A 72,089-nucleotide genomic window follows, 5' to 3' on the forward strand; every position below is an offset into this window, starting at 1 on the left:
ATGTACAAATTTCACAGAACCAATGACTGAATTAAAATATAAAATCAGTCCCCCGGGGCTATGGAACAGTGATACTAATCACTCTGCCATTCACATACGTTACATGTCTTGATTTAAACAAAAACTATGTATCAATCCCTCCACTCTTTATAAAACAAAGAAAAATATCCATATAATTATATATGTAGGTACTGCAAAAATGTACAGTGCCCTCCATAATGTTTGGGACACTGTCACACACGTGTGATTAGGAGACAACTAAAGGGCCTGAATAACAGTAATTCCATGCCTGACTAGGGGGCGGCGAGATGCACTAATTGTCTCTCTCAATCCTTACAGATCATTCTTGGGAAAACCTGCTCAGTTTCCGGCGCCACTGATGACATCACTTACAGTTCCGGTGCTACCGATGACGTCACTTCTGGTCCCAGTGCCGATGACATCACTTCCTCATTTGTCTTTAAAAGCCTCCATCTTAAGGCAGCAATTCAGTTCTGTTTTGGACTTGCATGAGTAAAGATCTCTTGACAATTTACCTCTTTGAAGCCAGGGTATAATATATGGGTAGCTGCCCCAAACCGTTTTCATGTCTCATCGTGCTTTTTGTGACAACATATTTTTCCATGATGCACCCCTTTGCTCCACAACTTAAAACTTCAGGGCACCATAGTGTTTGGGACCATTGGCATTACAGATTTTTTTTATTATTCAGGTGTGTTTCATTGCTTCATTGGTGCAGCTAAAAAATACTTTTTCATGGCACTGTACCATGACAGCACACAATTGAGTTACTTCAAGAACATTAATACTGTACAGTCATGTAATCAATTTTGTATTTCAAGCAAAATACAAGCAGATGAAAATTCACAGTACCAACTGCTTGATAGGTGGTGGGGATTTCTAGCAGGGTTAGTCTTCTTTATTCAGAAACACTTGTGAGATGTTGTTTTAATGTACTTGCACTATTTTTACCAGCAGATGGCACTTGGAGCACAAGTTACTTGACTGCACTTAAACACAACTACATCACAGTGTTCAGTAAAGATGTAATGTGCATTGTAAAGTGAGAATCTGTAGAATAGGATACATATTGCACTGTTTTAAAGTATGAGTTACCCCAGAAGTGTCAGTGGCTCAAAGGTTGATAAGGGGCAATTTCCAGGGAAGAGCTTATTGCATTAGGTTAGTGTATCACAGACACAAATCTGTACCTGGCTGTATATTATTTCTGTATTTTATTATTTAACAGATAGCTGGGATGTAACTTCAGAGGTATTATAACATTCAGGGTCAAGAATTGGAAGGCCAAACCCAAAACCTTGTAACATAATCTGAGCCCAAATGATACTGGCAAATTTAGTACCCAAACCCAATATCTGTTTTCCTCTCAGTGAAGTATAAACACATACAGTATATACACAAAGATGGATTTTAGACATAGCTTTACTGTGTACTGCTCCTGTGTGCTTCAGTTCATTCATGTTTCTCACTGGTACAAAAGCCCCTTTTTGGCTTTTCAAAGAAAAAAATATATTAATCATCCTGAATGTGTGTGTCTGTAAGAGTGAATCCTGTGATGGACTGAAGCCATGTCCATGGTTTTTACCAGAATTGTCCACAGTACTCTTGGGAGAAGCTCCAGGCACTTTACTTAAATGCAATCAAATGGGTTGAAAATTAATAAATGAACAATTGAGAGCATTCAAATATGTTATTCAGTAAGTTTATCATACTTTCTTATGAAATACACACCTGTACTGTATATATATGATGACTGATATTATGTGGGTGTCTGTGCACTTTGATGGGCTGATGAAGCTGATTCCTTGCACTGCAATATGCTCCTGCTCTCTGAAGCCATAAAATGGATTTATGTTTAGGAAATTAATAGTTGATAATAGTTTTGTCACTGTCCTGCTCCACTGACAGACTGAGGAGATTGTTCCTCCCCCACACTATGCGACTCTTCAATTCCACCCGGGGGAGTAAATGCTAACATTAATTTTATTTTTATTTTTTACATTTTTTTTTATTTTTTCATTTTTATTACTATTCAATTTAATATTGTTTCTTTGTATCAGTATTCTGCTGCTGGATTATGTGACTTTCCCCTTGGGATTAATAAAGTATCTATCTATCTGAAGGGAAGATTAAAGCCCTCAGGACCATGCAATTTATCAAAAGTGGAACCATTACAATGAATGAATGAATGAAATATTATTCAGTATGCAGTACACAGTTGTTTTGTGGCTGCTTATGTTATTAATTTAAACAGCTAGGGTACACTATACACAAGACCACCTGAGGCAATAATGCACATGTTACAAACATCATGATCCAGTATATTTATGAATTTACTGTAACTAATTATAGCCAATATCTTGTGTGTGCATAGAAGATTGCCAAGCACAAACACATTCTCATCTTTGGAATCCACTTAGCTTTTTGGCCTGGGTTGTAATCTCGATTTGCACATGCACTCTCTGTGTAAGTCGCTGTGTGGGTTTTTTTCTATTTCCTCCTGCATTCAAAGACTTACGAACTTGACTGGCAACTTTAAAATGACTCTTTGTGGAATTAGTCCAGTGATGGCTTGGCTTTTCTATCTGGGCTGGTTTTGAACTACCAGCTCTTGTTGCTCAAAATGGAATTGGATTACATGGACTAATAAAATGAATGTGTAAGTGATGACACTATAAGATGTTTCACTGAAACAATAACAGGCGAGGTGACTTAACTTGAAGCCTGGCTGTGTAACACCCATGAACACTTGTACAAATCTGAACACTTCCCAGTACAGTGATTAGGACTGAAGTGATGATGAAGTGAAATGCTATAACTTCACAAAGTTGCACAGTGTAATTAGTCAGTCCAAGCTGCACATTGCACATTTTTTAGTCTAATATTTTTTACACCTTGCAGTGCACAAGTTGTGTTTTTCATTTTTTTTATGTCAGTTTATATTGGGTGTCTGCATTTTTTTGGCTCTATAATTTTCCAGTAATAAATGCGTGTGTGCACACCTCTCAGAAAGCTTTTTTATTGGTATCGAAATAACTGTATGCAGTTTCAAATTGTCTGATTCAAAGATCACTATTTTGACATGAAACATTTTATATGCATAATGTAATTGCTTTTTAGATTATTCAAAATATAACAACCCAGTAACAAATTCTAACATTAATGAAGAAAAAGTAGCTTGAGCACATATTAATCAATGTTATGTTACTTGATATATAAATAGTTGTTTAGCTTTATCTTAGTCTGATGCCTATAGTTATAACTCTGATGCCAATCAGCCGTAAATTATAACTGAAAGACACAGGCAGGCCGCTTCTCCATAAACAATACATTTTTTTATTCTTAAGTATATATTATGTATACTATCATTATGGAAAGACTTCTCCACCAACATGATTGTTGTGGCTACAGAAGAGGCAAGTAAAAGCATTCATGCACTTGATTTGTCTTTTTGTTCTCTATTTCATTTTCTGAATAGAAAACAAATTGCAGGAGAAGCTACATAACTGAAAATAATTTATACCTGTGGAAATGTTTTTGTCCCAACACTTATCAGTTAGTTGGTGCTGTACTGTATATATACAATTCACTCAACATTAGCCTCATCAGCATGGGTGTCTCACATGTCCCAGGCCCAGCAACTACCCATGTAGAATCTGCATGTTACCACCACGTCTGCATTGATTTTCCTCTACTTACTCCGGTTTTTGTATAACGTTCGAAAGATGTGAATCGGCAAATCTACATTGGCCCAGTATGAGAAATAGTGAATGCGTGTGTGAGTATGATGCTCCATTCAGTGCTGTTCTCACCTTGAGTCCACATAGTGCATTTTTTGTACAAACCTACAATTTCTCTTATTCGGTTAGTTTAGATTCTCCAATTCACATAACGCTCACATTCATAGAATGGGTGAGAAAGTTAACAAAGAGAGGGCCATTTTTCAAACATTATTTACACCGGAAACTGAATTCTCTGGATCAATGAGGTAACCATACCAATGACAAGCAAAATTATAATTAAAGATTATAATACAAAGCTTCTAGATATTATTTAATCATTTAATTAGGGGGCACAAACATTTTGACAGTATATGTCTTACTTGTTTACAAATCTTCAATATTCACATTTAACTTCAGCTGGATGCACTGTGAAGCTAGGCCTCCAGAGAAAAGCTAAAAAGCTTTAAAAGCCTTTGGGAACTTTTTTTATTTCTGAATATTTCAATGAGGTCCTTTTAAATGACAGCAGTTAGACTGCACATCTCAGTGGGTGGTTTTTTTAGTCATGTTGCTTCTGAAATTAGTGCTGCTACCTCTTTTAACAAAGACAGAAGACACAGTCTGTACGCTGCGAGATTATCCGGAAGTGCCTGTTTTTTCAAAGGATGGTGACATTATAATTGGTGGTCTCTTTTCATTCTATTCAACATTTACTACTAAAAAGCCCAATTTCACAATAATGCCAGAGCCACCAAAGTGCAAAAGGTTAGTGAAAACATTTGTTATTTTTTATTTGCAGTGTAGAGATACACTTTGTCAACAGCAAATCAATTTGTGACCTCTGTGGGTGTACATTATGTAAAACAAAATATATAAAATTCATGTTTTGTATGAATTGTATAACTATGGTATTTTCTAATTATTTTCATTTGTTGAAATTGTACTGGTTTAAATACAGTGAAATTCCATAATATTAGTTAAAGCAAAACAATTAGATTGAATAAAAAGAATGTTATTGTCAAGTAGTCAAGGCATGAAAGAAAAGATGTAGACAGACGTTAGGAAAAAATCATAGTGGTTGGTTCAGCAACTATGAATTGGATACGTAGTTGCAAAAAATGAATGGATCAATGAATAGAAAAGGGTAGTTTATGTAATATTTGCCTTTTGATTTTTTTTTTTTAATATTTTATCTTTTTTTTCTTAGATGTGATTAATTAAATACATATATTTTAAGATTTTTAAATCTACTACTTAAGATACCCAAGCTCCAAGCAGATGACTACCAAATCAAAGTATTGTTTATTGAATCATGTGTCAGCATATTACATACAATAGAATTTTTCAATATAATGATATGTGCAAACAGCTCTATATTTCATTAAATATCATTTTTATTCTCAGTATACACTTCAGAGAATTTCTGTTGTCTCAAACAATGATATTTGCAATTGAAGAAATAAACAACAGTACTGAATTACTTTCTAACATTTCCCTGGGATATAAAATCTTTGATTTTTGTGCAAATATACCTCATACTATAAGATCAACAATGGCTTTGATAAATGGAGAGGGAGATGGATTATTTTCAAACCTTCATTGCACAAAACCATCCACTGTGCTTTCTGTAGTAGGACAAGCTTCGTCTTCTTCTATGATAGGGATGGCAACAACTCTGGGACCCTTTCGAATTCCAGTGGTAAGAAACATTTTAAATATATAGCATAAATAATAAGAAATATATGCATATATATATAAATCTCTTAAAAATAGAGAAATATTTTTGCGCACTTAAGTCATCAGAACAAAAAACCCTCCAAGTGGTATGTTCATCCCATAAAAAAGATGCTAGTAGATAAAGTGAAAAAATATATTTAACATTCAAATGTAGGATGTAACATAGTAGAATAAATCTGAATACTGCCAAAACTGTCTCTCTGCATGTTTTCAGTGTATTTGGATAGGTTTTCCATGTGGTGTTCTTGTAATCCACACACATCCCAGAAACATACAGATTTGTTTGTTTAGCAAACTCAGGTTGGCTCAGTATGAATACGTATAAGTGAGTCAATGAGAGGGTTCTGTAATGTACTGGTTTCCTGGTCAGGATTTGCTCCCAAATTGTGCCTAATGCCTACAGGATACCCAACAACAGCATTGAACTGGTTAGACGGGGATGAATGGAAAGATGGATTTTTTTATCTTTTCATTTGCAGTATTAAAATTTCTTAATATGTATGAGAGTCTATGAAATAAAACATGTATAACATAACATTTTCCCCAGATAAGTCATCTTGCTACTTGTGCCTGTCTTAGCAAAAGAAATGAATTTCCTTCATTTTTCCGAACAATACCAAGTGATTATTATCAAAGCAGAGCTCTGGCAAAGCTAGTAAAACATTTTGGATGGACTTGGGTTGGAACAATTAGAAGTGATGACGACTATGGAAATTCAGGAATGGCTACATTCATCCAAACAGCAGAGCAGGAGGGAATTTGTGTGGAATATTCAGAGAGCTTTTTCAGGACATATCCAAAAGAGAAAATCCTTCAAGTTGTTGAAATTATAAGAAAGTCAACAGCAAAGGTTATTATAGCTTTCCTAGCTCAACTTGAGATGATGGCATTACTGCAAGAAGTAGCACTTCACAATATAACTGGTTTGACGTGGATTGGAAGTGAGTCATGGATAACTTCTAGGAACCTTGCCACGGAAAGAAACTTTAAAATACTGGGTGGTGTCCTTGGATTTGCAGTTGTCAATGTTGTGATGCCAGAGTTAAGGGATTTTTTGTTTCGTATAAATCCTAGTGTTGCTTCAGATAACAATGTTTTGAAAGAGTTTTGGGAGAGTGCTTTTAACTGCACCCTGGTAGCACAAGGTATGTCTACAAACATGACGCAATGCACAGGATATGAAGATTTGAGGGCCACCAAGAACCAGTACACAGACACCTCAGAAATGAGATTTGCCAACAATATTTATAAAGCCATATATGCTGTGGCTCACTCACTTCATCACCTTTTTACTTGTAGAAATGAGTACCCTTCAGATTTTAATGTGTGTGCAAATAAGATGACAGCCCAGCCATGGCAGGTAAATAATCTACTTTTTATTATGGGACAAATAAAAAAGTAAGAGTATTATAATGAGAAGTCCATCCATCCATTTTCCAACCCACTGAATCCGAATACAGGGTCACGGGGGTCTGCTGGAGCCAATCCCAGGGCATGAACCAATCCTGGGCAGGATGCCAACCCACCACAGGACACACACAAACCACACACTAGGGCCAATGTAGAATCGCCAATCCACCTAACCTGCATATCTTTGGATCGTGGAAGGAAACCCATGCAGACACAGGGAGAACATGCAAACTCCACACAAGGAGGACCCGGGAAGCGAACCCGGGTCTCCTAACTGCGAGGCAGCAGCACTACCACTGCGCCACCGTGCCGCCCATAATGAGATGTAAGAAATAAATAGTACTACAGTATTTTAAAGACAGTTTTACAATTACAATAAAAGGATATGCATGATAGATAGATAGATAGATAGATAGATAGATAGATAGATAGATAGATAGATAGATAGAACAATTAGTGGTCAATGTGTGTTTTTCAGACATATCTTGAGATTCTTTAAGAGATCATTTTATGTTATCATACTTTACAGAAATCTTAATTATAGCATTTTGTACAATGAAAGGAAAGTCACATATAAATATTTATTTACTTTATAGGTACTTCATTATTTGAAAAGAGTAAATTTTACAAGCAGAACAGGGGAGACAGTTTCTTTCGATGAAAATGGTGATCCAGTGGCGAGATATGAACTGGTGAATTGGCAGCTGAGAGATGGGATTGCAGAATTTGTTACAGTTGGGTATTATGATGCATCATTGCCAGAAAAACACCAGTTTACAATGAATAATGTAAAAATCGTATGGACTCACAACCAAGATCAGGTGATTTAAGATACTTTACAACTCTTTCATTTTCCTATAAAGGTTTTTTTGTAAATGTAAATGTCAAAAGCTGCATTGAAAATTCAGTGTTATGGTCTGCAGACTGCCTTTTAAAATATTTGCATGTTATCTACCCATCTATTTCTTTAACTAACCAAACAATATCTCAATGTGTTAGCCTAATTTATGAGTTGCAGTGAGGGAAAAATCATTATTGCACAACTTTACTTACGTTTTTATATTAATCTTTGATTTATTTTAATATATTTTTCAAAAAAGTTATGATAAAAGCTCTAAACTGGATAGAGTGTTTTGAAATGACATAGTTTATTTACTCTACTTTGACTGTTCCTTTTTTTTTCAACACACACACACATATATATTATATATATACTGTATATACATAGAAGTAAGAGATAAAACAGGGGAAAACGTCCCGGTATACTTGAGAATATGAAGAGTTAATGACGGTCTTTACAGACAGGAGTCCAAAACAGAACTGAATATGTTATTAAAAATGGCATATGTATAGTTGAGGAACAGGAAGGAGGGATCTTGGGGCCGGATATGATGTCACTAGGGTGTGACTTCTTGGGAGGTGGAAACTACATCATTAGGAGGTGGGTTCTTCTGATGGTCTGCAGAGGGAGAAAAGGCCGAAGCATCAGAGGATACCGCCAACCCCTGGTGTGACAGACAAACAGTTACATTTGAGCCTGCAAACTGTCTCCCATGCTCACGTGTGCCAGATTTTTCATTCATTGGTCATACATAAAATAATGAGTGCAGTTTAATGTCACTGTATCATTTTGCTCTTTAAAGTTCAAGAAGAGCATTGTGAAATGAAAAGGTTAAATTATATTTTAAAAACAATTTTTTTGGCAGTGCCTTTTAGCTTTATAACAATAAATACAGTAAATTATGACTATAATTAACAGGTGCACATAAACAGGGCTGGACTAGGGTTAAAATTCTGCCATGCTCTAGAAAAGATGCCTTTTGCTTGAACCCTGGCAGGGGGCACAAGAGTTCAACGCTGTCTGCAGCCTCTGAATTCTACTGTCATTGTGAAGTCCAACAAAAATCTTGTTGTCTACTGACATGAGCATAAAGGCTTCAAGGTGCTCCTGTGTACCAGAGGTATTCAACCTGTTCTTTCCAAAATCCAGTGTGAAGAAGCTTCATTTTTAGCCTACTTGTGTCACAGACAAGGTCAGCAGGAACTTGTAGCCAAAGCCAATGATATGGAAGACATCAGTCAAGAAGACTAGACTAGAGGACATGGCAGCATATGGCACAATGTATTCAAGCTGAACAATTTCTGCAAATCATCTCCTGGGTTTAATCAGAATCCAGAGGATTAATTATGTAATCCTGAGAGCTCCTTCACTGTCCTCACACAGTAAAAGTTTTTTTTTTTTATATCACAAATAGGTAGGCATGCCGAAATTGTCAGATGGATAGTAAGGTTTAAGCTACTGTAACAGAAGTAATAATCTTATTTATATAGTACATTAAAAACACAAGCTCAAAGTGCTTTCCAAATTACAAATGATTACAATAAAATCAGACATCCATTACAGTCCATTACAAACCAACCCCTTCCTTGTATGGCATGAGTAACAACGTTACAGAATGAATTTTAAAGGAATGAAATATAAATAAATCAGATAAAGCTCTTGTATATACCAGCACTGTGCCCATACATAGAATAGATAGAAGTGAAGTGTTATTATAAAATCTGTAAAACTCTGTTAGATCTACTCCTTCTATTTAAAAGTGAGTTTTGAGGAGAGATTAAAAAGCCGCAGTGAGTCTACTGCCCAATATGGTGACAGCATTTAATGTGGCCTACCACTGCTTATGAAAATGATTTATCTTCATATAAACAGAGGTTTGTATGTGACTATCTTGTAAATATTCACTGACATTCAGATTGCAGTGTGCCAAAGCAGGATTAGTTGCATAAAAATATTTATTGTGAAACCAGTTTTGCTTGCCTTGAAGAATTGATTTCTAGGAGGGTTTTGGGAGCTTGAGTTGATTAGGAGGTGCATCAACACTTTAATTAACATTCTTTAGTTTAAACTTTCTTTACAACTACACACAACATGTTTAGCTGAGTAACAGATCCTAAGTTAATTGAAGACCACAGCAATGTATGTTGATGAATTTGTTTGACTTTGCAACACAGCTAATTCAAAAGAGTTTCTTATGCAAAGTGACCTCTGAATTCTGTCTTTAACTGAAAAGGCAGTTTGTTTTCTACAATGACAGATGTACAGTACACTTCTGCATTAGTTTGTTTTTCTTTCAGACTTCTCTGTCACTGTGTTGTTAAGAAACATGTTGAAATGTCATTACAGCCCTCCCTGCGCCTGACTCCTTACATGATGTGCTCCCTGAAGAAATACAAAATAATCATGCATTTCATAAACTTTAACTGCAGTTTTTAATCATGATGCAGCAATGGATTAAGCTGACAAACAAACTATCACAATTAGTGTTTTTTCCATTTCTGTTAGTAATTACTTAGCAAGAATGCGGAATTAATTCGGTTTCATTCATCTGAGAAATTCACCTGCAATTTGCCTAGTAATGCAAATTTATTTTAAGTAAGTACTTCATATAATTATACATTATATTTTTTAAAAACCCAGCAGATATATATCTAAAACCTCACTTACCTCAACATGTATTTTGCATACTTTTAAACCACCAGCAGTTATGGAAAAATCATTGATACAAACAGAGCCACAGGCTTATTTTTTATCAGGTATAACGCAATGTTAATCCTTTGAGCACTCTAATGAAAATTTGGCTTTGCATTTTTTCTGAACATTTTATCATGTCGCATACACAAACACTGTGACGCACTTTGGATACATATGTGACAAGCAGGCAGTAACAGATTTGTCCATGGAAGGGGTTAACTCCATTAGAAAAAACAATAGTCGAAATGTTACAAATTTCCCTCTCGCTTTTTTTTTCTGTACTGGGATATTGCCAAAATAATTGAGAAGAAAATGGATTCCTGGGAGAAGGGCAATCACTCCTGGGAGTCCAGGAGAAGACACTTGTTTTTGGGAGAGTTGGGATGTCTGATTGCCTGCTCTTGATACTGTCACAGAATTTCAGCAACAACATGTAGGGCTTCCTTAATTTTTCTCTCTTTCAGTTCTTCTTGGCTGTTTTCTGTCTATTGCCTGTCCTTACTGTTTATTAGCCTAGTCTCCTCTTTGCATTCAGAAATGTTCTGCGTTGTGTTCAGGTTGGAGAAGAAAAATGCACAGGGCACGGGAAAAAATCAGTTAAAAGACAGGCCAGGCCATCAGGATTTCACCTGAGTCTCCTGATTTCCAGTCCAGTACTACATATAAACAAATGCTCAGACAATACTGTACTTAGGGATGCACACTGTACATGCGCAGATTGACAGATAAATACAACATTTAAAATACCTTTTCCAAGAGCAATTCTAGTTTTAAGGATTTCAAGATGTTTTCCACTTTCCCCAGCATCTGTTTCTAGCCTGTTAACCATTTGCGTTTTGCCTAATAATACTTGCCTTATAATGTCTTTTATTTGCCCATGCTAATCAAAATGGAAAATTGTTTAAAAGAAATTACCAATTTAGGAACATAGTTTTTCTGAGTTTTATTATTTGTGGTAACAACTGGAGATTATTTTTCCTATATTTCTCCCTGCTCATAGTGAGTGACCACACTGCCTCTGCTCTCTGGCTATGCAGGTATTTCTGTGGCAGCGGTCAGCACATTTGCATTTGGTCAATTCTTTCTTGTCTTGTGAAGCTCAATGATAATTCATATTAAACTTTTATGATTAGCTAAATTTATATCCTGATGCTCTATTTTTTCTTTAATGTTATACTGGGCATAGTTATGCTGATTTGTCTCCAATGGCTGATTTTCTAACTAAGTTCAATGTGAGTAGTTTCGTTTGGGATCACTGTGGATCTGTGCAGAGCTTTGCAGTAGAAGCATTCATGGTCCATCAGCTGTAGGTGGACCTAATAATAATAATAATAATAACTAGAGGGCTCCGCCCCATGCTCGCTTCACTCGCCCACCCTTGGGTTTGGTTTACCGGATATACAATTTAAAGAGATTGTTATTTTCATTGGAACTGTTACATATGTATTATTTTCAGTTTTACTGTAAAAACAATACTTGCCCTTTATTTCCGGCCTCGGGCGTGGTTAAATCTCTTTCTTACAGAACATATAATGCAGCTCGCGTTGTGAATGGGGGGGGTGGCTCAACTCACGCTAAGGAGATGGCATTCGTTCAGCTGTTGCCTTTCTGCTGCTGGCAAGCTGCATTTTCTCTTTGTCGCATTGCGCGTCAATCATTTAAAAGCCTGTACAGCAGCTGTCCTTTTGCCATTTCGTGTCTCTGCCGCTCTCGGTGTAGGTTGTGTGTGTGGGGTGAACGCACACTAAGGAGAAGCGGTCAGATTATCTTCTGGCTTATTTCTGCTGCTGCTGGCGAGGTGTGTGTTCTGCTTGTCGCGCAGCCAGTCGATCATTTAAAAGCCTGTACAGGAGCTGTGCTTTTGCCACTTCGCGTCTCTAATGCTCGCGTTGTTGGTGGAGGGGGTGGGTGAACGCACGCTAAGGAGAAGTGGTCGGATCATCTGCTGGAGAGCTGCGTGTTCCGCTTGTCGTTGTTTTAAGAGCTGGGAGCACATGATGTCTGCCAAATGCATTCCATCAACTGCTAGGTTAGATGTCCATGAACTTGTTTTAAATGTTGTCTCACTGCCTTGTCTCGCGTGACTTTAAAGTGTCTCTCGCGGGATGTCAAATTGTTTTCCAAGAAGATCACGTCTTGTCTCCCTAGTCTCCATCCCAAGATTTATTTTTTATAATAGAGAGATATATTTAATTTATATAGCAGTTTTCCTTATCTCTAAAATTTAGTGGTGTCTTCTGTATGCAGCAGATGAATGGTGATCTTGGGTTTTACTCCAGTTTTTAACAAGCTAAATTAAAGAACACCATACTGCCCCCTTACTCATATATTAGAATTACGGTATTAGAGTTATAGTGTGTTAATTTACCAAATGAAAAGATTTAGTTAATTAAGTGCTAGAGAAGAATGACTACATGCACTTATTTTTGACACACTAACTGTGGTTAACTGGGATTTTTGTTGGTTTTTAAAACTGAAACACATAAAAACTTGTTTACATTTACACTCAGGATGCTTTTATAGTGGTTATGCAGGTACTCATCATTTGAAAAACGAGTTTGGGTCTGAATATTTATATTGCACTGGTTTTAGGTGTATAATGTTTTATTGATGTTAAACAACTTTACCTTGTAACACTTTTAAAACCTAAGAAATAACATTTGATAACAAACTGAATCAGAGTCTTAATGGCAGCATACAATATAAAATTGTGCTTGAAGTATAGTGATTGTTGCACTGTTAAAAACTGCACTGTGTCTATTCATTAAACCTAGTATGCAGCATTTAGGAATGCTACGGAAACACCTCTCCAGATAGCACTTCACATAGATGACTCCAGTCTTTAATTAACTATTCTAGGTGTATTTATAGAAAGTGTATTTCCATAAACAGAGTTGAAGTGTTAGTTTTATACTTGCAACTTTACTGTTTGGCACATGTTCTTGTATGTGTTTCTGTTTTTATAGATGGGGACAATAAGTTTGCTTCAAATTTCAGATGAATGCCACAAGCCCAGGGCAAAGTTGGGAGGGGTTTATGTAGTGTATAGTATAAAATTTCAAATCAATAATATCCAAAGGCAGGAAATCACCCAGAGTCCAAAAGCCTTCTTATTTCAGATTAGACATTTATGAAAAATAATAAACAGCTGTGTTCTGTCCATGGAGAAAGCCGCTATCCCATAGCTTAACATAGATAAGATACCTTGACAAGCCTGCTATGCTAATTGGCAACACCTAATGGAATTTTGCCACCTTATGTGATTGCCCACTTTTATTAGATTATACTTATTCATGTTCATTATACATTATGTTAATAGCTGACACCTGTTTGGCATTTTGCTGTCTTTGTCCGGTATCCTTTTCAACCACGCCTCCTTATTATTGATCCTCCACCCAATCTTCGGCATCAGTGTTCAGGGTGTCATTTTACTTTGTTGGAATGGATATATGTAACACTGAGTGCATATCAGTGCACTCCAGTGTTTTAACTACAAGGATCTAAGACTCAGTGCAATTTAGTGCTTAACAGTGCCTGAACCATACTGGTAAGATAATAATATACTTTAAAACTAACATGTCTTATAAAGTACAGGATCACATAATAAAACAAGTGCTTGTTTTAAATGAAGGTGCTTAATCATATTATACATTCTAATTCTTTGCATACTGTATTCCAATTATTCAGTGTGATTGTATATAAAAATATCCAGTAAATATTCATGTAGCTACATCTCCATAACAGCTGCAGTGTTAGTTACATAACATTCTTATACCTACTTAACCCATTTCATGGCTGGAACCTAGCATCAGAACAGGATGTTAATCCATCGCAGGACTTGTACACCCCCTAACACACACACAAAATCACATGGCCAGTTTGAAATCAACAATTAACCCTTTACATTTTCGAAGACATAGGAACAGATGCAGGGAGAACATGCAACCCAGGAGGTTGGATCCATGAGGCAGAGATTTTTAAATATTTCTACATTAGCAACAGATTCTGTTTGTTTAATGGGCTCACGTCTGCAAGTGTGTGTTAGTTTTTTTCATAAAACATCAAAGTTGCTTTCTTTCACTGGGAAGGTCAACATCATATTTGTACTATACTGTATCTTTCTTTAATTCAACATATTTGTGTTGATTTTTATAATTACCTTTTCTTTCTTGCATACAGCCATTCATTTTCTGTGGTGACTATCCCTATTACGTGTTCGTATTAAGGATAAGCCCTAAACAGGATGCCAGGTGCACACTTATACACACCATACTCATTTGTGTTAGATTAATGTATAGATTTATATAGTTTTAAGAAACATAATCATAGTTTGAATTCTATTTGTCGTGGTAGGGATTGCATAAGTAAAAGGGGTGTCCTGGCCGGGCATGGGACCCGGCCACCCGCCACAATATATGTAATACGGACAATCAAATTCAAATGTCTAGCTAGTGATGCTTTCATTTTCCAAATCTCACCTTACTTATTTTACATTTGTATCAAAATCTTTGTGAAAATCAAATGAAGATCCATTGAGTAGTTAAAAATGCCATGTTCTAGTAGTTCTAGTGGTTAACAAATGCCTTTGTTTTGATGTTTTTCACTTTGCTTAATATAAATGATCAGACTCCTATTCCTTATGCATGTACATTAAGCTGGACTGACCCTGGCTGTAGTAAATACTCATAACCAGAGATCTTATTTGTTCCCATATCAATTAAATACAGTATGTGTTGTTTTATTTTTTGTTATACTTTAGTTATTACACTAATGAACAATAGATTGTCTGTAAACACTCAACTAACTGAATCATTCTCAGCAATGAAGTAAGCTGTAGGTTTTCGATTGTAAAGGTGGATTGTTTAAATTTTCAACTGTGAAATTTTGATTTTCTGTCAGTTATACAATATCATGGATATAATGTTGAGATTCTACAATTAGTCTTACTTGTTTAGTCAGACTGGAGCATTAATTGTGAAAAGAAGTGTATCTTGGAACCCTTTGAGGAGCTTTTTATTAATACTTTTTTAACAGGGTGGCACAGGGGTGCAGTGGATAGCACTGTTAGTTAAAAATTAAGTACATGGTCTAGTCACTTTCATTTGGTGCAATCTCTCACAATTTTTTGCAGCTAATTTTTATTTTAATTGTATTTCTCCATCCATTCATTCATTTTATAAACACACATATCAAACTTTTATTACCCAGAGCCTATTTTGGCAGCACTGGTGCCAAATTCAATAAGGCCGCCTTCCACTATCTAGCATCTCTGTATCCAAATTCTTATTGTTTCTTATGTATGTTGTTATTTTAAATTCAAGTTCAGTACTACATAGTCCTTGAATATTTCCATTATTAATGGCATTTAATCTGATTTTAGCTGGTTTCAGGAACACTAGAATCTGTCCTGACAGAATTTATTATGAGGAATAAAGGAAACAATATAGTTTTATTATTTTTCACTATTTTTCATTTAAGGTACCTACATCTTTTTGCAGTGAAAGTTGTCTTCCAGGTACCCGTAAGGCAATAAAAAAAGGGAGGCCTGTGTGTTGCTTTGACTGCATTCCATGTGGAGAAGGAGAAATTAGCAGCAGAAATGGTAAGGACTGAGACAATAGCATTCAAAGTCCCCAAGCCCATGCAGGTATGACATATTTGACAAACTACTCAGATTAATATGACATATTTCCAGCCTAAATATTTAACCTAAAGTATAAGTGAAATATGCACTTATCAAATAATAAATTATTGGCATGGCTGTAAACAATTTGGTATTGACAAAGCACACTCTAATTTTAACATTACTTTAACTGCTGTCACTTGGTTTGTACAATAAAAACAACAAATATTTAGAATATAACTAATAAGACATTATACTGTATTAAGGGTTGCCTGCTGCCTTGCACCGAGTGTAAAAGGAATGAATTAATTTTATACTTAGAAAAAATGTAAATAAGTTTCTCCATCTACTGATTTTCTGTTTGTAACATGTTGTCACATCTTTGGCACCTGCTGGTCTGTGTATGTCTCCATTAAATCCACTTTCATCCAAGTCAGGACATATTGAAACTTACCAAGGCACAGTATTTCTTTTCTATATAAATGGTATAATGTTTCCTTTATTTAGCATAAAATGAGTAATTTGGTTTCTAGATTTTCCTTAACATGGCAAAATATGAGTTGATTACCTTTTTTAAAAGTGCCTTCTCCTATAATAAGCATGTCTAAAAAATATTATCAACTATACTGATAGATACTCTATGTCCTAATAATATACTCTGTGGATGGACTTTGGCATTTATGCTATAACCTCATACTAAAACTTCAATAACTGTAATATTTAAAGCTGGACTACATATTGTATTATTTTTGTCTTTGTTTAACAAATAATTTTGTTGCTTACATTCTAAATAATATTAAATATTTTCTCTTAGTTTTAAATAGTTTATAGAGGGTTGACAAAGTTTCAAAATACTTAGCACTCCAGCCTCACAGCTCCAAGATGTTTCTCTGGATGGCCACAGTCTGTGTGGTGTATCTCACTTTATCTCATGTCTCAGAGTTGTAACATTACCACGTTCCAAGGTGATGTTGGTTACTTGAATTAGTGACCCTAAACTGGTGTGGTGTGACAGAGTATGCCATGTAATAGATTGGTGTTCCATCTTTGATTGGTTTCTGCCTTGGAGGTTCAGGTTCCAATTCTCCACAATTCATAAATATAATAAGAAGGTCCCAAAATAGATGAATGGATAAGTGTATTATTATTATAATGCTGAATGCCATTTCCTAATGCTGTGTTAGTCCTAGTTTAATGTAGCTTTCAAAGATTTGTGTTTATGCACTCAAAACACAAACATGAAAAAACTGATTAACATCAAAAAGTAGTTCTAGAACATGCAAAATAAAAGTATCCAGAGCAAACTGAAAGCCTAAGCTGTTCTGTTGTTATTTTGTGCAAATGTTGTTACCCTGTTGGAGTAAGATTCTTACTCCAAGTCTTGGGGCCTGTGTAGGGCCACAGGGGACATCTCCTGACTAGCAGAAAACCCCACATGGGAAACCCTTCTACTGGCTCAAAACAACAAAGGAGTAAGAAGGTTTTTGGCTTTTGTCATCTCTGGTTCTAAATGATAATGTGAGATGAAAGTGACTAAAATTAGAAAACGGCAGCTGAAATTTCATTTGCAAAGCCAGCAGAATTCTAAATGGATATCTACAGTATATTTTCATATCGTGCTGAAAGTTGCATGACAAATATTTTCATTATGCCAGCTTTATAAAACACATTATTTATTTTTTACAGAAGTTTAAATTTCAGGCTAAACTCCTTATAACAGAAATCATTGTAAAACTGGATAAGGTTTAAAACTAAGAAGTTTTATTGTCGATTTGATAAAAGCTTGAAAACTATGTTGTGAAATCTCCACTGTAACCCAACTAAAATATTTTTTTTCTGTTTCTCTGCATGTGCAGATTCAATTGACTGTGTAAAATGCCCTGCAGAATATTGGCCAAACCAGCAAAGAGATCAATGCATTTTAAAGGACAAAGAATTTCTTTCATATGAAGAAATTATGGGTACATTTTTGATGGTCTTGTCTTTGATGGGAGCAAGTGTGACTATAGGCATAACTTTTGTTTTCTATTGCAACAGAAGCACACCTATTGTTAAAGCAAATAATTCTGAATTAAGTTTCCTTCTTCTATTTTCTTTAATATTAAGCTTTCTTTGTTCCCTAACATTTATTGGTCGTCCATCTGACTGGTCCTGTATGTTGCGCCACACAGCTTTCGGGATTGTATTTGTCTTGTGCATTTCTTGTGTTCTTGGAAAAACAATAGTTGTGATAATGGCCTTTAAAGCTACACTGCCAGGAAATAATGTCATGAAATGGTTTGGACCAAATCAACAACGACTATGCATTTGTATTTTCACATTAATACAGGTACTCATATGCACTCTGTGGCTATTGTTGTCACCTCCATTTCCCAACAGCAACATGGCATATTATAAAGAAAAGATAATTTTAGAATGTGACATAGGATCTGCCCTTGCGTTTTATGCTGTTTTAGGGTACATTGGATTTCTTTCTGCATTGTGCTTCATTTTGGCTTTTCTAGCTCGTAAACTACCAGATAATTTCAATGAAGCAAAATACATTACATTCAGCATGTTGATTTTCTGCGTCGTCTGGATCACATTTATTCCTGCTTATATCAGTTCACCAGGAAAATACACAGTGGCTGTGGAAATATTTGCAATTTTAGCTTCCAGCTATGGTTTGCTTTTCTGTATTTTTGCTCCCAAATGTTTCATCATACTTGTGATGCCAGAAAAAAACACAAAAAAGTATCTAATGGGTAAAATACCCTGAATATCAGCTTTGCTTTAAAAATTCTACATTTATATTCTATACCTTTCTTTTTTAGTAGCATACACATTAAGCTTGAAAGTATGTGATAGTGTTTTTCATCCTATCAGAATGCACAAACTATCAAAAGTATGGAAAGCCTTTATAAAAATAAACAAAATGTTAATTTTGAAGTAAAAAGTTGCATTGTTAATTTATACGTTTAGTGTGTGCCATAATGTTTTTTTTCCTGTAATCAATCCTGGAGTAGCATCATGTTTCTTGGTTTCATTCTAACCATTTTACTTAGTGGGGACCAGTTAAGTTGGGTAATTTTAAACTACAGTAAAAATGCAAAAGCAGCAAAGCATATTACTACATGCACAATCAGATCAAGTTATTATCCAAAAAACAAATGTAATGGATTTTATGTTTCTAACAAACATAAATAAACATTAAAACCATTTTGACTGTGTGTTTATTATGTCATTGGGTAATGTGCAACAGATATGCTTGTTATCTATTGCTGGGTAAAGAAAGCAGTGCAGCTAGTACTTTATGAAAGATAATATTATATATTGTATTTGTGAGTTTATTTCCACAATGCATATACACATATTTTATGTATGTATATATTTGTGTATGTTTGAGAATAATGGCTTATGCTAAGATAACAGTATATTGGTTATCACCATAACTCAATAAGTAACATATGTATTTATCAACTTCAGAATCTTGGGGCTGTGATGTTACTTTCAGTGACAAAATTCATTAAATGAATTATTTTTGCTATATCTTAAAAATCAAAAAGATCAATTTACTTTGTCAAAATATCCATTTCTATTTGTGGACTTTGGTAAGTATTGAATGGTGAATGGTGATGATATGCGCTTGGGAGTAGTCGCTGAATTTTCCTTGAGACAAAATGCAACAAATTTAGGTATTTTTCATAGATTTGTTTTAAGCTTAAGTCAAAGAAGGTCTGTTTCAAGCGCCACAACCTTGCTAAATGTAAGAATTATTTATTTAAACAGCAACATGAGTCACACTTGTAAATTATCCATCTTAATAAAACGGCAGCTGTCTTTGTGTGTGTGTCTGTGTAATTGTGAATTTGTCCAGTTGCTAGGACATTTTTGTGTTGTCCGACATTATATGTATGCTGTGATGCCCAGGTATACTGAAGCTTGTATACTCATCCTTGAATTTGGATATCGATAGTCAAGAAACTGAAATTATGTAATGAGAACACATAACGACAGAGGTAGGAGCAAAATGTGCTTTGTGTTTTTATTTTCACAATGTACTAACGGTATATAAAGTGCAGTGCAAGATCTTGATAAATCAATAAATAATCCAATAAAAACCCAAGCATTCATGAAGAAGGTAAAATCCCATAAACAATGATTACAATTAATCCACTAAAATAAAAGCAGAATTGGTCTTAAAAATATTCTTTCCAGGGCTGCTCTGTCTTTTCTTGCTTATCACTGACTCCCAAGTATGATGAGTGGAAACGAGAATCCAGCAACAAACAATTCCCGTCCTGACCACCTTTCTATCAGCAACCACTGGGATGTACTGGGCCCGACTCTGTCATCCCTTTGACTTCCTTGACATCTGTGGGATCACTAGGAGCCCTGCTCTTGCTATATGCTGTTCAACAGGAGCAATTCCATTCTCCCCAAGTGCTCCTCTTACATGCTCCTCCAAGGGGCTTCCCCAATCGCTTCTCAGCTTTTAAACCAATTATTTTCTCTCTTTTCTTCTCTGTCTTACTTGTCTAACCAACTCAGGCTTTTTATATCATCTGTTGGTGCAGGTGACTTCATTACGACCCACAGAGCATTAATGAAGAAACTGGCTGATCATTCATTCACGTGCAAGCACAATCAGCCCAATCTCCCCACTAAACACCCTGAGCCATGTGACTACACACATCCATGAAGCATGAGCTACACTGTTGTTATTCAAAAACTAGCACATGCCACAGACCTCTTACTCACTTTACTACATATCCTGGCAACTGTAGCGTGGTGGCAACTTTCTTGCATCTGCTCTGGCTATGTGAACAAGGTTTATAGCTGTAATGCTAATGACGTATAATTTACATGGTGGGCAAAAAATGAATGATTGAAAATAATGCTAAATCAACATACACAGTGGGGAGCCCCAACATGACTGGGCTAGAGTGATTAAACCAGGCTTGTGTGGTAGCATTTTACCAGCAAAACACTTGAAGAATGGTTAGTTCGATGAAGATGCGCGGCGCTATCCCAAGAAGAATAGGCCACTGCGAGTGAAAGGGATTGAGTGCATATTATTATACCACACCAAATTGACAACCCATGTATCTGTTAAAAACCATGAGGTCTACACTGATTTACTTAGGTTCGAACCCATCTTAGACGTGGAGCATAGCTAGTGATTATAAAAAGTATTAAATAACAGGGATATTCACTTTAGCAGGTTGCCCCCTGAGTTATCTGTCTGTTGTCTGTGCTGCTGTATAGTCAGTATTTTTCTAACTACACAAATACACAGTCAGTTTGCACTGATTTTGGAACAGATAATGCTCATCTGAGTGATACTGATAAACCTGTCCACAGCTGAACAAGACTGACAAGGCTGTTCCTTGGGATGAGAACAGAGAGCGGGCTCATTTGCACTATGTATTGCCACTTAACTGAGAATAAAACAACTTTGTCCCACCTTGATAGATGGAGCAGTAAGAAATTTAACCGAAGTCCATGGGAAATGTTTCTTTGAAGCTCACCCTGATCTGAAGAAAGTGTGTAACCTGGGACACAGACCTTTCCTGCTTCTGAGATGGCAGAACAGTTTGAAGGCTACAAACTATCCCAGAATGTGCCATGGGCATGCCTCAGTCTCAGTCCCTGGTGATGATGATGATTATTTTTTAGAAATTGAAGCTTTTTATAGTAAAATAATCAAAAATTTCTACTGAATATGCATTTTCAAAAAGAATGGAGTGCTTAGTTACCCAAGATTAAAAGTTAGAAAGTAATGCTCCCTTAGTGCAAAAATCTAAATCATGGGTGCCCAAGACATCGATCGTGATCGACCGGTAGATCGCAAAGGTAGTGCAGGTAGATCATGTTGCATTTAAAAAAAATTTTTTTAACCATTAGTCTATCATATATACTCCCTATGGCATTTGCCACTTGATTGACATACTGGGCAGCCAGTCTGAGATCTCTTTTCTTCTAACACACTGGTCATCCCGCACGCACGATCAAACGCGTGAGCTACTGCAAAACTCTGGCTGTGATCTAGTTAGCCTTCCAATTTATATCAACTAAAGAAGGGATTTAATTTTGATTTGGATGTGGAATTGGAAGAGGATTTTTTTTCTCACAATGTCACAATTGAAGTGCATTTGTCTGATCTGTCAACCTACCATTGATATTCCGAAGAAGGAAAATGTGGAAAGGCACTTTCGAATTGTTCATAAAAACTATGAAACTGACTTCCTTCCGAAAAGCGATCTGAGAAAGAAAAAGGAGAGGGAACTAAAATCGCAGTTAATCAGACAGCTGTCATTTTTCACTCAGCTGAATTCAAAAGCAAAGGCAGACACACCGAAGCATTGTTCCGGGTGAGTCACTATCATTAAGTATTAGCATTATGTTTTATATTATCCACCAATTATAATCTTAAAAATAAAATGAGAAGCCATATTTGCTAAACAGTCTAAATTGAGCTATCTTTCTGTCCCTTTTAATGTTATACTAATAAAGCTGCTAGTAATATATCCCACCAGACCATAGTTTAGGAGCTGATCTGCCATAAGGAATATGCCAACTATGTTAGCTCTGTACAGGGACAGGCTGAAGCGACTCAAAACCCAGTCTGCACTGATCTATCCTGCTCATGTTATGACCTCACACTGGTAAAGAATGGAAAGTTGATGTTCTTTATAAATGAGTATAAATAAACTTCTGTGCATTTAACTCTTTCATAGTTATAATAACACGTGGATCACCATTTAGAAAATGAACTGCAACAGTACATTGCACAAAAAAGTTAAGTGACAGTGCTTAGATGAAGTAAAAGTAGTTTCTTTTATACTGTACAAAGGAAAATAAACAAATACAAATTTACTTAAACCCTTCATGGTCGAGTTTTTACAGACCCTGATCTACCCTAAAAGTGGTCTGATTGAGCCACATAATTTGCACCATATGCTTGCTGTGAATGTTTTTTTATTTTATTTTAATTTTTTTTTTACATTTTTGATATTATTTCAGCATTTCATATTTAGAAATTATTTGCACTTTTGTGATTTCACATCAACGCCGTTTTCTTTTAATGGGTGACACAGACACTACTTTGTTGTGTTCTGGCATGGGTGCCGGCAAGTTGTTTATAGTTATGATGCTTGTTGGTGGTCACATGGAGCAGACATGTGGCGTAACCTAGGTTGGACTATTGTGTCTGATTTTTCTTACCTAACCTTTCTCTCTCCCTGTCACTGATAGTTTTGGATATTTAGAAGTATATACTGTATCTCTTCTTCTTTGATGTAAGAACCTCCATTAACAACTGGCAAAAGTTTTTTGTGCCTTGTTATAGTCCTGTTATATTTTTATGAATGTTATGGTCCAGCTCCTGTGAACAAATGGAGACCTTTCTTATACATTTATATCACATTAAATAGTCGGGGTTTTGGATCAACGGGGCATCCCACAAATCATTTGAAAACTGGAGTACATTAGCTCAGTTTGTCAAATGTTGGCTATTTGTTGCCCTATGATACAGGTTTAATTCACATTGCTGTTTATTTATTAGACTGTTTTGTTTCCCTTCAAATCTTCTGGGGAGAGATTTATTTCTGAATTAAAAAAAATGATTATACAATAAATACATTCCTTTTTAAAAGAAATGTACTTTTTGCATAAAAACTTCTACCAATGTCTTGTAAAAAGAGATGATTGTGAAAAAAGTCAGCTTCAGAGTACATCAGCTTTATACTACTTAAATGAAAACTTGTGCATCATACACTTTGCAAAATACAAAGTTTTTACATTTTTTTCAGATTACGCATATTAAAAAAACATACTAGTTAAAATGTTTAGTGCTGATTAGACCCAAAGAAAAGAACACCTTATGAGCTCACCAGAAAATGAGTTGAGCCTAGTGACTGTATAAGATAAAGTGATGTTATTCATCTTTTAATTTTATTATTTATCTAAACAGGTAAAAAGTAAAACCCCCTTCCTAATTTCTAGTGTAATAGCCCGGTAGAAAATCCCCCTTCATGTGAAGAGCATCATCTGTACTACGAAATGCTTCTTTTCTGTAAGCTATCAAACAGCAAATATTAAAATGTAACATGTTTGTTTTATATAATATATTTAATGGAATCATTTAAAATAGTAAGCTCTGTATGTAATACACAATAAAAATGATAACGATGATCTAATAACAGGAGAGCATTTTCTAATCTCATGTTTTCCTTTAAAAAGTTGCCAAGCAGTACAACGATAATGTACACAATTGTAATTATTAATCAATTATTACATTTATATAGCACTTTTCTTGTTACTCAGTTTGAAACATTTTAATGTTACCTTTTATGTTAACAAATTGTTAAGTTATAATCATACAGTACATTTTGTCAATATAATTTTCATTATAATTGCAAAGTACACTATGTCTCTCTTGAAAAGTGATTAAAGATAATTACTATTATTCAGTTTATTTTCCCAAGACAGAGTGACAAATAGTACTCTTGAGGTTTAGAGAGTTAAACATCAATCAATATATCCTCCTACTCAACCATTTTAACTCATGTGAGATTCAGTTTTGTATATAAGCTGAAAACATGTTTTCTTCCCATGAAATAGAAAATGATTTTCTTGAGGTTGCTATTGGCTGGCCTTTTCATACAGTCAGTGGAATCGGTGTGTAAACATCTAGGAAAACCAGAACTCCCACTCTTTTTGAAAGAAGGAGATATAATTATTGGCGGACTGTTTTCTTTTCATGGTAGCTTTGTTGGCAGTAATCCTACTTTTGAAAGCAGGCCAGAGCCTTTAAAATGTAAAAGGTTAGTAAAATATGATATCCTCATTATTATAGCACTTTATTGTACTTTAATTTTTAATCATCAGTATATATATTACATTTCAAACATCATTGGTTGCTGTAAAGGCTGTCTCTCTCATTTTAGTTTTTACACTGTAGATAAGCCTACATAAGTCAAACAAGTTTACAAAAGGTTTACTATGCTTTTCTCAGAATAAATTACATGTGTCTATAGCAAGAATTACTTATAAAGGTAATGTTTTCCTATTTTTTGACAAATATCTTGTTTGTACGTGTACTGTGTTAAATTATATCAAAGTAAATAATGCAAATTTTACGTATTGTGTGTTGTTTTGCTTCTTTTTCCTTAGCCTAAATTATAGAGAATTTCAGTTTGCACAAACCATGATGTTTACCATAGAAGAAATTAACAACAGTACAGAAATTCTTCCGGGCATTTCACTGGGCTATAAGATTTATGATGCGTGTGCAAATATACCTCGGTCAATAAAAGCTGTGCTTGATTTGGTGAATGGGCAAGACAATGAATTTAATTCAGATATGTCTTGCACCAAACAATCTTCTGTGCTTTCAGTAATAGGACAGACCTCATCTTCTCCAATGATTGGAATGGCAACAACTATAGGACCATTGCAGGTTCCAGTGGTAAGAAAGACTTTTTACATTTTGTCTTGTTTCTTTTCATCAATACTTTTTTAATACATAGAATTACTTTTTGTACTGTGAACAGGCATATCTTTTTAATTGTCTCATGAATTCATACATAACACACTCCTGACAGTGATGAATATTTTCAGTTTATCCATCCATTGTTAAAGACATTTAATCCACCAGGATCATGCAGGGTGTTCAGTGCCTATTGGGTGCTAGTCCTAAACTGGGCACTGGCCCACTGCATGGCACAAATGGGAGCAATTTATTATCATCAATTAACTTATCTGAGAAAAAACAGAATACCTGGAGAAAACACGACACAGATACAGGGAACGTGATATGTAAATATTTACATACGAAAACATTTTAAATATATTTAAATTATCCTTTATTTCCTCCACTTCAACAGATAAGTCACCTTGCCAGCTGTGCATGTCTCAGCAATAGAAAAGAATTCCCATCATTCTTTCGGACAGTCCCAAGTGATTATTATCAAAGCAGAGCCTTGGTACAACTGGTCAAGCATTTTCGTTGGACATGGGTTGGCGCAATTAGAAGTGACGATGACTATGGCAATTCTGGAATGTCCACTTTTGTTCACACTGCACTACAAGAGGGAATTTGCATTGAATATTCGGAGTCATTTTCTAGAACAGATCCAAAAGAAAAAATCCTTAAAGTTATTGAAGTCATAAAGCAGTCCACTGCAAAAGTTATTGTAGCTTTTATGGCACAGGGAGAAATGGCAATTTTGATGCGGGAATTACTGCTTCAGAATATTACAGGTTTAGAATGGGTGGGAAGTGAATCTTGGATTACAGCTAGAAACCTTGCCACTGACAATGGATTTAAAGTGCTTGGTGGAGCAATTGGATTTGCCATTGTTAGTGCTGTAATACCAGGTTTGAGGGAATTTCTATTACAAATTCACCCATCTGATAAACCTGACAATATGTTTGTGAAGGAGTTTTGGGAGACTGTATTTGGGTGTTCTCTTACAGCACAGATTGGTGCTGACATAAAAAATCCATGCACAGGAAATGAGAGTCTAAAAGAAATAAATAATCCATATACTGATGTGTCAGAGCTGAGAATTTCAAATAATGTATATAAAGCTGTTTATGCTGTAGCACATTCACTGCAAAATCTTGTGTGTGAAGACAGAAATAACCCTATTTCAATTAAAAAATGTTGGAATCAAATAAACCTTGAGCCATGGCAGGTAAGAAACAACAATTAACTTTACTTTTTAGGTGTGGTCACGTATAATGTGATAAGCACCTTTTGCTGTTTTAATGTTTGTCTGTCTTTCTGTGTGCATATAACAATTCGGCACCCACTTACACCTACTTTGGTATAAATCTGGCCTACATGTTCTTCAAAGAAATTTTTCAGGAATGTTTAGTTGTCACTGAGAAATCTCAAACTAAAAATCATTGTCAAATTTTCAAACTTTCCGATCTTAAAATAAACAGTGTGACTTCAGCTTCTATATTTTGCATATTTTCCTGTTTCATTCGTCCAAACGGGCCGCTCCCAATGGCAAAATAGGTCCGCAATGCAAATTTCTTAAATGCCTGGAGAAGTGTATTCGAACCATTGCTATAGTAGCTCACTTCACTGGCTGCTTGAGGTAATTTAACCATGAAAGTAAAAAAGAAAAAACAATGTAAGTGGAAAGTATTTCTGAAAACGTCGCTCTGGGAGCATAGAGTGAACAGATATGTTGTCAGTTTTTAGGTTACACTAAAAACAAGCTCACAGTTGTGTTAACTGCACTGTATTTCTCTGTCATTACCACATATCGGCAATTGTTCAAATCAGTGGTTTTACCTTGAGACTTCAGAGATTTTATTTCTCCATGGTATATGTTATGCTTAAAAAGTTTCAGCCAACAACTAAGGTCATCAATAAAAGCCATTTTTGTATTACTCGATTTGGGCTTTGCTGTGTATGAAAGCTATTGAGCCACTACATGTCGATTTGGGATATGTGTTTAACTATATAAAACTATAAAGTGCTGTTTTTATATATTATTTAAAGAAAATAACATTGCATACAACCACGTCAAACTTATATAACATAGTGAACACACGGGCACAAGCTAAAACTAGAAAAACAAAAATGAAAAGAAAAAATATTTCATAAGGTTAGATAAAGGAAAGCAACATAACAGAATTCATCCCCCACCTGTACAAAGTACTACTAGAAACATGTATGTAATGCTGTCTACTAATACATGTAATTGCATTCTATTATTTCTGTTATTTTTGTAGTTGACTCCTTGTTAGAAAAATATTTCATACACAAAAATGTGATAACTGACTGTCTAACAACATAACTAAAACAATTTAAAAATGCACCAGCTTCAAATCAGTTAACTGAGTCTGCAAACATACTTGAATGTTAAACCATGCTTACATTTTTTAAGTTGTCTAAAATTATTGACAAAATGGCAAACATTCCCCTAGTGATTCTACACTGTTGTGTGTGTTTTTGCGCACTTTGTAATTCAGAATGTACATATCTATGATATACAGAGCACATGATAGCAGACTTAACACTTTTTTATTTTGATTCTGTTTCCTTAATTATCTACATTCTGTTGCCTATTTTGAATGCATTTCCCTGTTTCCTCCTTTAGCTCTGCATAAATGTCTATATGTTACCTATTTTAATAGCACTCTAGTGCAGCTGGTGTTATTGCTACTTCACATTGCATGTGTTTCTTCAACTATCCTAAAATGCGCACATTTTGTTAATTAGTAACTTAAGTCTGCCCCACTTTGAGAATGATAATCTCTGTACTTGTACACTGTAATGAGTAGGAGTCCATTTTAATAGTGTGTTTCTGTGCTTTGATGCTATCAGGACAGCTTTCTACGTCCAAGAATAAAATATTATTAGTTAATACTTGACTAATTTGACAGCCTTTCAATTACATATAGCAATTCCTAAATACACTTTTAGTGCGCTGGGGTTTCATTTAAAAAACATTTTGTGGGTTCGAGCATGAAAGTATGCAAATATCAAAAAACAGGAAAATGCCTATGCCAAAAAAAAAAAAAAGATTTATAAAACCTAGTGTATGCTCATTTCTTCTCAAGTAACCTTTATAAATTACAATCATCTTATACTGTAAATGTGCATACGCAAACACATCTCAAACTCCTCCTGGTTGCTACCCTAAAGCAAATACACAAGGACAATGCTAATAAATTTCATACATAGGCAATCATGATGATGCAAAACTTCATTGGCTGGTAGAGCAGCCTACTCCCTGATGCATCGAGACTCCATGACCTACATTCAAGATTTCAGACTGCACTCTTCACCTGACCATTCAAGATCATATGCAGCATTATAGTGCATCTTCTCTGCATTTTGGGGCTTAGGGGAAAATGTAAGGGGTCAGTATCTGAGCCACTATTACCTGGCCCATGTAATGACATGATTACTGTTACAATGAAGAATACAGGCCAAGTAAAAAAACTGAAGTTTCAGCCAGATACCTTACCCACATGCCAGTCACCATGTAAAGTACCATTACATCTGCCAAAGCTACTTTGGCTCAAAATAATTGAATCACAGGGTAATTTTGGTCCAGACCTTTGTCAGTCTATTCTTGGCATCACAGATGTGTTAATGGAATATAAGTGCTTTTGGTTAACATTCTCGCTAAATGCCTGTTGTAAACTGCTCAGATTATGTTAGGAGAACAGGACACTGTTACAAATTGCCTTTTTATGTTAACAAAAACATGTTATGCTTTATGAAAGTACACCCACACCATATAAAAACTGGACGTAGTGCTTTGCTGGTTGGTTTAATGACTTCCAGACTAGTGGGATGGGCACAGTGTGGTGGAAGGGGAGCTTGGCTGAAATATTCCTGACCTGTTGGCCAATTTCCTGAGAAGTGACAAAAGGTAGTCTGTATAAACTGACGAAAACCCCCAAAAAGTTCTTCATTGCAAGTACTTTGGCCCTCTTAAAAAGGCATTAAAATACAGTCCGTACATCATAATTATCACAATCTAATAGCATTTCCCTTTAGTAAAACCTACCTGTACCTGTAAAAAATGTATGTACATTAAATATTTATGTGCCTTCCATAGGTACTTCAGTATCTGAAAGGCGTCAACTTCACAACCAAAATAGGAGAAAGGGTATTCTTTGATGAAAATGGAGACCCAACTGCAAGATATGAGTTAGTAAATTGGCAGCTTAATAAAAATGGAGTGACTGAATTTGTTGTAGTTGGATATTACGATGCATCTTATCCAGTGGGACAGCAATTTAAAATGAATAACATCAATATCATTTGGACAGACAATCAACATCAAGTAAGCTTCTCTAGTGCTAATATTTTACTAAAGTCCTTTGGCAGCTGCTCATTTTCTGTTTCTGTGGTAATTGAAATTGAAAGTCATTATTGCAGTGTGTGTTATTAAGGAAGTATACATTTTTTTATATGCCTGTAATCACATGGTGGTGCAGGGGTTAGCACTCCTGCTCCAAATCCAGCTGCTCTGTGAGGACTTGGCATGCTCTTCTTAGATCCTGTATTTTTACATAAAAATGTCTGCAAGAATGTGAACTTGGCACCGTGAAATCCTTCTCCCCACATGTACATATCTCTCTAATGTGCCAGCTGAAAGTAAATTGCTGCTATACACATAACAGTGCTTATATTTAATAGAAATACTACTTTTTAAGTATCCTTAATGCGTGCTTTTAAAACACATTAGTTTGTTGGTGCCACATTATAAAGATAACATTTTAATATAAATTTTTAATCATGTAAAATGTTGCAAACTTAACATAACATCTTTTGGCTGCTCCTCTTAGGGGTCCTCTGCACATTGCTCTGTTACACCATTACCTTGCATGTCTTCTACAGCAAATAAACATTTTTCATACTATTTAACCGATTTAACTTCAAATGTATTAATATAATCCTTATCTGTTGTGTTTATTATATAATCGCTCATATTTTAAATGACTTGTTAGATATGGGTTCGTGTGAGTTTTGCAGTACTAATTGTACAGTATGGCTTTTGTGTTCTGTAGCTGTGTTATTATTAGAAAAAATACTAGTTGAATAATTAGAACCAGGTAATGTTTACGCCATAACAAAAACACTTACCTAAAGCCAAACAATGTGTTATTTATTTGGCATTGTTTCAATAAACTACCATTGATGGTATTTATTTCTACTGAGGTGGTTGTCTAATAGCGAAACTATGGAACCAAAATCTGTCATTTCACACAATAGAAGGAAGGAGTGTGTGCAGAAAACAGAAAAGTGATGACTGAACAACTGAAGCACTGCTGTATGTAATCTACCAATTTGTCGTATAGTTTACTCACCTAGTTTTTGCTTTTAACGTTCTCAGAGTTTAATGTTTTTTTTTTTATCAAATTGACATTTGGCTCAGAACAGAACAAAAGGGAAGAAGCCATTTCCTCCATTAACCATTTAATTTCATACAAGATGTATACAATGCATTCCTTATACACTCGTAATTAAACCGACGTGTTTATCTTTTTCAATAGAAAAGTCAAGGAAATCGATGCATCCGTTCATTTCTTTTTCCATTGTGAATTGGATTACAGGAATACTGAGTTGATATATGTGAAGAATTCATTCAGCTGGCTACTTTTTAATATGATGAGTGTCTCGTCGGTGTAGCTTATCTATCAATTTCCTAGACATTTTGTATTGAAAGAGGTAACCACGCCGGTTTAATTATGAGTGTTTATCTCAAGGATTGTTATGCAGAGAAAATACTGCACTTTCCAGTAGCCACCCTTCACCACATAAATGGAGTTGTGTTAGGACTTTGTCCAAAAGGATTAACCTCCATTGTAACACAAAAAAGAATGAAATACATTATCTTTTTGTCTGTTCATATCGAACGGCGACCCCAAGACATTTATTAAACAATGCCTATATAGGAGATGCTGCTGCAAACCTCAGCAAACAGTCAACTCCAACTCAGTTCCCCACCGCACTTACCACATCCTTCTTTATCATTGTGGTATGTTAGAAAATACAGCACGCATCCTGTCCAGATCTGGGATCAAGATAGAGCACAAACCGGGAAACACTTTATGGACTGTCCTTTTCAACGACAAAAGCAAAAAGTCGACAACAGAAAAAAGAAGTGCAGTTTAAAGCATCACATGCAGTACATGCCCAGCGGTATACATGGTATAAATATTTAAAAGACTTGCAGCATGTATACAGGAACATCGCAGTGCTGTCAGAAGAAAAGACCCACAGTCTCTGATTTACACACATACAAGTTCCACAAGACACATGTTTAACTGGGACACTTTCCATCCATCCATTATCCAACCCGCTATATCCTAACTACAGGGTCACCGGGGTCTGCTGGAGTCAGTCCCAGCCAACACAGGGTGCAAGTCAGGAAACAAACCCTGGGCAGGGCGCCAGCCCACCACAGGGCGACTGGGACAGTTTGAAAGTAAAAATTCAGTCCAATACTGAATGCTAGAGAGCTGGTGGATTCGTGGCTCTCTAATGAAAACCACATTTACAGACACTTGGACTAAAACCTAGCAGATGCAGGCTTAAAAAAGAAGAACATCCAAATAATAAAAAAGACTTTATGACCAACACCTTCCGAACCACATCTTACTTTACCTAAATCCGTTTTTTATTAGATTGTCAGTAAATAGATCTAATGACAAAGAGTGCAATGCTGGAAACATAACACATATTCATAAACATATATTATATATGTTCATATGTATTATATATGTGTGCTTTTAAATAACATTTTGGAAATTTACTGAGAAGAATTTGGAAAATTGCTTGGGAAAATGGATGCAGCGCAAGATTTTCATAATACGAATGACATCCAAATGTGGACAGACAGTCGACAATTGTGTACTAAATGGATATCACACTATATAGTTTACTAAAGAATATTGCATATGGTTCTTCGTGTAGCTGGCATGGTGCTTATCTTTTATTTCCTGTATTTGAAGAAGTGGGAGAGTTAGTGGTGTTAACCATTTCCAATTTCAAATTCAATGAAATGCTATGAAGGAGATTACTTTGACTCATTTGAATTTACATATACTCTGGTGGAATATATAGGAATAAGACTATTGTAGATAACTCAAAAATATATGGATATAAAGAAGGAATGTGGGTATTTAGTTGTAGTTGTATAAATTCAATATAAAGCAGAGTGTGCATTTGTGATTCTGCTAACTAGGAATAGATACACATAAAAATGACTAACTTTCTCTTCTAGGTACCTACATCAGTTTGCAGTACAAGTTGTCTTCCAGGTACTCGTAAGGCTGTTCAGAAAGGCAAACCCATATGTTGTTTTGATTGCCTTCCATGTGCTGAAGGGGAAGTCAGCACCAAAACAGGTTAAGTATAAACAAGACTCGAGAGAAAAAATATGTAAGAAAATTCCAAGTAAAGAAATTATCTTATTTATAGAATTCCAAAACAACTACTGTCATAATTTAGAATACATAATCGAAAGTTAATATACTGTATAGTTCATACTTTGTAGGAAGGAAACTGGAGTCATAAATATGTAAATTCCATACGGAAGGTAGCTTGGGAATTACACTTAGATGCTAGGAGGTATCAGGCAGTAGTGCTAGCCAGTTCACCACCATGTAATCTACAAATGCAAATGCGCAAATTATTGAGAACGCATATACTGTAACCATGTTATTTTTATTATAGATTCCACCGACTGCATCAGATGTCCTTTGGATTACTGGTCAAATATTAAAAAGGATCAATGTATATTAAAGAATATTGAATTTCTTTCATACGGAGAAATTTTAGGAATGACGCTTGTGACATTTTCGCTGATTGGAGCAGCTGTAAGTGTGTCAGTTGCAGTGATTTTCTTCTCCTACAGAGATACTCCAATCGTTAAAGCCAATAATTCTGAGCTGAGCTTTCTTCTCCTGTTTTCTCTGACTCTGTGTTTTCTTTGCTCCCTCACTTTCATTGGTGTGCCCTCTGACTGGTCCTGCATGTTACGACACACAGCTTTCGGAATCACTTTTGTTCTGTGCATTTCTTGCATTCTGGGTAAAACAGTAGTAGTGCTAGTGGCCTTCCGTGCTGCTCTACCCGGGAATAATATGATGAAATGGTTTGGGCCAACTCAGCAGAGGATAAGTGTGTGTTGTTTTACGCTCATACAGGTCATGATATGCAGTGTGTGGTTAATATTATCCCCTCCTTTTCCCAGTAAAAATATGCAATCATACAAAGAGAAAATTATTCTAGAATGTGACCTTGGATCTAAAATTGCATTTTACACTGTGTTGGGATATATAGGACTTCTCTCTGCTATGTGTTTCTTGTTATCTTTCCTGGCTCGCAAGTTACCTGATAACTTTAATGAAGCTAAATATATCACTTTCAGCATGCTGATATTTTGTGCTGTCTGGATTACTTTCATTCCTGCTTATATTAGCTCACCTGGAAAATATACTGTAGCTGTTGAAATATTTGCAATTTTGGCTTCTAGTTTTGGTTTGCTTTTGTGCATCTTTGCTCCAAAATGCTATGTTATACTGTTTAAACCCAACAAAAACACCAAAAAGCATCTGATGGGCAAAAACTAAATAGATAAAAAGCATTTGGTTCTTGCAATATTACTCTGTATTAAGAATTGCTTTGTGTAGTTTATTTAATACAATAAAAGAAAAATAAATACAAACATAACATATATGTTTTATTTGTGTTTAAGAGCCTAATTAGTTGTTGTTGATATAATACATTATCGACCAAAGAGAAACAACAATATAGAGGCTTTCTCTTCAAAACTGATGTTTTAAAGGAATTTTTGTATATAAATGGTATGTTATTACAAAGAAGAAAATGTTTAGTTCTGTGTGCATTGTGCTAGAATCTTTGATGAAAATGCATCCTGTTAAGAGGGTAGCATCATGAAAATCAATAGATGTAAAGAACATCTTGACATGATTGTGATCTTTAGATATGATTTACTATGTGTTGTTCCTTCTTTCAAGTTGTTTTATTAAGGTCTCACTTAACACTGGGCAGCACTAAAATGGAAAGTGAATAGAAACAGTATGCCCTATGCGAAGTAGGGGCCACCTGATCTATTTGATCCACAAATATTTTGAAAATCCACATACTGCTTTCTTCTACTGAGACATGTTACACTGTTAGTTTTTAAAAGACTTTTTGTAAATCTTGCATTTTAATGAAAAGCAAGGTTTAAGGGGACTCCACAATAAATTTTAAAAAGCACAAACCAGGCAAATGACTAAACACCATGTCAGGTACAGCAGTCAGAAAAAGACATCACAAAAAGTGATACAGCTAAATATAGGTAGATGTGAGAGCATAAGGGTTTGACCTAATGATAGACTTTAAGATAAGTGCTGGAAGTCAGTTCAAATTAAAGGTTTTCCAGTATTGTAACAAAACACATACTCATTTAAAGAACTGGTATTCTATTATAAGCAGTTGTATTAACACTTGCACTGACGACACCCTCAAAATTCACAGCATACTATTTTTATAGCCCCTGTCATTTGGACTTTTGCGTAACACAGTTCCTCTAAGTAATGGAGGGAAAGCTAACATTTATTTAACATTAAAAAAAGAATGAAATAGGAATACCAAGACAATAACTATTGCCTAATTAATATTCAGTGGTAGCTTACATACATAAGAGAATTCTTCTGGGTCTGCAGCACTGTGGAACATGGAGGGAAAGTTCACCTACTGTCACTAAATAGCTTCTAGCCAAAGGAGGTTTAAGGGACTTCACTACTTCTGTACCTTGGTCCAGTTCTATCTGATGAACTCCTATATTAAGAGATGTGCAATGTTGAAAAATTATTGTGAGTAAAAAAGTGACCAAGAAATAAAAAATATGCACCCTGAAATAATGCAAAGAAAGGAATAAGCAACCAACACCAAAGGGATGATAAAAAATTGCAAGTCATTGAGCAAAGGCGAGTTCAAAAACCTAGAGCTAGTGTCTCCTTATTAAAAAACTAACTAACACTAAGATTCTTTAAAGATGGTAAAGAGTATCCAAAACAGGCAAATTAGGACTTGTAACCCTTTGGTACAGGGTTTACTGGGGACAATGTTGCACCTCAGAACTGAACTTTTCTTTGGGAGAAATGCCATTTTTGTCAGTGTTTTTTGTTTTCTCTTTTTTAAATTGTGCGTAGAGTTGCACATTTTCCAACTAATTTTTATCATTTTTTTCCTTATTAAAAGCTCATTCTCTAAATCCACAGGGTTTTTTTGAATGGAATAATCGCACAGAATAGTAATCATTAATAATGAAAACAGCGAGAAGTCCAAATTCAGGGGGATTTCCAATAAGTCATATGGACCAAGTCAATATAAACCAAAGCACTAATGAAGCAGAACCAAAGAGATCAAGTCGAAATCATAAGACTGAATGGGTTAAAAATCAAAAACCAGAATCACAATGTACAAATTAAACAAATTGCTTCAAGGACTAGTCTTCTTCAGTAAGTTAGCCTTTTCTTTTAAAAATTAACTTGCCATGCAGCCTTATGCATGATGGCTCGAGTTATGTGACATAGAATTTGTACAATAAGTCATTAATGACTATTTTAGCATAGATGAGTTCATGGCTTCAGAGTAAAGTAAAGTGGATGTGACAGCTCAGTACATTCTTTAGAATTTGGTGAAAAGCAAAAGCAAAGGAGTTGAAGATTTTTTGATTGCAGTTCCCAATAATGGAAAGATAAAAGCCATATAGAACTCATTCTTCAGAAAGGTAGGCCATCAATACCATGTCAACTCACAATAGTAAATGATAAACTAGTACAGAACACCTTAAGGAAAGAAGATTAGGAAGGCATCAGGAACAACAAGTGAAGGGGCAGACTGCAATACTACTACTATGGGAAAAAGCCAGGTAAACAGGGCTAGAGAAGAAGGCTGGGAAGCCTTGATGATCCCTAGACATTTGGCGATCCCACTGTGACTTCACATTTAATTATTACTTGCATTACAAAATATATTCCAATAAATGGTACACTGCAAACATTAATGCTGAATACAACCAACACAGATTAATTGCTGGATGGACAGAAACCAGCTTATCCACCTTAATAAAGGGCTGTATGTCTGTCTGGCAGCCGGGGAAGAAAAGGAATAAAAACTTAAAATTAAAAAGGGCGAAAAAAAAATTAAAAATGATACAAAAAGTGCCATATAAGAGTTAAAAAAAAAGAAAATTGATCTTATTGACTGATTCTATTGTCTGATGTTAAATGCCAGTAACAGCAGTGTGGTGGTGACTTTCTTGCACCTGCTCGGGCCATGTGAATGAGGTTTATAGCTGTAATGCTAACGACAAATAACTTCCCATGGTGAAGTGAAAATAACAATAAAGTAACACGCATATTGGGGAACCATACCTTTGACACAACTAGGATAGAGTTTCTAAACCAGGCCAATGCAGTAGCGACCACCATTGCATTTTCCCATCAAAACACTTCAACCATAAAGTGGTCAGTTTGATGGGTAATGCTGAGAGGAATCAGTGAAAACTGGCTGCTTTATACAAAGTGAAAAGGCCAACTCAAGGGAAGGGTATTGGGTACCCATTATTATACCAGACCAAATGGACAACCCATATATCAAATAAAAAACATGAGGTCTTTGTTGATTACTTATATTTCAATCTGTCTTAGACAGCTAGTACAGCTAATACATGCCGTATTTACAGTAAGTAATTAATAAACACAACAATATTCAAAAAAGGACAAAACACATACTATGAAAACAATTAAATTACATTTAAGACAGGGTTGAGACCCTTGCTAAAACATCATGCACTTTGTACTCCTAAGAATGGTATCTTTAGAAAGGACCACACAAGAAGCAGTTCAAAACTTCACTCTTATGATGGTTCTCCTTAATACTAGAATTAATAAAGCCTACAAAAAACTCGTAATCCCGGCCCACCTTCAATCCATTCGCACCTGTCCGTCAGTGTCTTTTGTGTTGTCAATGTGTCAATCAACACAAGCAGCAAGCAGCCTGCTATCCCATCCCCCCACAGTTCAATTCGCAAAGAAGGTTATCAGTACTCAGTGTTTATCTTGGAGTGAAGTGCTGGAGTTGTAGAGGGTAAATAATACATTAAGATTTGAAATACATACATTTCATGCACAGTTAGGTCCATAAATATTTGGACAGAGACAACGTTTTTCTAATTTCGGTTCTGTACATTACCACAATGAATTTTAAATGAAACAACTCAGATGCAGTTGAAGTGCAGACTTTCAGCTTTAATTCAGTGGGTTGAACAAAAAGATTGCATACAAATGTGAGGCAACTAAAGCATTTTTTAACACAATTCCTTTATATCAGGGGCTCAAAGGTAATTAGACAATTGACTCAAAGGCTATTTCATGGGCAGGTGTGGGCAAATCCGTTGTTATGCCTGAAGTCCAAATAACAAATATACACTTTCACAAAAGGTACAAGTACAATGACGATATATGAGTTTTTTCGTAGGCTTTGGTAATTCTAGTGTTTAACCTAAGTGAACATCCTTGACAACAGATATTCTAGGACACACATGCTTAGCCAAAAGTGCACTTATTATTCTGGTTATTCACATAACTCTGTTGAACTTTTCTCATCAACGATGCATAGGGCTGCCTTCTGGGGAGTGAGGATAGGAGTTGGTTGTAATGCAAATGAAATAACAGGCAAGTATGGCACAGATGTATTGTGGTTGTCCATCGACTTGGGAGAACTGAACTCGAGCATCTACTAATCAGTGATTTACTACCACAGTCCGAAACAGAACAAGAGTTCCATCCATCCATTGTCTAACCCGCTGAATCCGAATAGGGTCATGGGGGTCTGCTGGAGCCAATCCCAGCCAACACAGGGCACAAGGCAGGAACCAATCCTGGGCAGGGTGCCAACCCACCGCAGGACACACACAAACACACCAAGCACACACTAGGGCCAATGTAGAATCGCCAATCCACCTAACCTGTATGTCTTTGGATTGTGGGAGGAAACCGGAGCGCCCAGAGGAAACCCACGCAGACACGGGGAGAACATGCAAACTCCACACAGGGAGGACCCGGGAAGTGAACCCGGGTCTCCTAACTGCGAGGCAGCAGCGCTACCACTGCGCCACCGTGCCGCAGAACAAGAGTTACATGTCTTAAATAAGTTTTCAAATCTAGTTTTATGAATAAACATACCTTCAGTGTGAAGCTGAAATATAACACTGGTCAACAAGCATTTTGCTACTGGGAGTCTTTCACCTTTACTGTAACAGGTTTTACTTGCTGACTCCAAATCTGACTGAAAACTAATATCGGGGAAAATTCACTCCAAGCAGGATGGGTGACTACTGTTGGTTTTTGCAAAGAGAGACGGATGTGCAGTACAAGCGCAAAAGCAAGTGCCTCCAACATTTTTGGGCACACTGACTTTTATATTGAGGTAAATTGACATAAATATGCTTTAATGCGTCTGATATCATCTTCTGGTTTGTTTTCTGAATAAACACATCAAAACAATTTTGGTGGGACATAGTCCAAACTCCAGATATCATGTTGATATATTATATTGATATTTAAAAGTGTCAAAATGTCAATGATGTGTATTTCAAAAACCTGACATGCTAGCTTAATTCATTAAATTTCATATATGAAATTAGTGTAAAAAACTTAATAAAAAGCTGCTTTGAAATTCCCAGTAGCAAACAAAAAAATATTTTTTGTAGACCAGTGTAATCAAACTTTAATTTTGGTGGAATTAAAAATATAAATAAATTATACAATGAGGATGAAGAAGCACCTAGTTTATTAAATCTTTAAATTAATTTCAGGTTAGGTATCAAAAATTATGCATGTACATTAAAAAGGTTTATTAAATTAAAACATATTAATAATAATATCCCAATGGATAACAATATTGTAAAAAAAAAATAGTAATGAAAAACAACATTAATGAGAAATATATATTTTGCACCTAAGAATTCTTTTGACAATTCATCTTTGGGATTCAATGCCTCTAATAACATGATTTGATGACAACTAAATTTCCTAGTCCATATAAAAGCAGCACATTCTAAGTTAATAATTCAAATCACTATGAGCTACCCATATTATTGCAGCATGTTGTTCTGTGTAGCTGTACTACTAATGCCAATTTCAATAAAGGCTGAAGGGCATAATTGCAACTTGCAGGGAGCTGAACTTGTGCCACAATTGTCGAAGGATGGAGACATAATAATTGGAGCGATCTTTTCTCTACACAGGAAAACAGGCAACAGGGATCTTAGCTACAAAAGTAAACCAGAGCCTCTACAGTGTGAAAGGTTTGGTCAAACTGCATACTAACATTCTTAGAAAAGTGATCTCCTGATATCATATGAAAAACTACACTCTATGAATTAAATCTTTTTTTTTAATCTAGAAGGAATCTGATTGCACTTCTAATTCTAACTTCATACTCTTATTAGCTTAAATTTCAGAGAACTCCAGTTTGCACAGACTACTATCTATGCTATTGAAGAGATAAATAATAACACTGAGTTGCTGCCTAATATTTCAATAGGTTATAAAATCTATGATTCGTGTGCATCTGTACCTGTGTCAATGAGAGCAGTGATGGCACTAATGAATGAACTTTCTTATAACGACTCTTGTAAGAAGCCATTTTTTGTCCCTGCAATCATAGCAGAGTCTGGATCATCACCAACCATGGCAATTGCAAAGACAGCTGGACCATTTCAGATACCAGTGGTAAGTTATAGTGATCCTTTCAACATTCTAATAATATTACAATTGTCACCATGACACTTTTGTTTACTTATAGACTGAAAATGATTTCCTTTAAAGTTTTAATGGATGTGTCTATTTCTTGACTATTGACATTAAGAGAAGAATTGCTTTTTATAGATATTGAGGACAGAATTGCACAATATGGCAACAGTCTGTCAGCTGTAACTAGCACTACTATAACATTATGCAATCTAATGAACACGATTTAAAAGAACTTTAATTAAGTCCAATTCAAGCCAAGGCACTGTAGGCATGGCAAGGCATGGACATGAAATGCCCATTTGTTCTGATATATAGTATTAACGGCAATTAAACATTTTTAAAATGTTGGTTTAAATGGTTTTGGATAACTGATATTTTCTCTGAGCATAGATCTACTTTTAGTTACAGTGCTGTCATTTTTACAGTTACTTAGTAACACATTTTGTACTTTAAACACAGGTCAGTCATTTTGCAACATGTGCCTGTCTGAGCAACAGACATGAATTCCCTACATTTTTTAGGACTATTCCCAGCGATTTCTACCAAAGCAGAGCCTTGGCACAGCTAGTAAAGCATTTTGGATGGACTTGGGTTGGAGCAATTAGAAGTGACAATGATTATGGAAACTCTGGAATGGCCACATTCGTTCAATCTGCCCAGCAAGAGGGTGTATGTATTGAGTATTCAGAACCTTTTTTCAGAACATACACAAAGGAAAACATTTTGAGAATTATAAATATTATTAAAATGTCCACATCCAAAGTTATTGTTGCCTTCTTAGCACAAAGTGACATGTCAGTTCTCTTACAAGAGTTAGTAAAAGAGAACTTAACAGACATTCAGTGGGTAGGCAGTGAAGCATGGGTTACAGACACAAACATTGCCACAAAAGAAAACTGCCGCATTTTGGGTGGCGCACTTGGATTTGCAATTCGCAAGTCATGGATACCAGGGTTAAAGGAGTTTTTGCTAAAGATTCACCCCTCTGCAATCACAGGAAATGCTCTTTTAAAAGAATTTTGGGAAACAACATTCTGTTGTTATCTGAATGATAATATAACTGCTGATATAAAATCTGCAGGTATGAGAGTATGCACTGGAACTGAAAATTTAAATGGCATTAATAACCTTTATACAGATGTGACGGAGTTAAGAATTTCAAATAATGTCTATAAAGCAGTATATGCTATAGCACATGCATTGCACAATATGTTCACCTGTACATCCGGAGAAAATCATGAAAGCTGTGCCAAAAGTATATTCTTTGAGCCATGGAAGGTAAGGTAGCTAGCCCTTAATGTCAGCACATACACATATACACATCATGTTGCTTTCCACGCCTTCTGTTTGAGATCCATAAAAGCTGCATAAAATATATTTGCTTGTAATGTATATTACGGTCTTCTTTAATATCTCAAAATGTGTGGTTGCAAATTGTCTCATTATGAAAGTGGGGGGTAGGCATATCATTTTGATGGATTTGCACCACATTATTAAACTAATTATTAAAAAAAACAACTCACTTGTTAGATTGAGCATCTGGAATATTTTAAAGGAAAAGAAAAAAGTGCTTGAAACTGCCTGCCTGTTAAACTAAGACACCCTGACTTCATTTGTACCAGCACACTTTATATTAGGAAATTAGATCATATATAACATTTAACTTTGGGCTTTGTTCTCTGATAACAGATTACATATAAAAAGTCTTATTATGTAAACCAAATGTTTAGAGATGGCTTATAATGATTAAGTCTTTTGCGACCGTTGGATGTTGTTGTTGCATTGCAGAAGGGTATCACCAGGATCTACCTTTTATCTGAATGTTCATTGGTGGGATTGAAATATTTACTACTACTATATGAAAATGAACCTAAGTGATAACAGGAGTTGTTCTCTTAAGATTAATCAAATTTGCTACTTGGAGCCTTGCTGCTCACATAGTAGTGCGTCCACCAGTTGCTGTAAATAAAGGACATCTTTGGATTTCATTTATAGTGATGATTTGAAACATTTTTTATTTACTAAGTATTTTAGGCAAAAATATAAAAAATACAAATGATGAAAAACAGTAGACTATCAAGAAGTATTTTTATTCATTCATAATAATTTAACATAACAAATTCCTTCAATTGTCTACTATAGAGGTATAGCTTCACGGTAAATATTAGATAGATAGATAGATAGATAGATAGATAGATAGATAGATATAGTGCAGAAACTTTTAAACTATTCCTGAAACTAGACTAATAGAATATCAGAAAAGGCCTGGAAGACACCTGTAAGACAGGTGACGTATTAACAAAACAGAAAAACAAGAGTAGGTGGTTAGAAATAAGTAAAAAAAACATTTACAATAATATACAAAATTACAGGCTTTTGCCACTTTGGACCTCATTAGGCCAAATAAGGTTACTGGAAGAATTTTTGGGAGGCTGGTCCACTTTCCCACCAGTGATATTAAATTTGATAATCTTTACAATAGATAGATAGATAGATAGATAGATAGATAGATAGATAGATCCTTGGACCATTAAAATGAAAAGAGAATGTGTTGGAAGTGCCTTGTCAAAATGTTAAAATATTTAAATCACGTTGATTTGTTTTCACATTATGTTTTGTGGTGTAATTGCTTTTTTATCTGAAATATTAACTCATAACAACCATTTCTTGTCTCCTACACTTACCAAAGACAAATATTGTGAGGAACATTTTCTTATTTTAGGATTAATAAGACGCTTTTCATGAAAACTGAACTCATACTTAATTCAATTTTGAAGACTGATTATGTTTCCATTTTGAATTTTTTTTCTCATGAATAGCTTCTTCATTTTATGAAAATGGTGAAATTCAGAACTAAATATGGTGAGGAAGTATATTTTGATGAAAATGGGGATCCAGCTGCCATTTACGAACTAATTAACTGGCAGCTTAATGCCAAAGGAGAAAACGAATTTGTCACAGTCGGTTATTACGACGCAACAGTTACTTCTGGGCAGAATTTTCTTATCAATAACAACAAAATTATTTGGGCTGGTGGAAAAAGAGAGGTATGTGTAATAATTAAATATAAATTACAGTATATTTTATATATATATTTATACTGTATATATATTACATATATATAATACTTATTCGTGCAAGACTCATCAGAATTTAAACCTAAAAATTTAACATTTTAAAAAAGATAAAAAATAAAAATTCACTAGATGAAAGAAAGACACTGAATTATTAAATATATTTTTGCAGTTGCACAAATCCATCTGCAGTGAGAGTTGTGTTCTTGGCACTCGAAGAGCTATGCGGAAAGGCAAACCAGTCTGTTGTTTTGACTGCATACCATGTGCTGAAGGAGAAATGAGCAATGCTACAGGTACCATATATATAATTATTTTAAAACGTAGATGTGAATATTCTTTATCTCTAAAATCAGTTCAGTTTAGTTTACTTTTTTACATAGCACTCTTCACTGAGCAACAGCCCAGGATTTCCAGCCATCTTAATACAAAAAGCCAAATGTGTGTTTGTCTGGTATGCAAAAACCACATCTTTAAACCTATTGCCACCAATCTTTCCAGTGCCTCAGTTGTAAAGGAGAAAGCAACATTTAACTGCAAAATGTTTCCCTTTGAGGAATTTAATTTAGTGACCGCACCTGTACTTCATTCAACCCTGGGCAGCGCTGGTTACGTCTGCTATTAATGATATAAACTGCACATCATTTACATATATAAAATTGCAAATTACGTTGAACACATGATTAAACAAAGCTAATTTCAATCTGAATAACATAATATAATATCTATGAACATTTCAAACCAAAAACTACAGTAAACCAATACAGTCAACAGCATTCCCAAAGGAAATAGTTCTAGGAGGTCCACAATTGGTTTTAACAATCAAGGCTGAACTCAAAAACTGGCAAGATCACAGTTCTGATAAAATATTCCAAATGGCTTGCCCACATCCTTCTGGACATTATACAGTGTAGGTAGCCTGGGCATTCATAAGGAGATTAAATCCTTGCATCCTTGAATTCCAAATTCTCCACTGTCTCCTTGCAGCTTTCCATGGGAAGGAGTAGCATTCTGGTAGATTAACAGTAGCATTAACTGGCACAGAAGAATATCAAGACCAGACACAGAAAAAAGAAGCATTGATAACATGTTATAATGTTTGTCACACTATGGTATTTGTGGAAATGACTGATGAAGAGAGATGCAATATAAACAAAGAGTCAGCAGCTCTAATGAGGGTATGCTAGACAGCAATAATTAGTCTTCAGACTGTGAGTGATGGGGTCTACCTAATAGAAACAAAAAGGTCACTCCACAGCTTCTGGGTGCTTGTAGCTGAAAGCCTGCCTTCCCAATTGAAAAACTGGAGTATACTATATAGACAAAAACCCATACGGGCACAGGGAAAGGGTTCAAACAGAAACAGTAACTGAGATGAATTTTGAAGGAAGGACTCTGGACCGGTGTTTCAGCAGCACAAACCACTGCATCAAAACGGCATCCTTTACATTAATCGCTCACATTAAACACCCAGTACCTACATGAGCTTGGAATTACTTTAGTTGGTGTGCTGTTACAGCTCCACTGAAACAAATTTTAACCCTGCTCTGGTAGTTAAAAAAGTTATGTTGACGGTAAAAAAACATACTACATTACCAAAATAAAAAACACTGTTTATTACAATATTTTGTTTTTCTCCAAATAATATCATACAACAAATGTTTGTACTCAAATATCGATAAACAGAGGCATATTTGTCTTAGAAATTTTCAAATAGCCTATATAGAAGCAGATACAGAATGCGTATTACAAAATCCAAACAATATTACACAACACTTCATGTGTGAGTTTCTGATTAATCTACATCACTGCAGGCCTAAAATACCTATATTACATGGAAAGTACTATGGGGAACATTTGATCCCAAACGCAAATAAACATAAATAAAAAATAAACAAAGACACGAAAACTAGCGAATTCACATTGTCAGGAACGTCATATAAAAAATATGTGAAAGGCGAGGTCACTAATCGTGATAGTTTAAAAAAAAACTTGGGTCAAAGAGGAGTGGGGTCACAGAGACCCCATGGTACCACAGCACCCTTTCCTGAAAGATTAAGAAAAATGATATATCTAAACTGTGGTGGGCTGGCGTCCTACCTGGGGTTTGTTTCCTGCCTTGCGCCTTGTGTTGGCTGTGATTGCCTCCTGCAGAACCCCATGACCCTGTAGTTAGGATATAGCGGGTTGGATAATGGATGGATGGATATGTCTAAATCATTTTTCAGGCTGAAATCTGTGCTAATTTTAGAAACAATTCTTAGTGATTGTATTTATTTTTAGTGTGGAAAATTCTTTCAAAGTTGTAATCAGCAAAAACTTTAATTTCCAAGAAACAAGATACTGTGACACAGCCCATTCATATTTCCCTATTTCAGTTTACATTTTTATGTACATAACTATGTTCGTAATAACATTTTACCAGTGATATGTGTTCCCCCTTGACAAATGCATTGGATTCAAAAAGTGTCTGTACCGAAGACAGCTTTTAATAATACAACATCTGAAATTGTGTTATGCACATATGTTATGTATTTTCTAAAGTGAATCCTGTTATTTTTCATTGTCAATTACTACTGATCTATTTGCGTAATGTGAAAATCAAAGTGAAGGTCAACCTGGGCTTTAATATCCCAGAATGGAAAATTCAGTTACTCAAGTGTGTTACAGTAGAACAAAAGAAAATATTAGACATAATATAGTGATACCAGTAATGGCGCACTGCACGATAACATGCAGTGAATACACTTGACTTATAGTTTTCATACACTTTTTCTGCACTTTTAGCATTCGTTTCCTCAGAGGTTGATGTGTTTGCTGCTTCCTGAGCAGCTCTTCTTTTCTCCACCTTATTGGCCCGCTTCTTCTCTCCCTTTGTTGGCATCTTTTCGCGTTAAAATTGAATAAGTCAATGTTTGTGCTGCAATTACTTAGTACGTTTTCTTTAATTTTTCACCTAAGCTGACACTTAAGTCTTCAATCTGCCTGAAGAATGATTTAGGATATAGAGGTAAGGGAAGTGATGATGAAAGTGATAGGGATGAGAATGGTGCCCACATGCATGCGCTGCACGGCCGCCCTGCTGGCCACTGCTGAGAGTTGATTCTACAACAAAATAAAATAAAAATAAAAAGAGGAATAACCTTGGAGGTCAATCATCACCCAGAAAGCGGATAGTAGACGTCACATACTATATGTGTACCCCAAATTTCAGGTGAATAGGTCAAACAGTTTGCGAGCTACATGTGATTTAAAATCCTGGACAGACAAACAGACAGCAAAGGTAGTGTATTATATAAGAATAGTCATTAGGCTAATATCAGCAGAATATGTTGTCCTGTAATCATTACAGCCAATAAAGTCTAAGACTTCTGAGACACAATAAAAATGATGTCTATGTAGTGCTTATTTATTTTATCCATTCATTGTGCCACACATCTGAATCCAGTGTAGATCATGGCAAGACAGGTCCTATTTCTGCAGTATTAGGAGCAGCCACGAACCCACCCAGAAAAGGGCATATCAATCCATCTATTTATCTGTCTATGTCTATATATCTATATCTGTATCTATATCTACTGTATATCTGTATCTATATCTACTGTGTATATATATTTATTATAAAGGACATGAGTGGACTGGCATCCAGTCTGGCATGGATAATGGTTTCTTATCCAAAAGAGAGGCTTTTATAGTGGACAGTTCAAGGTGATGGATGGGTGTCCTGGCCAGGATAAGTGGTGCTTTCAAAGGGTTCCCCCTAGTATAGCTCTGATTGGAGTATTGACTGTACTTCTGCAGGCCAGCATGGGAGCTGTAGTCCTGATGGACAGTCCTGTAACTTGGTGCCACCAGGAGTAGCTACTGGGAGAATGCTTTCCTGTCCTAGAGAAGTTCCACCTGACCGGGAAGTGCTCCACCTCACTCAGAGGAGTTGGACTTCAGAGAGAAAGATAAAGCTCACAAGAGTAAAGAATTGTAACTATGCTAATTGTGGAAGAAAAGAAACCTGTCAGTGATGTATTACTTTAAAATAAAAAGTCCTTTGAACCTAGGACTACATGCCACAAAGTATATAGGAGTATATGTATAAATACAAATCAGTTAATATTAAAGCATAATTTATCATTCTCTGCCTAACAAGCGTCAAAGTTTTACTGTTGTCCAAGTAAAAATACACATTAATTGGCAATGATACATGTAAATGGATTTAGCAGTTTATAAATTCCACAGGGGTGGCACTGGTGGCGCAGTGGTAGCGCTGCTGCCTTGCAGTTAGGAGACCTAGGTTCGCTTCCTGCGTCTTCCCTGTGTGGAGTTTGCATGTTCTCCCCGTGTCTGCGTGGGTTTCCTCCAGGTGCTCCAGTTTCCTCCCACAGTCCAAAGACATGCAAAAAATTGTCCTTGGTGTGTGGGTGTGTATGTGCCCTGCGGTGGGCTGGCACCCTGCTTAGGGTTTGTTTCCTGCCTTGCGTCCTGTTTTGGCTGGGATTGGCTCCAGCAGACCCCCGTGACGTGTGTTCGGATTCAGCGGGGTTGGAAAATGGATGGATGGATGGACAATGGCTGACTGACTGACTAAATTCCACAGTGACTCAAAATGGTGCTTGTATAGTTATGTTTTAGTTTAAATAGCATGTGCCTCAAATGCATGAAGTAAAATGACAACAGAGAAGTGGAAAGAAAAGTAAGAGGTGAAATTTCGGTCCAAACTGACTTCTGAAATCTATATATTGAATTGACAGTTTAGTGCTCCTGGCCCCTAATGCACCATTTTGGGTCATAGTGAGCATTGGACACCCAGAGAAACATCAGTTAGTTCAAAGCCTATTGGGGACTTAGAGGGAAAATGGGTTGTCTTAGGAAGTGACTCTTTACATGAACTTAATAATCTAATTAACAGTAACTTTTTAAAATTTACTATTTCTATTTTTCCAGATTCATCTGACTGCATAAAATGTCCTATGGAATACTGGTCAAATGCAAAGAAAGATAAATGCATTTTGAAAGAAACAGAACATCTTTCTTTTGAAGAAATTCTCGGAATTCTTTTAACAGCTGTCTCACTCATGGGAGTCTGTATCACTCTAGCGACTGCCTTTATTTTTTTCCTGTACAAACATACTCCAATAGTTAAAGCTAATAACTCTGAGTTAAGCTTTCTTCTCTTATTTTCCTTAACATTATGTTTTCTTTGTTCAGTCACTTTTATTGGACGGCCATCTGACTGGTCCTGCATGTTGCGCCACACCGCTTTCGGAATTGCTTTTGTTTTGTGCATCTCATGTGTTCTGGGGAAAACAATAGTGGTGTTAATGGCCTTCAAAGCTACCCAGCCTGGAAGCATTGTTATGAAATGGTTTGGAGCATCCCAGCAGCGTTTATGTGTTTTTGTCATCACATCTCTTCAGAGTTTAATATGTTTTCTGTGGCTGCTGATTGCACCCCCATCCGCAGATAGGAATTTCAGCTACTATAGAGACAAAATTATTTTAGAATGCAATATAGGCTCTCAAACTGCATTTTATGCTGTCCTTGGTTACATTGGCCTTCTTTCTGCTCTGTGCTTCATTCTTGCTTTTCAGGCTCGTACACTACCAGACAATTTTAATGAAGCAAAGTTTATAACATTTAGCATGCTGATATTTTGTGCAGTGTGGATTACGTTCATACCAGTTTATATCAGTTCCCCTGGAAAATATATAGTAGTAGTGGAAATTTTTGCCATTTTAGCTTCTAGTTTTGGTTTGCTTTTTTGTATCTTTACACCTAAATGTTATATTATTTTATTTAAGCCACAAAGAAACACAAAAAAGTACTTAATGGGCAAAACTTGTTAATGGCTACAACTTATACATTGAAAATCTGATATTAGAGCACAATAAAGGAGTCTAAAAATATAAATATACTTGTTCATTCTTGCATAATATAAAATATGAACTGAAATAATATATTAACTGTTTAGATCAATGCTTAAATACACTTTTCCTTAATCATCTTAATAAAAATATATTATCACATATATACAGTATATTCAGAATGAATGGACAGACATATACACAGTATACCCATCAATTTTCTAAACCCATTTATCCTGAGCAGGGTAACAGTGAAGCTGGAGCCTAACCTAGCTAGCATCGGATGAAAGCCAAGCAGAAACCCTGGACAGGGTGCCAGCCCATAGCAGGGTGAACATACAAACACACACACACATACACTAGGGCCAGTTTAGCATTGCCAGTTCACCTAACCTGCATGTGTTTGGGAGGAAACCCACACAGTCATGGGGAGAACATGTAAACTCCATGCAGGGAGCAGCTGGCACTTGAACCCCAGTCTGCTTGTTGCAAGGCAGCAATACTACCCCTACGCTGTCATATATTACTATATATATAAAAAAATATTATTACAAATATGATGACAAAGATTAGGATACATTAGATAAATATTTCTTAAAGGTCAAAAAATATCAATGAATTGTTACAGGTCACATAGTGATTCAGAGATGTTGAGTGAACTGGCAGGCCTGTAGTTTAATGTTCAATGCCCTATTGAATGCACAAAACGTTCACCACATACACAATATTTACACAATTCTCCATATTTACAGGGATACAAAGGAGACCAAAAATTGTGCTTTAAGTAAACAAAAGAAGCAACACACAAACTGCTCATAAAACAAGCAAAAAAGCAAAAATCTTGATGTCTCGCTGGGGCTGCTTCCATGGGATTTGATAGCAGGTCTATCATGATGCCTCTCCCACTTGATCACCCCAAAGTATCCATCCATCCATCCATTCTCTTCCGCTTATCCGAGGTCGGGTCGCGGGGGCAGCAGCTTAAGCAGAGAGGCCCAGACTTCCCTCTCCCCGCCACTTCTTCCAGCTCTTCCGGAGAATCCCATGCTCCCAGGCCAGCCGGAGACATAGTCCCTCCAGCGTGTCCTGGGTCTTCCCCGGGCCTCCTCCCGTTGGACGTGCCCGAACACCTCACCAGGGAGGCGCCCAGGAGGCATCCTGATCAGATGCCCGAGCCACCTCATCTGACTCCTCTCGATGCGGAGGAGCAGCGGCTCTACTCTGAGCCCCTCCCGGATGACTGAGCTTCTCACCCTACCTTTAAGGGAAAGCCCAGACACCCTGCGGAGGAAACTCATTTCAGCCGCTTGTATTCGCGATCTCGTTCTTTTGGTCACTACCCATAGCTCATGACCATAGGTGAGGGTAGGAGGTAGATCGACTGGTAAATTGAGAGCTTTGCCTTACGGCTCAGCTCCTTTTTCACCACGACAGACCGATGCAGAGCCGCATCACTGCGGATGCCGCACCGATCCGCCTGTCGATCTCACGCTCCATTCTTCCCTCACTCGTGAACAAGACCCCGAGATACTTGAACTCCTCCACTTGGGGCAGGATCTCTCCCCCAACCCTGAGAGGGCACTCCACCCTTTCCGGCTGAGGACCATGCTCGGATTTGGAGGTGCTGATTCTCATCCCAGCCGCTTCACACTCAGCTGCGAACCGATCCAGAGAGAGCTGAAGATCACGGCCTGATGAAGCAAACAGGACAACATCATCTGCAAAAGCAGTGACCCAATCCTGAGTCCACCAAACCGACCCCTTCAACACCCTGGTTGCGCCTAGAAATTCTGTCCATAAAAGTTATGAACAGAATCGGTGACAAAGGGCAGCCCTGGCGGAGTCCAACTCTCACTGGAAACGGGCTCGACTTACTGCCGCAATGCGGACCAAGCTCTGACACCGTTGTACAGAGACCAACAGCTCTTATCAGGGGTCCGTACCCCATACTCCCGAGCACCCCCACAGGATTCCCGAGGGACACGGTCGAATGCCTTTCCAAGTCCACAAAACACATGTAGACCGGTCGGGCAAACTCCCATGCACCCTCCAGGACTCTGCTAAGGGTGAAGAGCTGGTCCACTGTTCGCGACCAGGACTAAAACCACACTGTTCCTCCTGAATCCGAGGTTCACTATCCGACGGACCCTCCTCTCCAGAACCCCGAATAGACTTTTCCAGGGAGGCTGAGGAGTGTGATCCCTCTATAGTTGGAACACACCCTCCGTCCCCTTTTAAAGAGGGGACCACCACCCCGGTCTGCCAATCCAGAGGCACTGTCCCGATGTCCATGCGATGTTGCAGAGACGTGTCAACCAAGACAGTCCTACAACATCCAGAGCCTTAAGGAACTCCGGCGATCTCATCCACCCCGGGCCCTGCCACCAAGGAGTTTTTGACCACCTCGGTGACTTCAGTCCCAGAGATGGGAGAGCCCACCTCAGAGTCCCCAGGCTCTGCTTCCTCATTGGAAGGCATGTTAGTGGGATTGAGGAGGTCTTCAAGTACTCCTCCCACCGACCCACAACGCCCCGAAGTCGAGGTCAGCAGCGCACCATCCCCACTATATACGGTGTTGACACTGCACTGCTTCCCTCCTGAGACGCCGGACGGTGGACCAGAATCTCCTCGAAGCCGTCCAAAGTCGCTCTCCATGGCCTCCAAACTCCTCCCATGCCCGAAGTTTTGCCTCAGCAACAACCGAAGCGCTCCGCTTGGCCTGCCGGTACCTATCAGCTGCCTCCAGAGACCCACAGGACAAAAAGTCCTATAGGACTCCTTCTTCAGCTTGACGGCATCCCTCACGCCGGTGTCCACCAACGGGTTCGGGATTGCCGCCACGACAGGCACCACCACCTTGCGGCCACAGCTCCGTCAGCCGCCTCAACAATAGAGGCACGGAACATGGCCCATTCGACTCAATGTCCCCACCTCCCTCGGGACGGGTTGAAGTTCTGCCGGAGGTGGGAGTTGAAGCTACTTCTGACAGGGGACTCTGCCAGCCGCTCCCAGCAGACCCTCACAACACGCTTGGGCCTACCAGGTCTGACCGCATCTTCCCCACCATCGAAGCCAACTCACCACCAGGTGGTGATCAGTTGACAGCTCGCCCCTCTCTTCACCCGAGTGTCCAAGACATATGGCCGCAAGTCCACACACACCACAAAGTCGATCATCGACCTGAGGCCTAGGGTGTCCTGGTGCCAAGTGCACATATGAACACCCTTATGCTTGAACATGGTGTTCGTTATGGACAATCCGTGACGAGCACAGAAGTCCAATAACAAAACACCGCCGGGTTCAGACGGGGCCATTCCTCCCAATCACGCCCTTCCAGGTCTCACTGTCATTGCCCACGTGAGCATTGAAGTCTCCCAGCAAAACGAGGGAATCCCCAGAAGGTATGCCCTCTAGCAACCCCTCCAGAGACTCCAAAAAGGGTGGATACTCCAAACTGCTGTTCGGCGCATATGCACAAACAACAGTCAGGACCCTTCCCCACCCGGCGGAGGGAGGCCACCCTCTCGCCCACCGGGTAAACCCCAATGCACAGGCTCCAGTCGGGGCAATAAGTATGCCCACACCTGCTCGGCGCCTCTCACCGGGGGCAACTCCAGAGTGGTAGAGAGTCCAGCCCCTCTCAAGGAGATTGGTTCCAGAGTCCAAGCTGTGCGTCGAGGTGAGTCCGACTATATCTAGCCGGAACCTCTCGACCTCGCGCACTAGCTCAGGCTCCTTCCCCTTCAGAGAGGTGACATTCCACGTCCCAAGAGCCAGTTTCTGTAGCCGAGGATCAGACCGCCAAGGTCCCGCCCGCCACCACCCAACTCACATTGCACCCAACCTCCTTGGCCCCTCCCATAGGTGGTGAGCCCATGGGGAGGAGGACCCACGTTACCTCTTCGGCTGTGCCCGCCGAGCCCCATGGGTGCAGGCCCGGCCACCAGGCGCTCGCCATCGAGCCCCACCTCCAGGCCTGGCTCCAGAGGGGGGCCCCGGTGACCCGTCCGGCAAGGGAAAACGTTGTCCGTAGTTTTTATTTTTCATTGGAGGTCACCCCAAAGTATGACTGAGTAATTCTTTGTGGTTTCTCCATTGCCAACCAATTCACCCTTAACTCAAAGCCAGCACTCAATCCTAAACTCAGATTTCTTTTGGCAGATTCTCTACTTTTGCTCCTGGGATACCAGACTAGAATGCCTTTTCGCAACTAATTCAGAGTGTCCCAGCACCCATAAGCTTTCTGTTGTATCTAAAGGGCTCTCAGGCAGATTGGTTGCTGTCCGTTGATTTAGAAGGGACAATTCTTTAACACTCTTTCATAATAATAGCCTCACCTCATCCTTGAGTAAAGCATTTGGCTGCTCCTGGTAACTACCACATGCTGACATCTATCAGTCAATAGAGCTTCTGACTTCTTGCCTGCTTTTAATCACCTCACTAACTCTCTTAGAAATGTACATATTCCTGTCATCTGAAGGATAGGCTTCCCTAAAGTGTCCTGAACAGCAATATGTGCTTAAACCCAGATCACAGCTCATTTGCACTTGAGTTGGCGTTACTGTCTAATGCCATTCTAGGACATTTAACGTACTGGATGAACTGTCCCGTAGCAGCCTCTGTGTTTCCACAAAGGCATGAACAAGGCCTCTTTTGCTGCCAAAGCAGCTCTCTTTCTCTCATCTGCAGGACTTCTGTTGGACTTTTGGGCTGTCTTGTGATGGTGGTGCACCAACATCAGGCAACCACTCTCAATACATACTCTACCACAATAATAAATGCAGTATATGAGTGTGTATGTGTGCTATATATATAAAATATACTGTAGATAGTAATAAAGATTGAAAAATATATGAAAGGTAATATATGAGTCTCACTACCATTATCTTTTGTTTTTCTTTTTGGGAAATTTTCAGTAAAATGCAAGTCTTCATTAATCTAACTAATTTCTCTTGCACCACAGACACATTGCTCAAAAACAAAATAATGTCTCACCTGCTTTGTCCTCTGGGGGTGATAACTGAAGAAAATAAAATTATGCATGAATAACTGAGCAATTTTAGATGAGCAAACTGTAAGACAGTGGAAAATGATTTACATTTCATTATTTATTTGACTGAACAATGCACACATTACAGTATATCTGCACAACAAATTATGTTCAAAACATAATATATTTACACATCTGTATTTGAACTGATATTTAGACATAGCAATATTTCTGTTGCATTTTCTTAAATTTTACTATTTTTATTAATTCGGTACTTAATAAAAATTGAGTTGCATGTTTCAGAATTACAGTTAAACTTTAACTGAAATATAAACCACTGAAGCAAGCCAAGCCTTCATTCTGCCATTAATTGTCATTAATGACTTTTTTTATTTTGTCAAGACACTCATTGCGAGAAGCAAAGCAGGGCATTTCTTATTTCCATTAAAAGTTTCAGGTTAATCAACTGTTTTTGAAATGATTTATGATTCGATCAGATGCCATTAAAGACCCTTCTGATATTTTGCACACAGACATATGCATACTATAAGGTACTCACTAACAGTCACTTTGAGGATTCTGCCCTTTGCATAATTTTCACTGTAATTAACATCACTCTCAAAGATTCACTCACTGTTTGATCCCTCTTTTTCAGTACAGGATCCTGGGAAGTCAAAATTCCACCAGATCATATACAAGGCAGGAGCCAGCCCACTGCAGGGCACACTCAGACGTGCACATTTCAAGAATCAAACTAATATGCATATCAAGTGCTTTTAAGCATAAACTGGAAGGAATAAAACTTCTTTTTATTGTCAAAGATTTAAAATAAAATTGGTTTGTAACTATTGCTCTGCATTACCAATCAAAATATGCAATTTAAAACACAAAATAAAACAATTAACATGCGTTTGGGAGGATGTTGTCATCATATTTGAAATACAGAGTAGAGCATGAAATTGTGCCGATGGATAAAGTCCCTTTATTGCAAAATCTCATCTTGTGGCACAGTGTAGAACAGGGAAGTACTTGAAAATTCAGAGGTGATCCTAAAGTTGGTGGGGTTTTTCTCAGTAAAAACTTTGCACTAAATAAGGGAGCAAACCCCACATAACATAGGGTTATTCATAGTTGAACCTATCTACATGGTATGGAGCAATATGCTGATTAAAAAATGACAGACAAGTACACTGATGTCATGAGGAATGATCTGTCTGCTAGTATAAGAGACCTCCTTTGCTACCAAATATCTTATAGTTTTCATATTTTGTTCTGCTTGTATCATCTAACTGATGTGGGTTAAAATGCAGACCACACACACTTTCAGTGTCAGCACCAGCTGCCATTGCTGAAACCCTGCAGAGTGCATCAATGCATTCAGGACCTTTGTCTTATATCCAAATCATCTCATCATCAGGGCAATTATTTGGATGAATCTACTATTTGTGTAATCCACCAGTGACCAATATTTGATTTCCTTAAGCCACTGCGCCTTAATCATATTGTCTTTCATTGACTGTAGTTTAACTTGCCTGGGTTGGTGGCTGCCATGCAACTTGTGCAAAATGATAACATAAGTTCTGCATTGTGATGTGCAGCCATTAACATCACTAATATTCAGATGCTTATTAACTTATTGGAGTTAATCTGCAAAAGTTATTTCAGCTTTAATTTCATATAAAATCAGTTAGCCACTGCAGGAATTACGTTGTGACCAAAGAAAATGTCTTTCATCAAAAGAATGTGTTGCTGGAAATTTACAGGATTTATAGGTTTACAGGGTAACTACTGTCGTGTATACAAATCATAGTGAAATTCTTACCTGAATATTCTAATCAACATACAATATGTCACCACTCACCAGTGTCAAGATTAATGAGCATAACCACCTTACCTCAAATAACTATTTCTTACCTTAAATAACTATCTTATCTTAAAAATGTATCCCTTCTAGACCCCAAAGAAATACTTTTTATATTGTTTTGTTAATACTTTAAAAGCTGGTCTTGCTCATTGGGCGTGAAATTTCATACTTCTCTTTTGCTTTGTTGTTTTTCTCCCCACACCTTGAGCTACATATGCTGAGTAAAGGCTTTTTTTTACTTATAATTAGCTTGCTAACTCAAGCCTGGCTTAAATTAACTAAATCATTTTAGCTTCAATTCATAGTCTCACACAAGGCACTGAGTTATCTGTTCTTACAATGTTCCTATTTAATTAACACAACCAATAAACATCTTCAAACAAGAGGAGTTCATTTACCCCATCAGCATACATTTGGATGTAAAAATATTGCTAGAGCAGCTTTAATAACACCTTCGGCAATTTTAAAACTGTATTCAATTCTTTGTCTCTCTATTCAAGAATTTCAGATTTTTAGCTTCAAAGTCTGTGCCATATCCTTTATGTCAAGATACCTTTGCTTGCTTTTCTATTAGCTTTTGTATTCCTTCTGCATTTTGCCCTGCTGTGCTTGCTTGATTCAACTTTATGAGATGCTCCATTATATATACAGTGGTGTGAAAAACTATTTGCCCCCTTCCTGATTTCTTATTCTTTTACATGTTTGTCACACAAAATGTTTCTGATCATCAAACACATTTAACCATTAGTCAAATATAACACAAGTAAACACAAAATGCATTTTTTAAATGATGGTTTTTATTATTTAGGGAGAAAAAAATCCAAACCTACATGGCCCTGTGTGAAAAAGTAATTGCCCCCTGAACCTAATAACTGGTTGGGCCACCCTTAGCAGCAATAACTGCAATCAAGCGTTTGCGATAACTTGCAATGAGTCTTTTACAGCGCTCTGGAGGAATTTTGGCCCACTCATCTTTGCAGAATTGTTGTAATTCAGCTTTATTTGAGGGTTTTCTAGCATGAACCGCCTTTTTAAGGTCATGCCATAGCATCTCAATTGGATTCAGGTCAGGACTTTGACTAGGCCACTCCAAAGTCTTCATTTTGTTTTTCTTCAGCCATTCAGAGGTGGATTTGTTGGTATGTTTTGGGTCATTGTCCTGTTGCAGCACCCAAGATCGCTTCAGCTTGAGTTGACGAACAGATGGCCAGACATTCTCCTTCAGGATTTTTTGGTAGACAGTAGAAATCATGGTTCCATCTATAACAGCAAGCCTTCCAGGTCCTGAAGCAGCAAAACAACCCCAGACCATCACACTACCACCACCATATTTTACTGTTGGTATGATGTTCTTTTCCTGAAATGCTGTGTTCCTTTTACGCCAGATGTAACGGGACATTTGCCTTCCAAAAAGTTCAACTTTTGTCTCATCAGTCCACAAGGTATTTTCCCAAAAGTCTTGGCAATCATTGAGATGTTTCTTAGCAAAATTAAAATGAGCCCTAATGCTCTTTTTGCTTAACAGTGGTTTGCGTCTTGGAAATCTGCCATGCAAGCCGTTTTTGCCCAGTCTCTTTCTTATAGTGGAGTCGTGAACACTGACCTTAATTGAGGCAAGTGATGCCTGCAGTTCTTTAGACGTTGTCCTGGGGTCTTTTGTGACCTCTCGGATGAGTCGTCTCTGTGCTCTTGGGGTAATTTTCATTGGCCGGCCACTCCTGGGAAGGTTCACCACTGTTCCATGTTTTTGCCATTTGTGGATAATGGCTCTCACTGTGGTTCGCTGGAGTCCCAAAGCTTTAGAAATGGCTTTATAACCTTTACCAGACTGATAGATCTAAATTACTTCTGTTCTCATTTGTTCCTGAATTTCTTTGGATCTTGGCATGATGTCTAGCTTTTGATGTGCTTTTGGTCTACTTCTCTGTGTCAGGCAGCTCCTATTTAAGTGATTTCTTGATTGAAACAGGTGTGGCAGTAATCAGGCCTGGGGATGGCTACGGAAATTGAACTCAGGTGTGATACACCACAGTTAGGTTATTTTTTAACAAGGGGGCAATTACTTTTTCACACAGGGCCATGTAGGTTTGGATTTTTTCTCCCTAAATAATAAAAACCATCATTTAAAAAATGCATTTTGTGTTTACTTGTGTTATTTTGACTAATGGTTAAATGTGTTTGATGATCAGAAACATTTTGTGTGACAGGAAGGGGGCAAATAGTTTTTCACACCACTGTATATATATATTTAAATAAACTATCTCAGAATTGTATTTATAGCAATTTTAAGATGGCAAGGGCTAGAGTTTCATCGTTTAATTTTTTTTCATAATTTTAAATGTTTATCAAATTTTGCAGTGAACTGGCTGAAAAGGATAAAACAAACATGTAGTCATACATCTTTATCAAAATAACAACTTTTGTTTTATATAGCAACTTTGTATGGTGAGCCGTCATTATAAGGCACTTTTTTTATAGGACTTTTTATTTACACTTGGCAGAGGTTTAAGCACAAATATAGCACTGCTAAAAAAATGGGCAAGTGTTTGTAATATTGCAAAAACAGAAATCATAGAGGTAGATTTTGAACCTGAGGTTGTATTCCTCTTTGCATAAAGGTTTTCCTATATTTTTGTTTAGAAAAAAAGCACAAATAATTAAAGCAATCCAGAACACTAGAGTCAGAAATGTTGTCAATGGGAGGACATTCATTGACTAAAATGCAATGCCAATTGAATGATGTCATCAATATGGTGCTAATAAGACTTTAAATAGCAAAAAACAAACTGAAAAAACAAATGATTAAAAAATATTTCAAAACCCCAAAAATGGTCCAGAGTAAGTAGAGATTATAGCAGCCGTGAATTTAATGTGGCGACCCTTTCTTGATACATCAGTGACCCAGCAATGGTTGCATCCTTGATTCAGTATTGTGCAAAATAGGAAGGGTAAAAGGATAAAGCAGAAATTGAAACATCCAAAAAATGAACACAGACACAGTGACAATATACATACTCGACAAAGGTGTTTATGTATGGTCCCAGCTTAGAGTGTTCAATTAACTTTACCTGTACATCTTTGGAAAACTAAATAACTAGAGAAAAGCCCACACAGTCATGAGGAGATTGACAGATTCTGCACAGACAAGGACTGAACTTCGGTTTCAGCTTAAGACTCTAATGCTGTGTTACCATGCCTCATTCATATCTTCGATGAAGTTAAATTTTCTGAAATGGTCAACATTTATTTTATGTTAAGGATTATCTTTTGTCATGGTCCTGCTTGTTTAGTAGAAGATGTTTAAGACAGCTTCAGTTTGTAAATTATACACCATATAATAGTCTAGCTATTGGAAAAGCACCAGGAACCTGAACTCTCAATTCAAGCTGCAGGCCAAGGCACAAGAGGAAATTAATTTAGTGATGTTTTAAAGGAACCCCTGAGACATAACAAAAAACATATAAAAAGATCAGATTGCCAGAATAAACTCAGTTTATATTTTGAGAGTGCAAAATCCCCTAGTACAAATGCCTAGTTTAGATGATGTTATATTTTTATTTCTTTAATTTTCTTGTTTTTTGTTTTACTAAACCATACACATTTTCAGTATCCCACAGTCACATTTTTAAAATTCCAATTTTGTTGAAAAATCTGGTGCAATTTCAAGCACAGTTCACTGTTAATATGTATTCATTAAATCACAGTATCATAACACAGTTATTGCATTGATCCAGTATTCTGTCCTGTTCCAGTTTCAAATATTTATTGTAAATCCAAGTCTTCTTGATATCTGCCTTTGCTGGTTCAAATTCACAGGGAGATATTCTGGTACTTATGTATGCAGAACAGGGTGAAACAATACATAACAAGAGGTAATAAATACATTCCAATTATCAATTTGCTTTGCTTCCTTTTCCCAATACATTGCCAAGCATAGGTACAAAGACAAATGCAAATTCTGGAAAGGAAGGCAGTTCATCACAGAGTATTTCCATGTACATATGCACCTGCAGTTGGCATTTTACAGTCCCAATCAACTTACAGATACTGAGTACAACAACAATTTATTTCTTTTATCGCATAGCCCAAAATCAGACATGGAATGCCATAATAGTCTTTAACAGGCCCTGTTTTTGACAGTGCCCACCCCCTATCCTTAACTCTCCAAGAAGACAAGGAAAAACAGCAAAAAAAAAAAAAAAATCAGAAAGACACTCAAAGAGAAGTTGAGTGTGCAATGGGGTGCTAAAAATGGGGTTCATATAACATACAAAACAGAATACAAGTAATCCTCTTCCCAGAGGTAGATGGTCTATCTGTTATTGCCACCTCAGAAATACAATACAGTAGTAGGAACTGCTTTGTTTCTCATCAGGTACAGGCACAGAGCTCCACGATAACTCTCAAAGCAAATGCAAAAATAGACTATAGAACTCACTAAATACAAAATACATATGATGATACAGGTTTGCTAAAATGCATCAAAGACAACTACAATTTCAGAAACTAATTAACATAAATGGAAAAGAACAATATCTGTCTATCAGTTGACTGTAAAGCCATGCCCAGATTATAGAAAGAGTTCAGACACAGTTCTGAAGAACTCGGCCAAATAACTGCCTCCCCTGACAGCTGAGTCAGTGCTGGGCCAGCCTATTTGAAAAAAAAGGATCCTTCTACCTGAGGATTCCAGTGCTCCTTTAATTGTGATGAATTTTCCATGGCAGGAAAACAACTTGGCAGTAGAGCAGTGGGCACCAAATGCCACATGAGGATACAGAGAAGAGAAACAGAACAGATTTTAATATCATATTACTGTTATTTTAGAACTAATGTCTGACAACAGAGATTTAGTATTTACAGCTAATCAGCAGCTCAAATCAGGGTATTCTAAACTGAAGTAATGAATCTGCACTTGGAATTTAAAAGCTGAGACTGAAGGAGCACCTCTTATAGTTGCAGGCAGACCATTCCACAGCTTCAGGGCCCTGTAACTAAAAGCTTGAACTCCCACTGTTATTTTATTAAACCTAAGGGTGTTGTACTGTGTTAGCCATTACGAATGTAGAGAAAAATAAAGCGAAATGACACCTTTTATTGGCTAACTAAAAAGATTACAATAAGCAAGCTTTTGAGGCAACTCAGGAACCTTCTTCAGGTATTCTCTTTATTAATCCTTGTAATGGTAAGCAGACCAGCATCTTGAGATCTTAATGTGTGCTCTGGCTTGTAAGTAATGATAAGTTCACATAAGTAAGAGGAACCTTGGCCATTTGAAGCTTTATATGTTAAAAGGAGGACTTTGAAGTCTGTTCTAAACTTAACTGGGAGCCAGTGTAAGGTCTTAAGAACTGGAGTTATATGTTTTATTTTCTTGTTCTTGTAATAATTCTTGCAGCAGCATTTTTAATTAAATAAAAAGTTGTATATAAAACAATTTGAACAGCCAATGAACATCGCTTGCAGTAATCAGACAAAATAAACGCATGAATTAATTTCGCAGTACACCAAAGTCCCTAGAGAAAACATGAATACGGAGTGAGTGCCAAACTTTAAGCTTGGAGCTGAACCAGAATTCAAGTGTTGTGAAGAAGTAGCATGAATTGTGGGTTAACAATCAATTTCTAGCTTCAAACCATACCCTTTAATATACAGTATGAAAAACACTTTCCCCATTGTGCCTAATGCAGAGATATTTCATCTGTAAGAAGCTGAGAGAACTTGAATTGTAAATATACTAACTTGGGTCAATCTACTTTGCCATCTTCACCATGTACAGTAATGCCTTGCATTAGATGATGATTTCAAGCTGTATCTTTTTCAAATTAAAGGCAAATTAGTGACTGGTTATGTAGTACAATACTCAGTTAAATACCTTACTGTATATGATTGACTATGACGGCAGGAAGTGAAAATGAATATAAGAAACACTTCAAAAATGAAAAAATAACTAATTTTACTAAATAAACTTATTGTGACTGGGTGATATGCAAAATATATTTCTGTAATAGTATTGTAAACTACTACTTAAACTGCCTTTAATTAATTCTAGGCATTTTTACAAGTTCAAGATAGATGTACAGTATGACAAAAATGATAAAAAATACTCCATTTTTTATGTATTTTCTTAAATGTTACTGAATTTATTTAAATCGTATAAAATTCCATACACATAAGTCAAGTTTTACAAAAAAAAAAAAGGTTTGAAACAAATCAACCCCTAAAATACTTAACTTTATTACATTTCTTATTAAACTATTGTACTTAAATATATTTAAACTTTATTACAATTAGGATTAAAATATTGTTCCTATGGTACAGCATATATAGTGCTATAAATTTTATATTAATAGTACATTCTGTCTGAATTTCATGTAAAATGTTTTTTCAAAGTACAATGTACTGAAAATGTATTAATGACAAAAATGGACTAATTTATTTACTCTCCATATTATACCTTCAGGCAATACAGTGTGCTCATCTTGCAGAAAATTAATAAGAAAATAGTCAGTAGAGGTAGTAATTGTGCTACTCACACTGTAGTCTAAAATACTCAGAGGCATAACACTCTATAGGGATTTTACTGATGTTTTAAAAGGACAGAAGCTATATTACTTTTAAAGACTTCCTGAGAAAAACATGGTGTCCTCTGCAGTGACTGCACAATTCACACTGATATTTACTTTGGGGTCTGGTGTTCAATGTCTTGATAGTTCAGTATGCACTCTTTTTAAAAACTTTGGTTTGCCTAGTATATTCAAGAATGGAGATATTGTTTTAGGTGGAGTATTTCCCATCTATAATAAGGAAGAACAAGCTGAACATTCATTTCAGACTGAACCAGCTGACACACAATGTGTGAGGTAAGATGCTACATGGATTTAAAGGTGTGCTGCTTCCATTTGTGCATAAATTCATCATGTAGAATAAGCTGGAATCAACCAAAAAACTACACAGTAAATGGATAGATAGATAGATTGTTTATATTCTGTTTAGATTTTAAATTATTAATCTTATACTATTATTTTTAGTGATGTTCAATCAGTATATGTTGCTGTTTATTTAATCAAGTTGTGAGTCCAGATTATTGTACTGTTGCTGAACCTTTTTCCAATATAAATCTGTATTTTATTAAGTTTTGATTTAAGGGCATTTCGCTGGACTCAAGCGATGGTCTTTGCCATAGAAGAAATAAACACGGATACCTCTTTGCTTCCCAACATCAGTCTGGGATATCTAATCTATGATTCCTGTGCATCTCCAACAAAGGCTTCTAAAGGAGCTATATCAGTTATTAATGGGCAAGCAAAAGCTAAGAATAATTTTGCTTGTCCAGCCTCTGTCCCAGTAGTCATTGGAGAATCTGGATCAGCTCAGTCTATAGCTATTTCCAGGATGTTGGGCCCCTTTCAAATACCAATGGTAAGACAAACCTACAATGCTAATTTACTTTAAATCTAATTGAGTAAACAACTTATACTTAGCTCTATCACTAATATATTTTCTTGATTGAAGTACAAAGATTCATAAACTACATGCAATGTGGCACTTTTGGTAAAAAAGAAATATTACATGTACGCAGAGAATTTCTTAGTACATTTTTTGCAAAGCAAAGAGTTCTATACTAGGCAATGACAATAGATTGAGTCTACTGATCCTCATTTTATATAGTGTCTTTCAGGTTAAAGATTCATATAGTATTTTTACAGGTCAACTAACACTGTAATGGGAATCAAATATTGTTCTATACTGGAAAACATAATATAGCTCAACACGGAAGAGAACTACTTTTATTTTTCTCAAAGAACTGCATGAAAGACTGACTAGAAATTAGTCATTTTTGTTTTCTTTACATGTACAGTATATTTTAATTTCATCCAAATGTATTTTTCAGTCACAGACCTTTTTGACTTTAGTGAATTGATCATGTTCATAATATATTTGCACTGATTATCTTGCCAAACTGTACATCAACATATTTAGTTAAATATATTTAGTTAAAGTTCACCATGACAAACACCTTTTGGTAATTTTTTTTTCCAAATGCAATCACAATCTTAGATTAGATTTTCTAACATAAACCTTTTATTCAAGTTAACCAAATTTAGCAGATGAACTAATTCTGTCCTAAAAATATCACTTGTATACTATCATTTAAAACTAATAGCTAAAGCTCTTTTATAAAAGAATAACTTTGATTTTTTTTCTCATGATAAATATAGCATGAAATGTCATCACATGCATAGCCCCAGACTGGAAGAATTGGAAAAATACCAGAATAGACATCTTCTTTTTTCTTTTAGAAGGTTCACTGTGTCACAGTATATTCAAGTAAAAATCCCCAGTTAACTGTTATATTTACTGGTTGACATTCTTTATGTCTAAAACAGTATTTCCTTTTCATCTTCATTCTCTTTTGATGTTGACGTTCATTTTCACGGATGCCTCTGTAAGATGTAAAGTAAAAGAGGGACGTGCTTCTAAAATCTCAAGGTTCTGATGCTCATATTTCTAACAGTCATCTATGAAGTCTTCTCTGAAGGTTCACATCCTTTTCATAATGAGTTTACTGCTTGCTATCCATTGCCATTATTCCATAGCTTGACTTACTCTGGCCTGAGTTGAAACCACACTGTACACCTTAAGTGCTTTATCCTCTCTACAACCTTAAACTGCTGCTTACTCCAGCTAGTGGATGAATGACCCCATAAATGGTTAAGTGTGTCAGAATATTGTTACATATGTCTGCCTAATGGTCTGATCCTTTGTTAAATTATTAAAGTTATAATAAAGCAGGATCATAATTGACAAAAATGAATGGTCTTACTCTGCTCTCTTTAAAATATATTTATTTTCTAAAGTGTAAGCTCATCTGATTTCCCTATAGGTGAGTTACTTCTCCACATGTGCCTGCCTCAGTGACAAGCATGAGTTTCCCACATTTTTCAGGACAGTTCCCAGTGATTTTTATCAAGCTAAAGCTTTGGCTCAGCTTGTGAAGCTCTTTGGCTGGACTTGGATAGGAACAATTAAAGGGGATAATGAATATGGCAGGTATGGGATTCAGGCATTCACTGAGGAAGTAAAGAAAATTGGAGTGTGCATACCTTTCTCTGAAACTGTTCTTAGAACATATCCAAGAAGCAAAATCTTGCAAGTGGTGAATACAATTAAGCAGTCATCTGTCAAGGTGATTTTGGCATTTGCGTCTGAAGGTGACTTATACCCTTTAATGCAAGAAGTAGTTGAGCAAAACATAACAGGTATCCAGTGGATTGCAAGTGAAGCCTGGATCACAGCAGCCAGACCATCAACTGAAAGGTTCTTCCAGTCATTTGGTGGCACCATTGGATTTGTGAGCCGTAAAATGGAGATTCCCGAAATGAAAGATTTTCTGCTTGCATTAAAACCTGCTGTCAACTACAACAATGACTTTATAAAAGGATTCTGGGAAACAATTTTTGAGTGTAAACTTGCCATGAAAGGACAGGATGGAACTCTCTACGGGACAGATGGAAAGATTTGCACTGGGCAGGAGCGACTGGACCAGGTCAATAACACATTTTTTGATGTGACACAGCTGAGAGTCACTTACAATGTTTATAAGGCTGTTTATGCTATTGCAAATGCTCTCCACAGCTCCCTGTTCTGTGACAAAGGGAAAGAGCTGTCATACACATTCTGTGGGAACATTTCAAACCTTCAGCCCTGGCAGGTATGTAAGTTCAGATCCCCAGCACACTGTTTTTAAATATGTGACTGAATGTTGACTTTCATGTAAAGGTCATTACCTTCAGAACAAGGAAGGTGTGTCAAAAGTCACCAGAATATGTGCAAATCTTGCCAAAGCCTGTTTTATTAAGGTTATCCCTAAAACTAATACATACAGTAGCCTATAATGGAGAATATTTTGCTTTTTTGCAATATACTGTACAGTGCATTAGAAAGGAAAGTGGGAGATTCGAAATAGAAGTTATAATTAAAATGGCCGTTAAATGTTGTACAAATATACTAAAAAAATACATTAAAACATCATTCATTTCCATCAAAGTAATCCTTACCTACACATATAAAAAGTTTCTTCCGTTTTTAAGTTGTTGAAGCATTTATGGTAGTTTTCCCTTGATATTGCCATTTTATTTTATCAGATTGTAGTCAGTGGTTTAAATACTGTCATATTCTTTTTCTTGAATAGTTTGCTTAATTTCAGGACATGGCTGAAAATCACACTCCGATGTGTTGTATTATTAGGGTAGGTAAATAGGAATGTAAATGGATTATGGCTAGGGTTATAATGTGAAAAGCATCTACTATGAGAGCCACGTCTGTCTGTTTTTCTGCCTGTCTGTCAGTTCTGCCTGTCTGCATGAAATAATTTCCTGGGGAATAATTTTGTTGAAACTTGGCACACTTAATGGAATTTTTTTTTAGATATCTTGAAAATAGTACACTTAACACATTTTTTAAATAAAAAAATTCCATTGAGGAGCATTATTGAATTTGTAGATTTGTCAATTCCAAAACAGAGAGTCATTCTGTGTGACTTCAACTATGAATTTTATTCTGTTTCAGTTTTACCTTGAGTTTCATGATTTGGCATAGTTTTTGGGTCCTCAAATGCTGGCAGTGTTTATTTCCATCGTTAGGTCTGCTTCCAGTGTTACTAGGGGTGTAGCCTCTGTGGTCGGGACCCACGTGTAATCGACATGATGGAATAAAAGGACAACTATGAATGCAAATCCTTATCCGCTCTGCATGGTTACCATATCTCTGAAGTGCTCAAATCTTTCTGCTGTTTTCTCATGTGTACTCAGTTTTGACCCTCATGAGCCGATTATTGTCTCTCATATTGGGCTTTGGTATTGTTTCACTTTATACCTTTGATAGGAATGGGTCCTTTCATTTTTCTAAATCTCTTCTGAATGCTGTAATCACCAAGAAGAACCACACCCACGCTGTATGAAACGACTGAATGTTCACATGGAAAATTTATCAGGGGGAAGCAACCTCACCTCCACACCCCAAACAAAGCAGTCCACCCCTCCAGTCAATGAAATTATTCAATGTCCATGGCATGATTCAAGAGTGGGAACAACCACACTGAATAAAATGACCAGGTGTCTGTGCACACTTTCTTAAAAGTCAGATCAACTCTCTGATATGGAGCACTATTCATTAAATCACAGTCGGGGTCTTAATCCAGCCTTGATGTTAAGTCACACATGCATTTTCTTACTTGTATATTATTGCAAAAAAAACTATATGTTAAAAAGTGTGACATTACTCCTCAAACTGTATGCAAAACAAGAAAGATTGTAGTGGTATGTTAAATTGGGGAAATAAGACATTGTTTTTACAAATTCATCAAGCAAAAAGTTTTTCTTCTTTCTACTTCCTTGCTTTCCAGGAAAATGCAAAACTGAATCCAACTATTAATCCAGGTATTATCACGCAAATCTTGCACAACTGTGGCATTAAATTTATAATCTTTGTGTTTCTTTGTTATACACATTTTTTCTCAATTGTACTCTCTGATCAGTGAAGTAAAATGATGTCTTTTCCAATTTTAAAATAAATAAGCTTTAAAAATAGATTGATAAATGATTCCTTTGAGTGTCCAAAAGATACAATTCCTTCATTAATTTAATATGTTAATAAACATTTTTAATAACAATGCTGTTTTGAGTAAACCTCTTAAATTGCTTAATTCCATGGCTTATTGCATCTATTGCTGCTTTATTATAAGATACAGGTCTCAGTTATGGGTTTTTGGAAAGTATGCAAGTATCTGGCTCTTCCTTTCCACACAGATTGATTTATTAAATGTTTTATCTTTCCAAGAGCCATGTTGCTTTATTTAAGAGTTCCACACTGAGCTCTTTGATGTTAAGAACAAATGGCCTTATGTGTTTGTATATCCTGTTGCCTGAAGGTTTATCAGCACTTGAAAACAATCAAGTTTAGAAACCGCTTTGGGGAAAATGTTTACTTTGATGAGAATGGAGATCCTGCTGCGGCCTATGACATCATTAACTGGCAGCTTCACAGAGGAGTAGTCCAACATGTCACAGTGGGATATTTTGATGCATTGTTAAATGAAGGCAACCAGCTTATTATTAATGAAGAAGGCATTATCTGGAATGGTGGGAAACAGGTAAATAGACTATTTTCAACAGTTTTAAAATCAAAAGAAAGACAAGGTAGATTTACCCATTTACTGCATATTGTTCAAAGTCATCATCCTTGTTGCTAAGGAAAAAATGAATACCTAATACCTATGAACAACCTAACACTGTTAAAGTGATATAAAAATGCAAGTTACGCAAAAGACTCTATGGAGAATCCAGCACTGAAAACACAATATCTGCATTAGTGTAAAGGCTCTTTAATTCTGTCCATTTCCTTACCAAACAGTATTTTCATTCATCGACCACTTAATAAAGAAATAAATAAAATAAAAAATCTGAAAGTTCACAAAATATTAGGCATCTATAAATTTACATTTCATATACAAGATGAAATAAAATTTCATAATGGAGACAAACAATTAGAATAATTTACCCATTCATATGCTGGTAGGCTTCATGCAGCATTAAACATGTATCTTTTTAATTTAAAAGAGGAGGTTCATGGATGGGATTTGTTTTAAATTAATACATTTATTACAAAAAACATTCCAATCATTTCTATAATTTCCAGGGTTGGAGTGTTGAGTTACAGTAAAAACCCAAATTACTCTTTACCAGCCTACTTATAGAAGACATCAACCAACATTTTGAGCTTCAGATTTCCTAAATCGACCGCTAGTTTTATTGCTCTGCTTTTCAAAAAAGGTTGACAAGGATGCGTTAACATTGCACTTCACAGTACCTGTGTCCCTTTCTTGATTCTGTGTATGGTTTTGTGTCCCTGGAATGTGATCATTTTCCTCATGTTTGCATGGTTTTCCCAGATCACTCACTAAAACATGCTGTTTAAGTCACTAATATTTTTAAATTTGTCTAGCAAGGGTGAATGCCTGGTGGTTTTTTCTCAATAGAGTCTAGGCCTTTCTGCAGTGCACCCACTACTGATGGGGTAAGTAGTTTAAATTAAGTAATCAGAGTGGTGTCTGAGTTAGAAGTTCACAATCATTGCTGAATTTACTGCTGAATTTGTTTATCAACAGCTGCAATGAGAATTTCAGTAAGACCAAATTGCAAATCTGCACTTAAATATGATATATATAAGGATACAACACTATATTTTGTTGCAAAATCTGAACAGATTACTTATTAAAATGGTAGTTAGAATTCTAAACTTGAGTCTCATCAAGCATATAACAATATAACAATATTTATTATATTTTTTTATAAATTGTTTTTGTTTAATATAAGGTCCCAGTATCCATGTGCACCAGAAGTTGCCTCCCTGGTACCAGAAAAGCCACAAGGAAAGGTCAGCCGATTTGTTGCTTTGACTGCATCCAGTGTGAAGATGGTAGTTTTAGTAATGAAACAGGTATTGTTAAATTCTAATATTCAAATACTCTCTATTAAGTGTAGCCATTGTGGTATATTCTTTGGCCTGTACATGATTATGTCCAAAACTGTGCCTTTAGTAAAAATATTCTTAGATCATGTTAATTACACACATTTACACACAAGTCTAAAGAGAAAAAAAATAAGCTGAATATTATTTTCTTACAATGTGCATACAATATATTTTACTTTCTGCAATGTTTATGACACTGAATTTTGTCAGTTCTTCATTTGAAATTTAAACATGTTCTAAATGAAGATAAACACTAAACTTTAGGCCTTCTGGTTAACAACCACTTACCTTAATGACTGAGCTCCCAAAGACCAAACCACAGACCATATTGACTAAGATCCTGTAGTAGACATATGGACAGCTGCATACTGACGTCTGTATCATGTGATTGACAGAATGCAAATAACCCTAATAGGATCTAACTGTGGACCACCAGAGCACTGCTCATTGGTGAATTAATCAAATTGCATACATCCAAATGACATTTAGCAGCCTTGGCATTACATGTCAGTCATTTGTGTCTTTCACATCCATTTCAAGACATACCTTATGCATCATTCTTGTAAAACAAACATGCACTATGGTTAAGTTTGCGGTTATGAGAGGGATATCTTACTTAGGAGTAATGACTATCACATAGGTATGCCTTGTGTGTTGTGCAGTAAGTGGGCCATGTAGTGCAGTGAACTGCAGCTTGACTCTTCTCAGAGTTTACGATTTGTAAATCATGTCACATAAACATATAAGCAGATTAATGAGGCAGCGAGAGGAACTCATATTAGGTACAAAAAGTTGCTCATGAAATGAATAGAGCACCAAACTCAGATTCGAATCCCATTCACCACCATGTCAATTACAAGTAAAAGAAAAGGCTTTACTGAATAATAATATGCCAAGTATTATTAGCTCAGGATAGTTTAAGCACTTTAAGAACTGTTTAGAATGTGAAAGTGAGTTGTAAGACTGCAAGTGTAGATGTAACATGTGACTTCTAATTGATAGTAACAAGTGTACTGTTCTAATTGATAACTATCTGTTTTTAAGATCATTTACATTCATTTTTTTCCTTTCTTTGTTACTTATTCTTTAATGTTATTGCCTATTCTTATTTTTTCTCTTTTCTTGTAACTTTCCCTTTGACATTTTGTTAAGCACTTTGTTCTATATTGTTTGTATAAAAATGTGCTATATCAATACATTTTGTTATTGTAAAGGCAGCTAAAAAAATCTGTTGAAGAATTGGACAAATTTACGATATTTGCCTGAAGTATATGGCTCTGCTTAATAAAACATTGCTTTACAACTACCTGATCGGAACCATATGTGATTGTTAAGTAGCACATACTTCTTGTTTTAAAGGAAAACTAATCCAAAGTCAAATGTAGCTATGTGAAAGTGATATTGTCCCCTTATTTTGATCCGTTCCAAAATATGGTTTGCTCTGTCAATGCCCATTGGCTGAATGTCTATGTATGCAAATGCCTGTGGTTATCATCTACAGAGATTAATTTTCACTTTGAGTAAAGATTACAAATAGGGGTAATTCATGTGAACTTACTTGAGATGGTTTACTACAATCAGAACAATAAAATGCGGTAAGACAGACACAGTTAGGGTAATGTTTATTGACAGTCATCTCAAGCAGGTGACTCCATATCATCCAAAAAAAAAAAAACACAAAAGAAAAAATTTATCAAGCTAAAAGTAGAAGCAAAGCTCAAGCTTATGTCTGAAGTGCAGATATTTCCAGAGATCTATGAAAAACAGGTCCCTGATTCCTGTCAACTATGGAAATGGTTAGCATTATTACATGTGGTTATGTATTTTTATTTTTGTTGTGCTTGAATAATTATGTTTTATTTTTACATTATTTTTGTTATGTTTAGAATTATATCTACTATATCTGTAAAAGTTTAGCTGTTCCATGTTTGTTGTATGTGGAGTGGTGGAACCACCCTGACATCACCTCTCTTGGACCCTCCCTCAGGCTTTCTAAACTAACAGTAAAGGCTCATGAGTGGGAATCATTCCAGTTTGGTGGAGTTATTGAAAAGATTGTGTTTGTTGTCTGGATGTACTGTTTATTGCAATACCAAGAGTTAACACTACTTTAAGAGTAAAAACTAAATGGTAACCCCAAGCTGAGTCTGCAAGGGCTAGCATTACTCATTCAATACATGAACAACTTGATTGATAAAGTACAGGCATGCGCCTATATTTGGATGAGCAAGTTAAGGCAGTTCTTTCTTATGGCCAAGATCCTTAGGAAAACAATATGGTAACAAAGTTCTAGAAATTGACAAACCTAATCACAGTAATAAATCTTACATTATTATTATTTCACAGGATCTAACATGCATCCTAACACGTGGAGAGCTTGTTTTGATTGGCACCATCCCATGTTGTTAATGTATTCAGC

At 36.4% G+C, this 72,089-nt stretch overlaps 4 protein-coding genes across 4 annotated transcripts in view; all 4 read left to right on the top strand.

The window, feature by feature from the left end:
- The first annotated feature begins 4,350 nt into the window (after positions 1-4,350).
- On the top strand, positions 4,351-19,159 carry LOC120518437 (extracellular calcium-sensing receptor-like). The gene is made up of 6 exons (XM_039741226.1): positions 4,351-4,508; positions 5,148-5,442; positions 6,028-6,840; positions 7,487-7,711; positions 15,904-16,027; positions 17,905-19,159. The coding sequence occupies exons 1-6, from the start codon at positions 4,483-4,485 to the stop codon at positions 18,804-18,806; spliced, it is 2,385 nt and encodes a 794-aa protein (XP_039597160.1). The 5' UTR covers positions 4,351-4,482; the 3' UTR covers positions 18,807-19,159.
- Positions 19,160-24,643: 5,484 nt separating this feature from the next.
- LOC120518446 (extracellular calcium-sensing receptor-like) lies at positions 24,644-34,150 on the top strand. Its single transcript, XM_039741238.1, has 6 exons — positions 24,644-24,855; positions 25,205-25,499; positions 25,918-26,730; positions 29,626-29,853; positions 32,800-32,923; positions 33,252-34,150. Exons 1-6 carry the CDS (start codon positions 24,656-24,658, stop codon positions 34,148-34,150), a joined length of 2,559 nt encoding a protein of 852 aa, XP_039597172.1. The 5' UTR covers positions 24,644-24,655.
- A 5,577-nt stretch (positions 34,151-39,727) lies between these two features.
- On the top strand, positions 39,728-49,265 carry LOC120535624 (extracellular calcium-sensing receptor-like). Its single transcript, XM_039763601.1, has 6 exons — positions 39,728-39,903; positions 40,048-40,330; positions 40,811-41,629; positions 43,171-43,398; positions 43,598-43,721; positions 48,364-49,265. Exons 1-6 carry the CDS (start codon positions 39,728-39,730, stop codon positions 49,263-49,265), a joined length of 2,532 nt encoding a protein of 843 aa, XP_039619535.1.
- A 13,511-nt stretch (positions 49,266-62,776) lies between these two features.
- The window catches only part of LOC120535694 (extracellular calcium-sensing receptor-like), a 10,735-nt gene continuing 1,422 nt past the window's right edge, over positions 62,777-72,089 (top strand). Inside the window, exons 1-5 of the mRNA XM_039763724.1 lie at positions 62,777-63,000; positions 63,274-63,559; positions 65,025-65,852; positions 68,070-68,291; positions 69,514-69,637. Coding sequence (XP_039619658.1) covers positions 62,777-63,000; positions 63,274-63,559; positions 65,025-65,852; positions 68,070-68,291; positions 69,514-69,637 — 1,684 coding nt within the window. The remainder of the gene's footprint in view (positions 63,001-63,273; positions 63,560-65,024; positions 65,853-68,069; positions 68,292-69,513; positions 69,638-72,089) is intronic.

Source organism: Polypterus senegalus, chromosome 1 (assembly GCF_016835505.1).
Source record: "Polypterus senegalus isolate Bchr_013 chromosome 1, ASM1683550v1, whole genome shotgun sequence".
Taxonomy (NCBI): Eukaryota; Metazoa; Chordata; class Cladistia; order Polypteriformes; family Polypteridae; genus Polypterus; species Polypterus senegalus.

What these genes read in the sequence shown, in the direction of transcription:
- LOC120535624 (XM_039763601.1), top strand. Translation starts at nt 39,728, where the DNA reads ATGCCAATTTCAATAAAGGCTGAAGGGCATAATTGCAACTTGCAGGGA. An exon ending in TATTCTTTGAGCCATGGAAG is followed by an intron (nt 41,630 to 43,170) that starts GTAAGGTAGCTA and finishes TCTCATGAATAG; the next exon opens with CTTCTTCATTTTATGAAAAT. An exon ending in GGGCTGGTGGAAAAAGAGAG is followed by an intron (nt 43,399 to 43,597) that starts GTATGTGTAATA and finishes ATATTTTTGCAG; the next exon opens with TTGCACAAATCCATCTGCAG.
- LOC120518437 (XM_039741226.1), top strand. Translation starts at nt 4,483, where the DNA reads ATGCCAGAGCCACCAAAGTGCAAAAG. An exon ending in GACCCTTTCGAATTCCAGTG is followed by an intron (nt 5,443 to 6,027) that starts GTAAGAAACATT and finishes CATTTTCCCCAG; the next exon opens with ATAAGTCATCTTGCTACTTG. An exon ending in AGAAATTAGCAGCAGAAATG is followed by an intron (nt 16,028 to 17,904) that starts GTAAGGACTGAG and finishes CTGCATGTGCAG; the next exon opens with ATTCAATTGACTGTGTAAAA.
- LOC120518446 (XM_039741238.1), top strand. Translation starts at nt 24,656, where the DNA reads ATGATTTTCTTGAGGTTGCTATTGGCTGGCCTTTTCATACAGTCAGTG. An exon ending in GAGCCTTTAAAATGTAAAAG is followed by an intron (nt 24,856 to 25,204) that starts GTTAGTAAAATA and finishes CTTTTTCCTTAG; the next exon opens with CCTAAATTATAGAGAATTTC. An exon ending in TAAACCTTGAGCCATGGCAG is followed by an intron (nt 26,731 to 29,625) that starts GTAAGAAACAAC and finishes TGCCTTCCATAG; the next exon opens with GTACTTCAGTATCTGAAAGG.